Here is a 72,089-nt window from a genome sequence, read left to right as displayed (position 1 = left end):
GAGTCATCCCAGACAGGGAATCAAAAAAAACAAAGCAAGATTATTAAAAAAAAAAAAAGCTCAAAACAGGTTAACACCAATGTTATTATATAAAAGAAGACAACATTACATAAAAAAGAGGGACTAAGGAATGTAATCATACACCTTCCATATAGAGAGAAAGATACGACAATACAAAGAAATAAAAGTTAGTTTTAAATTTAGAAAAATAAGGGTAAATAATGAGGTGACCACAAAAGAGACAAACTATCCTACTCATCAAAATAAAATACAAAGGAAAAATAGAGACTCAGCAGAAACAAAATCAACAACAAATACGACGAAAGGACAATATACAAAGAAAATCTACTCAGCATATAAAAATGAGTGAGAAAAAGAAACTGTCAACAACACACAAAAAAAGACATAAAAATGATAGCACTATTTTTATACCTATCCATAATTACCCTGAATGTAAATGGACTAAATGCACCAAAATAAAGAGAAAGAGAAGGCAGAATCGATTAAAAAACAAGATCTGCCTATATGCTGCCTGCAAGAGACACACCCTACACTTAAAGACTAATAAATTAAAATTCAAAGGATAGAAAAAAATATATTAAGCAAACAACAATCAAAAAAGAGCAGGAGTGGCAATATTAATTTCTGACAAAATAGACTTTAAAGTTAAATCCAACAGAAAGGATAAGGAAGGACACCACATAATGACTAAAGGGACAATACGCCAAGAAGATATAACCATATTAAATATTTGTGCACCCAACGACAGGGCTGTAAGATACATAAAACAAACTCTATCAGCATTGAAAAGTGAGATAGACAGCTCCACAATAATAGCAGGAGACTTCAACACACCACTTTTGGTGAAGGACAGGACATCCAGAAAGAAGCTCAATAAAGACACGGAATATCTAAATGCCACAGTCAACCAACTTGACCTCATAGACATATACAGAACACTCCACCCAACATCAACCAACTATACTTTCTTTTCTAGTGCACATGGAACATTCTCTAGAATAGACCACATATCGGGTCATAAAGCAAGCCTTAGCAGAATCCAAAACATTGAAATATCACAAAGCATCTTCTCTGACCGTAAGGCCAAAAACATGGAAATCAATAACGGGAAAAGAAATCAAACACTTGGAAACTGAACAATACCCTGCTCAAAAAAGACTGGACTATACAAGACATTAAGGAGGGAATAAAGAAATTCATAGAATCCAATGAGAATGAAAACACTTCCTATCAGAACCTTTGGGACAGAGCAAAAGCGCCAATTTATTTCAATAAATGCACACATCCAAAAAGAAGAAAGGGCCAAAATCAAAGAATTGTCCCTACAACTTGAACAAATAGAAAGAGAGGAACAAAAGAAACCCACAGGCACCAGAAGAAAACACATAATGAAAATTAGAGCTGAACTAAATGAAATAGAAAACAGAAAAACAATTGAAAGAATAAGCAAGACCAAAAGCTGGTTTTTTGAAAAAATCAACAAAATTGATAAACCAGTGGCCAAAAAATAGGAGAGGAAGCAAATAACCCAAATAAGAAATGAGATGGTTGATATTACAACAGACCCAAGTGAAATTAAAAGAATCGTATCAGATTACTACGAAAAACTTTACTCAAATTTGAAAACCTAGAAGAAATGGATGAATTCCTAGAAAAACACTACCTACCTAAACTAACACAAACAGGGGTAAAACAACTAAATAGACCCATAACAAAAGAAGAGATCGAAATGGTAATCAAAAAACTCCCAACAAAAAAAACCCTGCCTCAGATGGCTTCACTGCAGAGTTCTACAAAACTTTCAGAGAAGAGTTAACAGCACGACTACTAAAGGTATTTCAGAGCATAGAAAAGGACGGAATACTCCCAAATTCATTTTATGAATCCAGCATGACCCTGATACCAAAACCCGGTAAAAACACCACAAGAAAAGAAAATTATAGACCTATATCCCTCATGAATGTAGATGCAAAAATCCTCAACAAAATTCCAGCCAATAGAATTCAACAGCATATCAAAAAAATAATTCACTATGACCGAGTGGGATTCATACCAGGTATGCAGGGATGGTTCACCATTAGAAAAACAATTCATGTAATCCACCACATAAATAAAACAAAAGACAAAAATCATGATTTTATAAATTGATGCAGAAAAGGCATTTGACAAAGTTCAACACTCATTCATGATAAAAACTCTCAGTAAAATAGGAATAGAAGGAAATTCCTCAACATAATAAAGGGCATTTATATAAAGCCAACAGCCAACATCATCCTAAATGGAGAGAGCCTGAAAGCATTCCCATTGAGATCGGGTACCAGACAAAGGTGCTCTTTATCACCGCTCTTATTCAACATTGTGTTGGAGGTCCTAGCCAGATCAATTAGGCTAGATAAAGAAAGAAAGGGCATCCAGATTGGCATGGAAGAAGTAAAAGTACCTCTATTTGCAGATGATATGATCTTACACACAGAAAACCCGAAGGAATCCTCCAGAAAACTAGTGAAACTAATAGAAGAGTTCATCAGAGTATCGGGATACAAGATAAACATACAAAAATCAGTTGGATTCCTCTACACCAACAAAAAGAACATCGAAGTGGAAATCACCAAATCAATGCATTTACAGTAGCCCCCAAGAAGATAAAATACTTAGGAATAAATCTTACCAGAGATGTAAAAGACTTATACAAAGAAAACTATGGTACACTTGTGCAAGAAACTAAAAGAGACTTACATAAGTGGGAGAACATACCTTGCTCGTGGATAGGAAGACTTAATATTATAAAAATGTCTGTTCTACCAAAAGCGATCTATACGTTTAATGCAATTCCGATCCAAATCCCAATGACATTCATTAATGAGATGGAGAAACAAATCACCCATTTCATATGGAAGGAAAAGTGGCCCCGGATAAATAAGGCATTACTGAAAAAGAAGAACAAAGTGGGAGGCCTCACTTTACCTGATTTTAGAACCTATTATACCTCCACAGTAGTCAAAACAGCCTGGTACTGGTACGACAACAGATACATGGACCAATGGAACAGAATTGAGAACCCAGACATAAGTCCATCCACATATGAGCAATTGATATTTGTCAAAGGCCCCAAAACAGTTAAATGGGGAAAAGACAGTCTTTTGAACAAATGGTGCTGCCATAACTGGATATCCATCGGCAAAAAAATGAAGCAAGACCCATACCTCACTCCACGCACAAAAACTAACTCAAAATGTATGAAAGACCTAAATATAAAATCCAAAACGATCATGGAAGAAAAAATAGGGACAAATTTAGGAGCCCTAATACATAAACAGTGTACTAAACATTATAAAGAACGTAGAAGAAAAACTAGATAACTGGGAGCTCCTAAAAATCAAACACTTATGCCCATCCAAAGACTTCACCAAAAGAGTAAAAAGACTACCTACAAACTGGGAAAAGGTTTTTAGCTATGCCATTTCTGATCAGCGCCTGATCTCTAAAATCTACATGATACTGCAAAAAGACAAATAACCCAATTAAAAAATGGGCAAAAGATATGAATAGACGCTTTGCTAAAGAAGGCATTCAGATAGCTAACAGATACATGAGGAAGTGTTCACGATCATTAGCCACTAGAGAAATGCAGATCAAAACTACAATGAGATTTCATCTCACTCCAACAAGGCTGGCATTAATCCAAAAAACACAAAATAATAAATGTTGGAGAGGCTGTGGAGAGATTGGAACACTTCCACTCTGCTGGTGGGAATGTCAAATGGTACAACCACTTTGGAAATCGATTTGGCTCTTCCTTAAAAAGCTAGAAATAGAACTACCATATGATCCAGCAATCCCACTCCTTGGAATATAACCTAGAGAAATAAGAGCCTTTACAAAAACAGATATATGCACACCCATCTTTATTACAGCACTGTTTACAATAGCAAAGAGATGGAAGCAACCAAGGTGCCCATCAAAGGATGAATGGATACATTATGTTATATTCACAGAATGGAATACTACGCATCAATAAAGAACAGTGAGGAATCTGTGAAACATATCATAACATGGAGAAACCTGGAAGGCATCATGCTGAGTGAAATTAGTCGGTTGCAAAAGGACAAATATTGTATAAGACACTATTATAAGAACTTGAGAAATAGTTTAAACTGAGAAGAAAACATTCTTTTGTGGTTACGAGAGGGGGGAGGGAGAGAGGGTGGGAGGGGGTATTCACTAATTAGATAGTAGATAAGAACTACTTTAGGTGAAGGGAAAGACTGCACACAATACAGGAGATGTCAGCACAACTGGACTAAACCAAAAGCAAAGAAGTTCTCTGAATAAACTGAATGCTTCGAAGGCCAGTGTAGCAGGGGCAGGGGTCTGGGGACCATGGTTTCAGGGGACATTTAAGTCAATTCGCATAATCAAATCTATTAAGAAAACATTCTGCATCCCACTTTGAAGAGTGCCATCTGGGGTCTTAAACGCTAGCAAGCAGCCATCTAAGATGCATCAATTGGTCTCAACCCACCTGGATCAAAGGAGAATGAAGAACTCCAAGGACACAAGGCGAGTACGAGCCCAAGAGACAGAAAGGGCCACAGGAACCAGAGACTACGTCATCCTGAGACCAGAAGAACTGGATGGTGCCCGGCTACAACCGATGACTGCCATGACAGGGAACACAACAGAGAACCCCTGAGGGAGCAGGAGAGCAGTGGGATGCAGACCCCAAATTCTCATAAGACCAGACTTAATGGTCTGACTGAAACTAGAAGGACCGCAGTGGTCATGGCCCCCAGAACTTCTGTTGACCCAGGACAGGAACCATTCCCGAAGCCAACTCTTCTGACATGGATTGGACTGGACAATGGGTTGGATAGGGATGCTGATGAGGCATGAGCTTCTTGGATCAGGTGGACACTTGAGACTAGGTTGGTATCTCCTTCCTGGAGGGGAGATGAGAGGGTGGAGGGGGTTAGAAGCTGGCGAAATGGACACAAAATGAGAGAGTGGAGGGAGAGAGCAGGCTGTCTCATTAGGGGGAGAGTAAATGGGAGTGTGTAGCAAGGTGTATATGGGTTTTTGTATGAGAGACTGACTTGATTTGTAAACTTTCACTTCAAGCACAATTAAAATTATAAATTAAAAAAAAAAAAACTAGTTTGTTGATTTGTAGAGCTGAAAGTGCCTTAGCTCCTTGTTTTGCAAATGAGTAAACAGAAGCAGGAGAAAAGAAGTCCCTTCCAGGATCCAAAGTCAGGCACTTCATAAAGGAGTGAGAAAACTCCAAATCTCATTCTGGAAGAACTCTTAGAGAGGGCAGAGCACGGTGCTCGTTGTGAGGTATGAGCCGGTCTCCAGGCACCTGACCAAGGCTGAGGGTAATCATTCTGACATTTTTGACAGGCTCTCTAGTGTGTCCATGTACTGACAAAGGAGGGGGTCACCCAATCAAGAGACAGGCTCCAGCAAGACTTAAATGTGTAATGCGGGCCAGCAGGCATGGGTGACCTGCTGAGCACATGTCCCTCCCCAGGGGACAGCCACCCCTCAGCCCTGCTGAGGCATCAAAGTGAGAATGGGAACCCAGGTAAGAGCCAGGTCTGATTTCCAAAAAAGCTGGAAATCTGAATTTTTATGTAAGATCCTTTATTCTTAAATGCTGGAAACAGAAGAAAAATCTCAAAAATGGAGCACATTAGCCAGGCAAAACACATCTGTGGGCCAAGTTCCAACACCAGTCACTCTTCTGCAGCACAGACAATAAAGAGCTGGGGCTGGGGCCACTGGGCCAGTTGTTACAACTCCTGAATCCAGGAAAAGAAACCAAGTGACATTCAAAGCTGATCTTCACAATGAGACACTTGAAATTATATGTGCACCGCCTAGATCTATTTTGATGAGAAACAGAAGTTGAAAAACTGTTTAGTTTGTCCCTTTGAAGACTGCAAAGGATAAAACTGGCTGCCTGGCTAATCCAATAGGAATGTTATTGCCAGGGATGGATTGTCAGGACATGTGGTGAGGAGGGCAGGAAAGATGTTGCCACACCTGAGTGCACCCTCCCATGGTACCGCTCCCACCCCATCGCTCCTCCCCCTCCCTTGCCCTCTCTATGACGCTTCTCTTCTCCTCTTCTAGTCACTGAGAAGTGGTTAGAATAGTTAGAATTTAATCCTTACAGCAATCCTAGGAGTGAGGTCCTACAACTATGCCTCCTTCACAGATGGGGCTTAGAGAGGTCAATGGCTTAGCCAAGGCCACAGACAGCACAGCCCGGACTGGAACCTGGATGGTTCCAGCCTATAGCCATGCTCTCAGCCATTGTTCCACCCACCTCTTGCTCACATGCTTTTATCATGTTTTCTTTTTTTCATCTCCCACTACATACAAACAGATTCCCTAGGTGCTATAAAGAGTTAACATCCTCAGCGGCTAGCCAAAAGTTTGGAGGTTCAAGTCCACCCAGAGGCACCTCAGAAGAAGAGTGTGGTAATCTACTTCTGGAAAAATCGGCCATTGGAAACCTTATAGAGCACAGTTCTGCTGACACACATGGGGTAGCCATTAGTTGGTGTCAGTTCCACAAGGACTGGTTTTTACACGAACACATTCTCCCTCTATCCTAGTAATAATTCAGCTTCCTCCACCCCAAACAGAGGACATATGAAATAAGTAAAAGATCTTGCATACATGGAGCATTTTTCTAAGAGGAAACGCTTTGAAGAGATTTAGAATCTGTCTTTTCTATAATTAAATAGAGTCTGTGGTGCATCGAAGAGCAGGTGCTGTGACGGCCAGAGGTAACCTCAATCCTATTATTGCACTTTCTTTTCAAGGACCTCAAGAAGCTGGGGGAAAAACCTATGCTCACTAACATACTGCTGCTTGATAGTGAGCAGGTTTTCTTCCTTGTGCTTTAAATAAAAAAACAAAGTGTGTGTGTGTGTGTGTCCTTTAAGGTGCCACCCAGGACCATTGATGCTCTAAGGTCCAGAAGTTAGACCATCAGCTGGGCCACATCCACTTATGTGTTTTATCCTACAGGCAATATTTCCCTTAGCGTGATCTGAGAGTCCAGCTGTGTGAGACTCCGTTGGGAAACTTGTTAGAATGCACACCTTGGCCCCTCTGCAGATCTTCAGAGTCAGAATATGGGCCCAGGCCCAGAAATCTCCACACCTAGCTTCCAGGCATCCCTGTGATGTGTGAATACTCTCCTGCTCAAGGACCACGACTGCATACTATGGTTATAACGCACATGCCCAGTTCATGTATTACAACCGTATGTATCTAGGATCAAAGAGCAGAAGGAATTTTGGCAGAGCCAGATTTGTTCTACCTTTCCTTGTATTAAGTAAATAAGTGGGGGAGAAGTCTTATCCCCACAACACCCCGCACCCCCCCCCGCCCCCCGCCACACACACACAGGAACAAGTTCCCTCATGTTCTCAGCGTCTGAATTTATTTTGAGTTGGAGGAGCACATAAAGCCATGCCTGGAGGGAAGCCCTCTTTCTTCAGCTGAAGTCTGAGGTCATATAACATTGCTTTAGACATTCCCTTTCTACATAAGCTGCTATGCACTGCTGGTAGTTGAGGCTACTAGCTGTCTCTCTTTTAAATGTCTGAAACTGATCATGTATTTGAGGTGTCTCTGCTTGATTTACAGCCACCTTGGCTCAGAAGTGCTAGAGAAAATCGTCACTGGCATTGCAAATGAAGACTTTCTGAATGGATTGTCAGGACATGTGGTGAGGAGGCACATTTTTAACAGGCAGAACCTCTGGTAACAGGTAGTTAGATGTCTCAGACTGAGCAGCCTGGCCTGCATCTACCTCTTGAATATATTTATTTAAAAGATTTGAAAAGTTATACTACCTACATTGTAAATGTTCCTATGGTAAACAGCTTGCAGACTAACAAGAATAAGCTAGCAAAAGCAAATCAAGGTAGAAACCCAGAAAGAGGATAAAAGCAAAGTACAAGCGCCATTTAGGGTCTTCATTTCCCTCTTCATCAGCAATGATCCACGTTCCAGGCCTACATCCAAACGTCAGGAATGGGAGAATGGTTCTGGGGACATTTGCTCCACCCTGGTATTGCTCTCAGAAATATCGCTCTTGCTTTTGGGAGATAAAGTCTCCTTCCTCCCAACCTCATCTCTCCTCCATTGCTTCTCTCTTCTCTTGAATGTTCCCACACAGGAAACATAGTGAGCTTGTGGCAGGGACCCGCTGAGAAGCAGTGAGGGCCTGGCACAGGCAGTGAGGGTGGATTTGAGGGGAGATGGTAGGTTCAGAAGATTTAGGAGGTAGAATCATAAGGCATGGTGAAGGATGGGAGATAGAGGTTCAGAAAAATGGAGGGGGCACAGAGAACAAACTCATTTCTAATCTGAATTACTGGATATCAGGCCTTGCAAAGGTATATGCTTATAAGGGCCAAGCAGGTAAAATATATCAGTAAATAGGGCCTGGACAAAGACAGAGAGGACTATGGGAAGCTAGGAGGTACACAAAGAGAGCCCCTCCTGTTCCCAAGGTGGTTCCTCTATCCCAGCCAATCACTGCCATTTCAGAACCAAAGCCCCACTTCCATCACTTCATGTTTTCAAGAGAACCCAGAAATCTTGGTTTTCCTACAAAAGCCTGATTTTTAAATGTTATTAAAATTAATTGCAAGATTATTATTATTATTTTATTTACAAGCACTGTATGTACCAAATAAAACATGTCTTTTTTGGGCTGGGTATAGCTTGGAGCCACCAGTTTGGTACTTCAAGATTAGATGGCAGTGCTTACTCACCAAGATGAAAAATTCCTTCCCTCTCTGGAGGATGCTTCTTATTTTTTTAATTAAAAAAAATCTATAATCCCATCCAACTACCATGAAAACTCAATTGGAAAGGTACCTACTTTCACCTGATCCATATAGTCCTCTAATTCTTGAATCTTTTCTGCCTAAAAGATTGCTTGCAACCTTGAGATTCTATTACTCTGCAGTGACTACAACGGACCCTGCTGTCTCAGCTCCCTACACCCTGTGTCTGCATGCAACACTGTGGCTTTATTCTTTATTCTCTTTTCTAGGCTTCTCTTCTGAGATAACACAAGTGAGGATGTGATTTGACACTTACCTTGTTAAAAGGAACAATGGATAATTGGGATGCCAATCAAGTGTAGAAAAATGTTCACATTTTTCAAATCAGTCAAATAACTGTCAAATCACTTCATTCTGTGCTTTTGAGATATAGCTCAAGCTACGAGAATCCCCAGAGTTTTAAATTCTGTGTACTTTTTAATGGCTTTTAAAATCTAAACCCAAATTAACTTGATGTTGAAAGTAATTTCCGGGAGCCAAGATGGCGGACTAGGCAGACGTTACCTCGGATCCCTCTTACAACAAAGACACGGAAAAACAAGTGAATCGATCACATACATAACAATCTACGAACCCTGAACAACAAACACAGATTTAGAGACGGAGAACGAACTAATACGGGGAAGCAGCGATAGTTTCCAGAGCCTGGAGCCAGAGTACCAGTCAGGTACGGCACAAGCACAGAGACCTGCTCCACCCCCCTGAACTAACCCCGGGAGGGGGACCAGCCGGTTCCACGGGCGGTGTGGGACGCAGCCGGTAGGAGAAGTCCCCGGGAGGCAGTGACTGATCTTGGAGCAGAAAGAGCAGCATCCGAGCCGGAGAACCGTCCCGCAGGGATTTGGACTGCACGCAGGTACGCCATAAACACGGAGAGTTGCTCCACCCCCTGAACTAACCCCGGGAAGGGGACCAGCCGGGTCGCGCGGGTGGCGTGGGACGCAGCCGGTAGGAGAAGTCCCCGGGAGGCAGCGACTGGTATTGGAGTGGGGAGAACAGCGTTCCAGCCGGGACACTCGGTCGCGGCACAAGCACGGGGAGCTACTCCACCCATCTGAACTAACCCCGGGAGGGGGCCCACCTGGTTCACGGGGGCGGCACGGCCACACGGCTGGAGAGACGAGAAGTCCCCGGGAGGCAGCGACTGATTTTGGAGTTGAGAGTGCACCGTCCCAGTAGGGGAGCCTTGACGCTGGGCGTGGGGCTGGAAGCGGAGGATCTGACCGTGACTCCAGCGGGCCAGACCCCCTGGGGGCAATCTCCACACAGCCAGCACACTTAGGCAACGCGCCCGAGGGAATCTCAGATATAACAGTCATTCCAAGCAAGACAAGCAACTCTGGCTATATTCTGAGGTGCTACTCTCCTATCTCTCTGTTCCCTCCCCCACCCTCCCCAGGCGGCTTCATTAACATCTGAATAGCCTGAGCCAGAGGGAGAACTCTGATAGGGATCTGACTGCAGTTTTTTTTTAGCGGATTTTCTGGAAAAACTAGTTTCCCAGTGATGGCTCGGAGACAACAATCCATATCAAACCACTTAAAGAAGCAGACCATGACAGCTTCTCCAACCCCCCAAACAAAAGAATCAAAATCTTTCCCAAATGAAGATACAATTTTGGAATTATCAGATACAGAATATAAAAAACTAATTTACAGAATGCTTAATGATATCACAAATGAAATTAGGATATCTGCAGAAAAAGCCAAGGAACACACTGATAAAACTGTTGAAGAACTCAAAAAGATTATTCAAGAACATACTGGAAAAATTAATAAGTTGCAAGAATCCATAGAGAGACAACATGTAGAAATCCAAAAGATTAACAATAAAATAACAGAATTAGACAACACACTAGGAAGTCAGAGGAGCAGACTCGAGCAATTAGAATGCAGACTGGGACATCTGGAGGACCAGGGAATCAACACCAACATAGCTGAAAAAAAATCAGATAAAAGAATTAAAAAAAATGAAGAAACCCTAAGAATCATGTGGGACTCTATCAAGAAGGATAACCTGCGGGTGATTGGAGTCCCAGAACAGGGAGGGGGGAAAGAAAACACAGAGAAAATAGTTGAAGAACTTCTGACAGAAAACTTCCCTGACATCGTGAAAGACGAAAGGATATCTATCCAAGATGCTCATCGAACCCCATTTAAGATTGATCCAAAAAGAAAAACACCAAGACATATTATCATCAAACTCACCAAAACCAAAGATAAACAGAAAATTTTAAAAGCAGCCAGGGAGAAAAGAAAGGTTTCCTTCAAGGGAGAATCAATAAGAATATGTTCTGACTACTCAGCAGAAACCATGCAGGCAAGAAGGGAATGGGACGACATATACAGAACACTGAAGGAGAAAAACTGCCAACCAAGGATCATATATCCAGCAAAACTCTCTCTGAAATATGAAGGCGAAATTAAGATATTTACAGACAAACACAAGTTTAGAGAATTTGCAAAAACCAAACCAAAGCTACAAGAAATAATAAAGGATATTGTTTGGTCACAGAACCAATAATATCAGATATCAGCACAACACAAGGTCACAAAACAGAACGTCCTGATATCAACTCAAATAGGGAAATCACAAAAACAAACAAATTAAGATTAATTAAAAAAAAAATACACATAACAGGGAATCATGGAAGTCAATAGGTAAAAGATCACAATAATCAAAAAGAGGGACTAAATACAGGAGGCATTGAACTGCCATATGGAGAGTGATACAAGGCGATATAGGACAATACAAGTTAGGTTTTTACTTAGTAAAATAGGGGTATATAATGAGGTAACCACAAAAAGGTATAACAACTCTATAACTCAAGATAAAAGCCAAGAAAAACGTAACGACTCAACTAACATAAAGTCAAACACTATGAAAATGAGGATCTCACAATTTACTAAGAAAAACGCCTCAGCACAAAAAAGTATGTGGAAAAATGAAATTGTCAACAACACACATAAAAAGGCATCAAAATGACAGCACTAAAAACTTATTTATCTATAATTACGCTGAATGTAAATGGACTAAATGCACCAATAAAGAGACAGAGAGTCACAGACTGGATAAAGAAACACGATCCATCTATATGCTGCCTACAAGAGACACACCTTAGACTTAGAGACACAAACAAACTAAAACTCAAAGGATGGAGAAAAGTATATCAAGCAAACAATAAGCAAAAAAGAAGAGGAGTAGCAATATTAATTTCTGACAAAATAGACTTTAGACTTAAATCCACCACAAAGGATAAAGAAGGACACTATATAATGATAAAAGGGACAATTGATCAGGAAGACATAACCATATTAAATATTTACGCACCCAATGACAGGGCTGCAAGATACATAAATCAAATTTTAACAGAACTGAAAAGCGAGATAGATACCTCCACAATTATAGTAGGAGACTTCAACACACCACTTTCAGAGAAGGACAGGACATCCAGTAAGAAGCTCAACAGAGACACGGAAGATCTAATTACAACAATCAACCAACTTGACCTCATTGACTTATACAGAACTCTCCACCCAACTGCTGCAAAATATACTTTTTTTTCCAGCGCACATGGAACATTCTCTAGAATAGACCACATATTAGGTCATAAAACAAACCTTTGCAGAGTCCAAAACATCGAAATATTACAAAGCATCTTCTCAGACCACAAGGCAATAAAACTAGAGATCAATAACAGAAAAACGAGGGAAAAGAAATCAAATACTTGGAAAATGAACAATACCCTCCTGAAAAAAGACTGGGTTATAGAAGACATCAAGGAGGGAATAAGGAAATTCATAGAAAGCAACGAGAATGAAAATACTTCCTATCAAAACCTCTGGGACACAGCAAAAGCAGTGCTCAGAGGCCAATTTATATCAATAAATGCACACATACAAAAAGAAGAAAGAGCCAAAATCAGAGAACTGTCCCTACAACTTGAACAAATAGAAAGTGAGCAACAAAAGAATCCATCAGGCACCAGAAGAAAACAAATAATAAAAATTAGAGCTGAACTAAATGAATTAGAGAACAGAAAAACAATCGAAAGAATTAACAAAGCCAAAAGCTGGTTCTTTGAAAAAATTAACAAAATTGATAAACCATTGGCTAGACTGACTAAAGAAATACAGGAAAGGAAACAAATAACCCGAATAAGAAATGAGAAGGACCACATCACAACAGAACCAAATGAAATTAAAAGAATCATTTCAGATTATTATGAAAAATTGTACTCTAACAAATTTGAAAACCTAGAAGAAATGGATGAATTCCTGGAAAAACACTACCTACCTAAACTAACACATTCAGAAGTAGAACAACTAAATAGACCCATAACAAAAAAAGAGATTGAAACGGTAATCAAAAAACTCCCAACAAAAAAAAGTCCTGGCCCGGACGGCTTCACTGCAGAGTTCTACCAAATTTTCAGAGAAGAGTTAACACCACTACTACTAAAGGTATTCCAAAGCATAGAAAATGACGGAATACTACCCAACTCATTCTATGAAGCCACCATCTCCCTGATACCAAAACCAGGTAAAGACATTACAAAAAAAGAAAATTATAGACCTATATCCCTCATGAACATAGATGCAAAAATCCTCAACAAAATTCTAGCCAATAGAATCCAACGACACATCAAAAAAATAATTCACCCTGATCAAGTGGGATTTATACCAGGTATGCAAGGCTGGTTTAATATCAGAAAAACCATTAATGTAATCCATCACATAAATAAATCAAAAGACAAAAACCACATGATCTTATCAATTGATGCAGAAAAGGCATTTGACAAAGTCCAACACCCATTCATGATAAAAACTCTCACCAAAATAGGAATTGAAGGAAAATTCCTCAACATAATAAAGGGCATCTATGCAAAGCCAACAGCCAATATCACTCTAAATGGAGAGAACCTGAAAGCATTTCCCTTGAGAACGGGAACCAGACAAGGATGCCCTTTATCACCGCTCTTATTCAACATCGTGTTGGAAGTCTTAGCCAGGGCAATCAGGCTAGACAAAGAAATAAAAGGTATCCGGATTGGCAAGGAAGAAGTAAAGTTATCACTATTTGCAGATGACATGATTATATACACAGAAAACCCTAAGGAATCCTCCAGAAAACTACTGAAACTAATAGAAGAGTTTGGCAGAGTCTCAGGTTATAAAATAAACATACAAAAATCACTTGGATTCCTCTACATCAACAAAAAGAACACCGAAGAGGAAATTACCAAATCAATACCATTCACAATAGCCCCCAAGAAGATAAGATACTTAGGAATAAATCTTACCAAGGATGTAAAAGACCTATACAAAGAAAACTACAAAGCTCTACTACAAGAAATTCAAAAGGACATACTTAAGTGGAAAAACATACCTTGCTCATGGATAGGAAGACTTAACATAGTAAAAATGTCTATTCTACCAAAAGCCATCTATACATTTAACGCACTTCCGATCCAAATTCCAATGTCATATTTTAAGGGGATAGAGAAACAAATCACCAATTTCATATGGAACGGAAAGAAGCCCCGGATAAGCAAAGCACTACTGAAAAAGAAGAAGAAAGTGGGAGGCCTCACCTTACCTGACTTCAGAACCTATTATACAGCCACAGTAGTCAAAACAGCCTGGTATTGGTACAACAACAGACACATAGACCAATGGAACAGAATTGAGAACCCAGACATAGATCCATCCACGTATGAGCAGCTGATATTTGACAAAGGACCAGTGTCAATTAACTGGGGAAAAGATAGCCTTTTTAACAAATGGTGCTGGCATACCTGGATATCCATTTGCAAAAAAATGAAACAGGACCCATACCTCACACCATGCACAAAAACTAACTCCAAGTGGATCAAAGACCTAAACATAAAGACTAAAACGATAAAGATCATGGAAGAAAAAATTGGGACAACCCTAGGAGCCCTAATACAAGGTATAAACAGAATACAAAACATTACCAAAAATGATGAAGAGAAACCAGTAACTGGGAGCTCCTAAAAATCAAACACCTATGCTCATCTAAAGACTTCACCAAAAGAGTAAAAAGACCACCTACAGATTGGGAAAGAATTTTCAGCTATGACATCTCCGACCAGCGCCTGATCTCTAAAATCTACATGATTCTGGCAAAACTCAACCACAAAAAGACAAACAACCCAATCAAGAAGTGGGCAAAGGATATGAACACACATTTCTCTAAAGAAGATATTCAGGCAGCCAACAGATACATGAGAAAATGCTCTCGATCATTAGCCATTAGAGAAATGCAAATTAAAACTACCATGAGATTCCATCTCACACCAGCAAGGCTGGCATTAATCCAAAAAACACAAAATAATAAATGTTGGAGAGGCTGCGGAGAGATTGGAACTCTCATACACTGCTGGTGGGAATGTAAAATGGTACAACCACTTTGGAAATCTATCTGGCGTTATCTTAAACAGTTAGAAATAGAACTACCATACAACCCAGAAATCCCACTCCTAGGAATATACCCTAGAGATACAAGAGCCTTCACACAAACAGATATATGCACACCCATGTTTATTGCAGCTCTGTTTACAATAGCAAAAAGTTGGAAGCAACCAAGGTGTCCATCAACGGATGAATGGGTAAATAAATTGTGGTATATTCACACAATGGAATACTACGCATCGATAAAGAACAGTGACGAATCTCTGAAACATTTCATAACATGGAGGAACCTGGAAGGCATTATGCTGAGCGAAATGAGTCAGAGGCAAAAGGACAAATATTGTATAAGACCACTATTATAAGATCTTGAGAAATAGTAAACCTGAGAAGAACACATACTTTTGCGGTTACGAGGGGGGGAGGGAGGGAGGGTGGGAGAGGGTTTTTTATTGATTAATCAGTAGATAAGAACTGCTTTAGGTGAAGGGAAAGACAACACTCAATACATGGAAGGTCAGCTCAATTGGACTGGACCAAAAGCAAAGAAGTTTCCGGGATAAAATGAATGCTTCAAAGGTCAGCGGAGCAAGCGCGGGGGTCTGGGGAACATGGTTTGCGGGGACTTCTAAGTCAATTGGCAAAATAATTCTATTATGAAATCATTCTGCATCCCACTTTGAAATGTGGCGTCTGGGGTCTTAAATGCTAACAAGCAGCCATCTAAGATGCAGCAATTGGTCTCAACCCACCTGGAGCAAAGGAAAATGAAGAACACCAAGCCCACATGACAACTAAGAGCCCAAGAGACAGAAAGGGCCACATGAACCAGAGACCTACATCATCCTGAGACCAGAAGAACTAGTTGGTGCCCGGCCACAATCGATGACTGCCCTGACAGGGAGCACAGCAGAGGACCCCTGAGGGAGCAGGAGATCAGTGGGATGCAGACCCCAAATTCTCATAAGAAGACCAAACTTAATGGTCTGACTGAGACTGGAGGAATCCCGGCGGCCATGCTCCCCAGACCTTCTGTTGACACAGGACAGGAACCATCCCCGAAGACAACTCATCAGACATGAAAGGGACTGGTCAGCGGGTGGGAGAGAGATGCTGATGAAGAGTGAGCTAATTATATCAGGTGGACACTTGAGATTGTGTTGGCAACTCTTGCCTGGAGGGGGGATGGGAGGATAGAGAGAGAGGGAAGCCGGCAAAATTGTCAAGAAAGGAGAGACTGAAAGGGCTGACTCAAGACGGGGAGAGTAAGTGGGAGTAGGGAGTGAGATGTATGTAAACTTATATGTGACAGACTGATTGGATTTGTAAACGTTCACTTGAAGCTTAATAAAAGTTATTATAAAAAAAAAAAAAGAAAGTAATTTCCTCATTCAAAAAACCTTTTATTGAGCAGTTACTGTATGCAAGTTCCTGTACGTACACATGAGGAAATGGAAAAAGAAACTAAGAAAAGTCATTTACAGGCTAGGAGAAGGGAAATTAAATTAAAGAAAGATTAATTATAATCTAAGGTAAACAGCATTCATACTGATAAGAGTTTGTCTTTATTAATAACAAAAAACTAGTAACAGTTTGAAAATAAACTTAAACATTATATGCAATAGATCAAACAGTATCAAATAATTAGATAAATTTTACAAAATATGTTCAACATCTATACAGTCAAAACTACAAAAGAGGGCGGGGCCAAGATGGCGGACTAGGTGGACGCTACCACGGGTCCCTCTTGCAACAAAGACTCGGAAAAACAAGTGAATCGATCACATACATAACAATCTACGAACTCTGAACAACAAACACAGATTTAGAGACGGAGAACGAACAAATACGGGGAGGCAGCGATTGTTTTCAGAGCCTGGATCCAGCATACCAGTCAGCGGATTTTCTGGAAAAACTAGTTTCCCAGTGATGGCTCGGAGACAGCAGTCCATATCAAACCACATAAAGAAACAGACCATGACAGCTTCTACAACCCCCCAAACAAAAGAATCAAAATCTTTCCCAAACGAAGATACAATCCTAGAATTATCAAATACAGAATATAAAAAACTAATTTACAGAATGCTTAAAGACATCACAAATGAAATGAAGCTAACTGCAGAAAAAGCCAAGGAACACACTGATAAAACTGTTGAAGAACTCAAAAAGATTATTCAAGAACATAGTGGAAAAATTAACAAGTTGCAAGAATCCATAGAGAGACAGCATGTAGAAATCCAAAAGATTAACAATAAAATTACAGAACTAGACAACGCAATAGGAAGTCAGAGGAGCAGACTCGAGCAATTAGAATGCAGACTGGGACACCTGGAGGACCAGGGAATCAACACCAACATAGCTGAAAAAAAATCAGATAAAAGAATTAAAAAAAATGAAGAAACCCTAAGAATCATGTGGGACTCTATCAAGAAGGATAACTTGCGAGTGATTGGAGTCCCAGAACAGGGAGGGGGGACAGAAAACACAGAGAAAATAGTTGAAGAACTCCTGACACAAAACTTCCCTGACATCATGAAAGACAAAAGGATATCTATCCAAGATGCTCATCGAACCCCATTTAACATTGATCCAAAAAGAAAAATACCATGACATATTATCATCAAATTTGCCAAAAACAAAGATAAACAGAAAATTTTCAAAGCAGCCAGGGAGAAAAGAAAGGTTTCCTTCAAGGGAGAATCAATAAGAATATGTTCTGACTACTCAGCAGAAACCATGCAGGCAAGAAGGGAATGGGACGACATATACAGAGCACTGAAGGAGAACAACTGCCAGCCAAGGGTCATATATCCAGCAAAACTCTCTCTGAAATATGAAGGAGAAATTAAGATATTTACAGATAAACACAAGTTTAGGGAATTTGCAAAAACCAAACCAAAGCTACAAGAAATGCTAAAGGAGATTGGTCAGAAAACCAATAATATCAGGTACCAGCACAAGACAAGGTCACAAAACAGAACGTCCTGATATCAACTCAAATAGGGAAATCACAAAAACAAACAAATTAAGATTAATTTTAAAAAATAAATAAATAAAAAAATAAAATAATACACATAACAGGGAATCATGGAAGTCAATAGGTAAAAGATCACAATAATCAAAAAGAGGGACTAAATACAGGAGGCATTGAACTGCCAGATGGAGAGTGATACAAGGCGATATAGAATGATACAAGTTAGGTATTTACTTAGAAAAATGGGGGTAAATAATAAGGTAACCACAAAAAGGAATATCAACTCCATAACTCAGGATAAAAGCCAAGAAAAACGTAAAGACCCAACTAACATAAAGTCAAACACTATGAAAATGAGGATATCACAATTTAATAAGAAAAACGTCTCAGCACAAAAAAGCATGTGGAAAAATGAAATGGCCAACAACACACATGAAAAGGCATCAAAATGACAGCACTAAAAACTTACTTATCTATAATTACCCTGAATGTACATGGACTAAATGCACTAATAAAGAGACAGAGAGTCACAGACTGGATAAAGAAACACGATCCATCTATATGCTGCCTACAAGAGACACACCTTAGACTTAGAGACACAAACTAAAACTCAAAGGATGGAAAAAAATATATCAAGCAAACAATAAGCAAAAAAGAAGAGGAGTAGCAATATTAATTTCTGACAAAATAGACTTTAGACTTAAATCCACCACAAAGGATAAAGAAGGACACTATATAATGATAAAAGGGACAATTGATCAGGAAGACATAACCATATTAAATATTTATGCACCCAATGACAGGGCTGAAAGATACATAAATCAAATTTTAACAGAATTGAAAAGTGAGATAGATACCTCCACAATCATAGTAGGAGACTTCAAAACACCACTTGCAGAGAAGGACAGGACATCCAGTAAGAAGCTCAACAGAGACACCAAAGACCTACTTACAACAATCAACCAACTTGACCTCATTGACTTATACAGAACTCTCCACCCAACTGCTGCAAAATATACTTTATTTTCTAGTGCACATGGAACATTCTCTAGAATAGACCACATATTAGGTCATAAAACAAACCTTTGCAGAGTCCAAAACATCGAAATATTACAAAGCATCTTCTCAGACCACAAGGCAATGAAGCTAGAAATCAATAACAGAAGAACTAGGGAAAAGAAATCAAATACTTGGAAAATGAACAATACCCTCCTGAAAAAAGACTGGGTTATAGAAGACATCAAGGAGGGAATAAGGAAATTCATAGAATGCAACGAGAATGAAAATATTTCCTATCAAAACCTCTGGGACACAGCAAAAGCAGTGCTCAGAGGCCAATTTATATCGATAAATGCACACATACAAAAAGAAGAAAGAGACAAAATCAGAGAACTGTCCCGACAACTTGAACAAATAGAAAGTGAGCAACAAAAGAACCCATCAGGCACCAGAAGAAAACAAATAATAAAAATTAGAGCTGAACTAAATGAATTAGAGAACAGAAAAACAATTGAAAGAATTAACAAAGCCAAAAGCTGGTTCTTTGAAAAAATTAACAAAATTGATAAACCATTGGCCAGACTGACTAAAGAAATACAGGAAAGGAAACAAATAACCCGAATAAGAAACGAGAAGGACCACATCACAACAGAACCAAATGAAATTAAAAGAATCATTTCAGATTACTACGAAAAATTGTACTCTAACAAATTTGCAAACCTAGAAGAAATGGATGAATTCTTGGAAAAACACTACCTACCTAAACTAACACATTCAGAAGTAGAACAACTAAATAGACCCATAACAAAAAAAAGAGATTGAAACGGTAATCAAAAAACTCCCAACAAAAAAAAGCCCTGGCCCGGACGGCTTCACTGCAGAGTTCTACCAAACTTTCAGAGAAGACTTAACCCCACTACTACTGAAGGTATATCAAAGCATAGAAAATGACGGAATACTACCCAACTCGTTCTATGAAGCTACCATCTCCCTGATACCAAAACCAGGTAAAGACATTACAAAAAAAGAAAATTATAGACCTATATCCCTCATGAACATAGATGCAAAAATCCTCAACAAAATTCTAGCCAATAGAATCCAACAACACATCAAAAAAAATAATTCAACCTGATCAAGTGGGATTTATACCAGGTATGCAAGGCTGGTTTAATATCAGAAAAACCATTAATGTAATCCATCACATAAATAAAACAAAACTGGTTTAATATCAGAAAAACCATTAATGTAATCCATCACATAAATAAAACAAAAGATAAAAACCACATGATCTTATCAATAGATGCAGAAAAGGCATTTGACAAACTTCAACACCCATTTATGATAAAAACTCTTACCAAAATAGGAATTGAAGGAAAATTCCTCAACATAATAAAGGGCATCTATGCAAAGCCAACAGCCAATATCACTCTAAATGGAGAGAACCTGAAAGCATTTCCCTTGAGAACGGGTACCAGACAAGGATGCCCTTTATCACCGCTCTTATTCAACATCGTACTTGAAGTCCTAGCCAGGGCAATTAGGCTAGACAAAGAAATAAAGGGTATCCAGATTGGCAAGGAGGAAGTAAAGTTATCACTATTTGCAGATGACATGATCTTATACACAGAAAACCCTAAGGAATCCTCCAGAAAACTACTGAAACTAATAGAAGAGTTTGGCAGAGTCTCAGGTTATAAAATAAACATACAAAAATCACTTGGATTCCTCTACATCAACAAAAAGAACACCGAAGAGGAAATAACCAAATCAATACCATTCACAGTAGCCCCCAAGAAGATAAAATACTTAGGAATAAATCTTACCAAGGATGTAAAAGACCTATACAAAGAAAACTACAAAGCTCTACTACAAGAAATTCAAAAGGACATACTTAAGTGGAAAAACATACCTTGCTCATGGATAGGAAGACTTAACATAGTAAAAATGTCTATTCTACCAAAAGCCATCTATACACATAGCAGACTTCCGATCCAAATTCCAATGTCATATTTTAAGGGGATAGAGAAACAAATCACCAACTTCATATGGAAGGGAAAGAAGCCCCGGATAAGCAAAGCATTACTGAAAAAGAAGAAGAAAGTGGGAGGCCTCACTCTACCTGATTTCAGAACCTATTATACAGCCACAGTAGTCAAAACAGCCTGGTACTGGTACAATAACAGGCACATAGACCAATGGAACAGAATTGAGAACCCAGATATAAATCCATCCATGTATGAGCAGCTGATATTTGACAAAGGACCAGTGTCAGTTAATTGGGGAGAAGATAGTCTTTTTAACAAATGGTGCTGGCATAACTGGATATCCATTTGCAAAAAAATGAAACAGGACCCATACCTCACACCATGCACAAAAACTAACTCCAAGTGGATCAAAGACCTAAACATAAAGACTAAAATGATAAAAATCATGGAGGAAAAAATAGGATCAACCCTAGGAGCCCTAATACAAGGCATAAACAGAATACAAAACATTACCAAAAATGATGAAGAGAAACCAGTAACTGGGAGCTCCTAAAAATCAAACACCTATGCTCATCTAAAGACTTCACCAAAAGAGTAAAAAGACCACCTACAGACTGGGAAAGAATTTTCAGCTATGACATCTCAGACCAGCGCCTGATCTCTAAAATCTACATGATTCTGTCAAAACTCAACCACAAAAAGACAAACAACCCAATCAAGAAGTGGGCAAAGGATATGAACACACATTTCACTAAAGAAGATATTCAGGCAGCTAACAGATACATGAGAAAATGCTCCCGATCATTAGCCATTAGAGAAATGCAAATTAAAACTACGATGAGATTCCATCTCACACCAACTAGACTGGCATTAATCCAAAAAACACAAAATAATAAATGTTGGAGAAGCTGCGGAGAGATTGGAACTCTTATACACTGCTGGTGGGAATGTCAAATGGTACAACCACTTTGGAAATCTATCTGGCGTTATCTTAAACAGTTAGAAATAGAACTACCATACAACCCAGAAATCCCACTCCTCGGAATATACCCTAGAGATACAAGAGCCTTCACACAAACAGATATATGCACACCCATGTTTATTGCAGCTCTGTTTACAATAGCAAAACGCTGGAAGCAACCAAGGTGTCCGTCAACGGATGAATGGGTAAATAAATTGTGGTATATTCACACAATGGAATACTACGCATCGATAAAGAACAGTGACGAATCTGTGAAACATTTTATAACATGGAGGAATCTGGAAGGCATTATGCTGAGCGAAATTAGTCAGAGGCAAAAGGACAAATATTGTATAAGACCACTACTATAAGATCTTGAGAAATAGTAAAAACTGAGAAGAACACATACTTTTGTGGTTACGAGGGGGGGAGGGAGGGAGGGAGAGGGTTTTTTATTGATTAATCAGTAGATAAGAACTGCTTTGGGTGAAGGGAAAGACAACACTCAATACATGGAAGGTCAGCTCAATTGAACTGGACCAAAAGCAAAGAAATTTCCAGATAAAATAAATACTTCAAAGGTCAGCGGAGCAGGGGCGGGGGTCTGGGGAACATGGTTTGCGGGGACTTCTAAGTCAATTGGCAAAATAATTCTATTATGAAAACATTCGGCATCCCGCTTTGAAATGTGGCGTCTGGGGTCTTAAATGCTAACAAGCGGCCATCTAAGATGCATCAATTGGTCTCAACCCACCTGGAGCAAAGGAAAATGAAGAACACCAAGGTCACACGACAACTAAGAGCCCAAGAGACAGAAAGGGCCACATGAACCAGAGACCTACATCATCCTGAGACCAGAAGAACTAGTTGGTGCCCAGCCACAATCGATGACTGCCCTGACAGGGAGCACAACAGACAACTCCTGAGGGAGCAGGAGATCAGTGGGATGCAGACCCCAAATTCTCATAAAAAGACCATACTTAAGGGTCTGACTGCGACTGGAGGAATCCCGGCGGCAATGCTCTCCAGACCTTCTGTTGGCACAGGACAGGAACCATTCCCGAGGACAACTCATCAGACATGAAAGGGACTGGTCAGCGTGGGGGAGAGAGATGCTGATGAAGAGTGAGCTAATTAAATCAGGTGGACACTTGAGAGTGTGTTGGCAACTCTTGTCTGGGGGGGATGGGAAGATAGAGAGAGAGGGAAGCTGGCAAAATTGTCACAAAACGAGAGACTGAAAGGGCTGACTCAATAGGGGGAGAGCAAGTGGGAGAAGGGAGTAAGATGTATGTAAACTTACGTGTGACAGACCGATTGGATTTGTAAATGTTCACTTGAAGCTTAATAAAAATTAATTAAAAAAAAAAAACTACAAAACACTAAGAGAAACTACCAGTAACAGTATAAGTTGCTGTCAAGTCAGTTCCAACTCAGAGTAGCCCCATGTGTGTCAGAATAGAACCCTAAGGTTATTAGTAGCTAACTTTTCAGAAGTAGATTGTCACAGTTTTCTTCTGAGGTGCCTCTGGGTGAACTTGAACCTCCAACCTTCTGGATAGCAATTAAGCACATTAACCATTTGCACCACCCAGGAACTCCAAAAGAAGTTAAAGAAGATTTAAATAAATGAAGAGATGCACCATGTTCATGGATTATCAGAGACACAATTTTTAAGATGTCAGTTCTCTCAAAACTGATCTAGAGATTTCATGCAATCCAATCGGGATCTCAGCAGTCTTTTTTGAAGAAATTGACAAACTGATCCTAAAATTTATGTGGAAATATAAAGAACCTAGAATGTTGTTGTTGTTGGATGCCATCGAGTTGGTTCCAACTCATAGAGACCCTATGCACAATAGAACGAAACACTGCCCAGTCCCATACCATGCTTACAGTCATTGTTATGCTTGAGCTCATTGTTGCAGCCACTGTGTCAATCCACCTTGTTAAGGGTTTTCCTCTTTTCCGCTGAACCTGTACTCTGCCAAGCATGATGTCCTTCTCCAGGGACTGATCCCTCCTGACAACATGTCCAAAGTATGCAAGGCGCAGTCTCGCCATCCTTGCCTCTAAGGAGCATTCTGGCTGTACTTCTTCCAAGACAGATTTGTTTGTTCTTTTGGCAGTCCGTGGTATATTCACTATCCTTCGCCAAAACCACAATTCAAAGACATCAACTCTTCTTCGGTCTTCCTTATTCATTGTCCAGCTTTCACATGCATATGATGTGATTGAAAATACCATGGCTTGGGTGAGGCACACCTTAGTCTTCAGGGTGACGTTCTTGCTCTCCAACACTTCGAAGAGGTCCTTTGCAACCGATTTGCCCAATGCAATGCGTCTTTTGATTTCTTGACTGCTGCTTCCATGGCTGTTGATTGTGGATCCAAGTAAAATGAAATCCTTGACAACTGCAATCTTTTCTCCATTTATCATGATGTTGCTCATTGTTCCAGTTGTGAGGATTTTTGTTTTCTTTATGTTGAGGTGTAATCCATACTGAAGGCTGTGGTCTTTGATCTTCGTTAGTAAGTGCTTCAAGTCCTCTTAACTTTCAGCAAGCAAGGTTGTGTCATCTGTATAACGAAGGTTCTTAATGAGTCTTCCTCCAATCCTGATGCCCCGTTCTTCTTCATATAGTCTAGCTTCTCGGATTATTTGTTCAGCATACAGATTGAATAGGTATGGTGAAAGAATACAACCCTGGCGCACACCTTTCCTGACTTTAAACCAATCAGTATCCCCTTGTTCTGTCCAAACAACTGCGTCTTGATCTATGTAAAGGTTCCTCATGAGCACAATTAAGTATTCTGCTATCCCCATTCTTTGCAGTGTTATCCATAGTTTGTTATGACCCACACAGTCGAATGCCTTTGCATAGTCAATAAAACACAGGTTAACATCCTTCTGATATTCTCTGCTTTCAGCCAGGGTCCATCTGACATCAGCAGTGATATCCCTGGTTCCACATCCTCTTCTGAAACCAGCCTGAATTTCTGGCAGTTCCCTGTCGATATACTGCTGCAGCTGTTTTTGAATGATCTTCAGCAAAATTTTGCTTGTGTGTGATATTAATGATATTGTTCTATAATTTCCACATTAGGTTGGATCACCTTTCTTGGGAATAGGCATAAATATGGATCTCTTCCAGTCAGTTGGCCAGGAAGCTGTCTTCCATATTTCTTGGCATAGTGAGCACCTCCAGCGCTGTATCTGTTTGTTGAAACATCTCAATTGATATTTCACCAATTCCTGGAGCCTTGTTTTTTGCCAATTCCTTCAGAGCATCTTGGACTTCTTCCTTCAGTACTATCTGTTTCTGATCATATGTTACCTGTTGAAATGGTTGAATATCAACTAATTCTTTTTGGTATAAATTGACAAACTGATCCTAAAATTTATGTGGAAATACAAAGAACCTAGAATAGCCTAAATAATTTCCAAAAAGAATAAAACTGGACTTACACTACTTGATTTCAAGACTTACTATAAAGTTTATAGTAAGCAAGTCAGTGTGGAATATTGCCATAAAGATAGACATATTGATCAATGAAATGAAGAATCAAACAAAAAACTCAGAATAGATTCACACATATATGGTCAATTGATTTTCAAAAAAAAGTCACCAGTATAATTCAGTGGGAAAAGAAAAGTATTTTCAATAGTGCTAGAACAACTTAATATCTATTTGGGGAACGGGGAATAAACTTTGACCCTTCTCTCACTCCACACACAAATGTTAACTCAATATTTATCAAAGATTTGTCATTAACATAACAACTGTCTTAGCTTCTTAGTGCTGCTGTAACAGAAATACCACAAGTGGATGATTTTAACAAACAGAAATTAATTTTCTCACAGTTGAGGAGGCTAGAGGTCTGACTGAATTCAAGGCACTGGCTCTAGTGGAAAACTCTGTCTGCTCTAGTGGGGAATCCTTGTTCAGTTTCTCTGACATGACCATTTAAGGGATAGATGAAGGAAGAAACACTCAGAAAGGAGAATAAGAAGGAACAAGAAAAAGGTGAGAAAGAAAAAGGTGCAAAAAGCAGGGGAGATATAACAAGGAATTCATGGACTGACAAGGATGTGTAGGATTTTTATCTCAAAGTTACTGGTGACATAAAGAAGACTCATTTCACTGGAGGGGTAAGAGCAAAGACAAAACTGTGGAGGCAGGGCCAAGATGGCGGAGTAGTCAGACACTTCCAGTGATCCCTCTGACAACAAAGACCTGAACAAACAAGTGAAATGATTATATATATGACAAGCTAGGAGCTCTGAACATCAAAGACAAAGTTAGAAGATGGACTGAGTGGCAGGGGGAGGTAGAGATGGTTCAGAAGTGGTGAGGAGTTGCCAGACCTGAATTGCCAGGAACCCTCAGGCACCAATCCCTGGAGCGACCATGGCGAGGCTGGTGGTAGCATTCCTGACACAGTTCCCTCAGTGAGAGACAGCAAGCTACACACCTTACTCACATCTCTGGAACCAGAGAAGAATGGCTCTCTCAGCAAAAGCTAAGTACTTGTGTTTATTTTACTGTGCCCCCAGCCCCCAAGCTGGCTTCAGTGGCCGTCAATTTCCCTGGGCCTGAGATGCCTCCTGCTGTGCAGCCTGAGCCCTTCTCCCAGCCTGGGAGAAGAAATAAATTCACAATTAGGGGAAAAGATAATCTGCCAGCTCCACTAAGCTGCACAGCTCAGGAGAGAAGCGGCTTCTGTCCAAGCACAAACAGTCCATGGACTTTGAATATTTTCAACCCTACATGGACCTGTGTTGGCCCCTTTCAGGAGAATAGGCCATTGTCGGCAGACTGTAACTGTTTCAGCTGTGTGGTGGAGAGGTAGGTATTTGATGTTTGACACTACTTTGCCTGTTAAGCACGTTCCTCACCGACCCACATCAGGGGCCTACGGACTGGTGGCTCCACCCACATCACCTAGCCACCGCAAAAGGGGTCCAAGCATAAGTGGTACCTCCCCATCCTTACAACCAAAAGCATTGCGTGCCCATGGTCTAGCTGCAGAAACCACCACCTGTGCGCTCTAGGGAACAGGCATGTGCTTTCCTCACAGACAGTTGGGGGACAGTTGTCAGCCCTCTACCTTGTTCACAGTGTGACCCCCTTCTGGAACCAGATACCTGTCCTACACTGTCACCCCCGACCCTCTAAGACTGTAGGACAAAGTCTGTACCACACACTTGATGACCAACTACCTGGACACATGAGGTGAGTCCATACAAGAAAAGCGAATGAACTCCTAGGCTCATACACATGGTAAGAGCTCTAGCCATCTGGTGACAGGACGTTAGAGCTTCAAAGGTGAAAATAATCAAGCTAGCACACTCAAGCAGCCTATATGGGCATATAAAAGCAAAATAAAGCAAGAAGCTAGGATCCAGTAAGAGAATATAATATAAGCTAATACAATAACTTACAGGTGGCTCAGAGAGAAGTCAATATCAAATCCATAAAGAAGCAGACCATGATCACATCAACAGGCTCTCAAAACAAAGAATCAAGGAATCTTCCTGATGAAGGTGTTTTTCTGGAATTACCAGATGCAGAATACAAAACATTAATACACAGAACTCTTTAAGATATCAGGAACACGATCAGGCAAAACACAGAAAAAGCCAAGGAAAACACAGATAAAGCAACTGAAGAAATTAAAAAGGTTATTCAAGAACATAATGAGAAATGTAATAAGCTGCAAGAATCAGTAAGAGACAGCAATCAGAAATTCAGAGATTAACAATAAAATTACAGAATTAGACAACAGAAAGTCAGAGGAGCAGAAAGAAGTGGAAGGCAGAATTTCTGAACTTGAAGATAAAACACTTAGCACCAATATATTCGAAGAAAAATCAATAAAAGAATTTGAAAAAATGAAGAAACCTTAAGAATCATATGGGACTCTATAAAGAGAAATAACTTATGAGTGCTTGGAGTACCAGAACAGGGACAGATAACAGAAAATACAGAGAGAATTGTAGAAAATTTGTTGGCAGAAAACTTCCCTGGTATCATAAAAGATAAGATATCTATACAAGATGCTCATCAAACTATAAAGAGAGAATTTTAAGAGTGGCTAGGGATAAACGAAAAGTCACCTACAAATGAGAGTCAATAAGAATAAGCTCAGACTACTCAACAGAACCCATGCATGCAAGAAGGCAATGGGATGACTTATATAAAAAATTGAAGGAAAAAAAATGCCAGCCAAGAATCATATATCAAGCAAAACTATCTCTCAAATATGAAGGTGAAATTAGGACATTTCCAGATAAGCAGAAGTTTAGGGAATTCATAAAAACCAAATCAAAACTACAAGAATAATAAAGGGAGTTCTCTGGTTAAAAAATCAATAATATCAGATATCAACACAGGACAGAGCAACCAGATGTCAACACACCTAGGGAAATCACAAAAATAAATCAAGGTAAAAAAACCCCTCAAAACAGGGAAACAGTGACGTCATTACGTAAAAGAACACATTAAAACAATAAAGAGGGATTAAGAAATGTAGTCATAGATCTTTCATATGCAGAGGAAGTCAACGCAATATGAAGAAATAAAAGTTAGGCTTAAACTGAGAAAAATATGGGTAAATATTAAGGTAACCACAAAGGAGACTAACAATCTTACTCGTCAAAACAAAACACAAGAAAAAAATACTCAGCAAGAACAAAATCAGCAACAACAAATAAGAGGAAAAGACAAATGTAAACTACTCAGCACAAAAAATTAAGTAGGAAAAAGAAACTGTCAACAACACACACAAAAAAAAACATCAAACTGACAGCACTAAACTCATACCCAAAAAAACAAAAAACCCATCCATAATTATGCTGAATGTAAATGGACTTAATGCACCAATAAAGAGACAGAGAGTGGCAGAATGGATGAAAAAACATGATCCGTCTATATGCTGCTTAAAAGAGACAAACTTTAGACTTACAGACACAAACAAACTAAAACGCAAAGGATGGAAAAAATATATATCAAGAAAACAACAACCACAAAAGAGTGGGAGTGGCAATATTAATTTCTGACAAAATAGATTTTAAAGTTAAATCCATCATAAAGGGTAAGGAAGGACACTATATGATGATTAAAGGGGCAATATACCAAAAAGATATAAAAGATATAACCATATTAAATATTTATGCACCCAGGGCTGCAAGATACATAAAACAAACTCTATCAGCATTGAAAAGTGAGATAGACAGCTCCACAATAATAGTAGGAGGCTTCAACACACAACTTTCAGTGAAAGACAGGACATCTAGAAAGAAGCTCAATAAAGACACAGAAGATCTAAATGCCACAATCAACCAACTTGACCTCATAGACATATACAGAACACTCCACCCAAGTGCAGGTAAGTATACTTTCTTTTCTGGTGCACATGGAACATTCTCTAGAATAGACCACATAAAGCAGCCTTAGCAGAATCAAAAAAAATTGAAATATTACAAAGCATCTTCTCTGACCAAAAGGCCATAAAAGTGGAAATCAATAACAGAAAAAGCAGGGAAAAGAAATCAAACACTTGGAAACTGAACAATGCCCTGCTCAAAAAAGACTGGGTTATAGAATAAGGATGGAATAAAAAAATTCATAGAATGCAATGAGAATGAAAGCACTTCCTATCAGAACCTTTGGAACACAGAGAAAGCAGTGCTCAGAGATCCATATATATCAATAAATACACACATACAAAAAGAAGAAAGAGTCAAAATCAAAGAATTATCCCTACAACTTGAACAAATAGAAAGAGAGCAACAAAAGAAACCCTCAGGCACCAGAAGAAAACAAATAATAAAACTTAGAGCAGAACTAAATGAAACAGAAAACAGAAAAACAATTGAAAGCATCAACAAGACCAAAAGCTGGTTCTTTGAAAACATCAACAAAATTGGTAAACCATTGGCCAAACTGACAAAAGAAAAACAGGAGAAGCAACCTGAATAAGAAATGAGATGGGTGATATTACGATAGACCCAACTGAAATTAAAAGAATCATATCAGATTACTATGAAAAATTCTACTCTAACAAATTTGAAAATCTAGAAGAAATGGATGAATCCCTAGAAACACACTATCTACCTAAACTAACACAAAAAAAGGTAGAACAACTAAATAGACCCATAACAAAAGAAGAGAGTAAAAAGGTAATCAAAGAACTCCCAACAAAAAAAAAGCCCTGCCCCAGATGGCTTCACTACAGCATTCTACCAAATTTTCACAGAAGAGTTAAGACCACTACTATTAAAGCTATTTCAGAGCAGAAAAAGGGTGGAACATTCCCAAACTCATTCTATAAAGCCAGCATATCCCTGATACCAAAACCAGGTAAACACACCACAAAAAAAGGAAATTACAGACCTTTATCCCTCATGAACTTAGATGCAAAAATCCTCAACAAAATTCTAGCCAATAGAATGCAACAACATATCAAAAAAATAATTCACCACGACCAAGTGGGATTCATACCAGGTATGCAGGGATGGTTCAACATTAGAAAAACTATTAATGTAACCCATCATATAAAGAAAACAAATGACAAGAATCCATGATTTTATCAATGGGTGCAGAAAAGGCATTTGACAAAGCTCAACACCCATTCATGATGAAAACTCTCAGCAAAATACGAACAGAAGGAAAATTCCTCAACATAAGAAAGGGCATTTATACAAAGCCAATAGCCACCATTATCCTAAAAGGAGAAAGCCTGAAAGCATTCCCCTTGAGATTGGGAACCAGATAAGGACGCCTTTTATCACCACTCTTACTCAATGTTGTGCTGGACGTCCTAGCCAGAGCAATTAGGCTAGATAAAGAAAGAAAGGGCATCCAGATTGGTAAGGGAAAAGTAAAAGTACCTCTATTTGAAGATGACATGATCTTATGCTCAGAATACCCTAAGGAATCCTCAAGAAAACTAATGAAACTAATAGAAGAGTTCAGAGTATTGGAATACAAGATAAACATACAAAAATCGGTTGGATTCCTCTACACCAACAAAAAGAACATCGAAGATGAAACCACCAAATCAATACCATTTACAGTAGCCCCCAAGAAGAAAAAATACTTAGGAATAAATCTTATCAGAGATGTAAAAGACTTATACAAAGAAAACTACAAAACACTTCTGCAAGAAACCAAAAGAGACCTACATAAGCGGAAAAACATACCTTGCTCATGGATGGGAAGACTTAACATTGTAAAAATGTCTATTCTACCAAAAGCAATCTGTAGATTTAATCCAATTCTGATCCAAATTCCAAAGACATTCTTTAATGAGATGGAGAAACAAATCATCAACTTCATATGGAAGGGAAAGAGGCTCCGTATAAGTAAAGTATTAGTGAAAAAGAAGAACAAAGTGGGAGGCCTCACTCTACCTGATTTTAGAATCTATTATACTGCCACAGTAGTCAAAACAGCCTGGTACTGGTACAACAGAAGACACATGGACCAATGTAACGGAATTGAGAATCCAGACACAAATCCATCCACATATGAGCAGTTGATATTTGACAAAGGCCCCAAAACAGTTAAATAGGGAAAAGGTAGTCATTTTAACAAATGGTGCTGGCATAACTGGATATCCACCAACAAAAAAAGAAACAAGACCCACACTTCACACCATGCAAAAAAAACAAGTACAAAATGGATCAAAACCTAAATACAAAATCTAAAAGGATAAAGATCATTGAAGAAAAAATAAGGACAACATTAGGAGCCCTAATACATGGCGTAAAGAGTATACAAAACTTTACTAACAATGCAGAAGAAAAACTAGATAACTGGGAGCTCCTAAAGATCAAACACCTATGCTCATCCAAAGACTTCACCAAAAGAGTAAAAAGATTACCTACAGACTGGGAAAAAGTTTTTAGCTATGGCATTTCCAGTCAGTGACTGATCTCTAAAATCTACATGCTACTGCAAAAACTCAACTACAAAAAGACAAAAAACTCAATTAAAAATGGGCAAAGAGATGAACAGGCACTTCACCAAAGAAGACATTCAGGCAGCTAACGGATACATGAAGAAATGCTCACAATCATTAGCCACTAGAGAAATGCAAATCAAAACTCCAATGAGATTCCATCTCACTCCAACAAGGCTGGCATTAATCTAAAAAACACAAAATAAAAGATGTTGGAGAGGTTGTGGAGAGACTGGAACACTTAATGCACTGCTAGCAGGAATATAAGATGGTACAGCCACTTTGGAAATCAATTTGGCTCTTCCTTAAAAAGCTAGAAGTAGAGCTACCATACAATTCAGCAATCCCACTCCTTGGAATACATCCTAGAGAAATAAGATCCTTTATACTAACAGATACATGCACACCTATGTTCATTGCAGCACTGTTTACAATAGCAAAAAGATGGAAGTAACCAAGGTGCCCATCAATGGATGAATGGATAAATAAATTATGGTACGTTCATGCAATGGAATACTATTCATTGATAAAGAACAATGATGAATCCGTGAAACATCTCATAACGTGGAGGAATCTGGAAGACATTATGCTGAGTGAAATTAGTCAGTTGCAAAAGGACAAATATTGTATGAGACCACTATTATAAGAACTCAAGAAATAGTTTAAACAGAGAAGAAAATATTCTTTGATTGTTATAAGAGGGGGTAGGGAGGGAGGCAGAGGGGTATTCACTAATTAGATAGTAGACAAGACCTATCTTAGGTGAAGGGAAAGACAACATGCAATACAGGAGAGGTCAGCACAACTGGACTAAACCAAAAGCAAAGAAGTTTCCTGAATAAACTGAACACTTTGAAGGCCAGCATAGCAGGGGCGAGGGTTTGGGACCGTGGTTTCAGGAGACATCTAAGTCAACTGGCATAATAAAATCTATTAAGTAAACATTCTGCATCCCACTTTGGAGAGTTATGTGTGGAGCCTTAAATGCTAGCAAGTGGCCATGTAAGATCCATCAAATGATCTCAAACCACCTGGATCAAAGGAGAATGAAGAACAGCAAAGACACCAAAGACACAAGGTAATTATGAGCCCAAGAGACAGAAAGAGCCACATAAATCAGAGACTACATCATCCTGAGACCAGAAGAACTAGATGGTGCCCGGCTACAACTGATGACTGCCCTGACAGGGAACACAACAGAGAGCCCTGAGGGAGCAGGAGAGCAGAGGGATGCAGACCTCAAATTCTCTTAAAAAGACCAGACTTAATGGTCTGACTGAGACTAGAAGTACCCCAGAGGTCATGGTCTCCAAACCTTCTGTTAGCCCAAGACAGGAAACATTCCCAAAGCCAACTCTTCAGACAGGGATTGGATTAAACTATAGGATGGAATATGATACTGGTGAGGAGTGAGCTTCTTGGATCAAGTAGACACATGGGACTATGTGGGCAGCTCCTGTCTGGAGGGGAGATGAGAAGGCAGAGGGGGACAGAAGCTGGCTGAAGGGACATGGAAATACAGGTTGGAAAGAAGAAGCAAGCTGTCTCATTAGGGGGAGAGCAACCAGGAGTATATAGCAAGGTGTATATAAATTTTGTATGAGAAACTGACTTGATTTGCATACTTTCACTTAAAGCACAATAAAAAAATATTTTAAAAATCAAAACTTCAAGGACAAAAGGACTTTGTAGGCAATGAGTAAGGACCAACAAGGAAGGAAGACTATCCTTCTAGAATCTCAAATATTAGCAAAGAGTTAGCATAGAAGTTGAGCAGGAAGGTGAAATGGTATAGATAAAGTGCTCTTTTATTTAAAAAGGGTCTGGATTTGGAGGCTAGAATGAATATCAAATGCCTCAGCTTTTGAAATAACCATGAAAAAAATATGATTTGGATGTTAGTTTCAAGGAAAATGCTATTGTTTCCAGATTGGGCAAATTGTTGTTGTTAGATGCCTTTGAGTCAGTTCCATCTCATAGCAACTATCTTTGTTGTCTAGTGCTTCTATGACAGAAATACCACAAGTGGATGGCTTTAACAAAGAGAAATGTATTTTCTCACAGTCTAAGAAGCTGGAAGTCCTTCAATACCATCAGTTCTTGACGTATGCTACCTCCGAAAAGGTTGAATGTCCACCAGTTATTTTTGATACAGTGACTGTTCCACCTTCCATCTTCTTTTGATGTTTCCTGTGTCATTCAATATTTGCACATAGAATTCTTTAATATTGCAACTTGAGGCTTGAATTTTTTTTTCAGTTCTTTCAGCTTGTGAAATGCCAAGGGTGATTCAGTTTTCTAACTCTAGGTCTTTGCACATTTCATTATAATATTTTACTTTGTCTTTTCAAGCCACCCTTTGAAATCCTCTGTTCAGCTCTTTTACTTCATCATTTCTTCCATTTACTTTAGCTGCTGCAGTTTCAAGATGAAGTTTTAGAGTCTCTTCTGACATCAGCTTTGGTTTTGTCTTTCTTTCCTGTCTTTTTAATGACCTTTTTCTTTTTTCTTGTATGATGTCTTTGATGTCATCCCACAACTCATCTGCTTTTTGGTCATTAGTGTTCAATAAGTCAAAGCTATTCTTGAAATGACCTCTCAATTCATATGCAGTATACTCAGGGTTGTAATTTGCTCCTTGTGGACTTGTTCTAATTTTCCTCACCTTTTTTTTTCAGCTTGAACTTGCATAGGAGCAATTGATGGTCTGTTCCGCAGTCAGCCCCTGGCCTTGTTCTGACTGATAATATTGAGCTTCTCCATCATCTCTTTCCACAGATGGTTTTGATTTGAGAGGTCCCCGTGTATAGTTGCCATTTATATTTATATTGTTGAAAAAGGTATTTACAATGAAGTCATTGGTCTTGCAAAATTCTATCATGCAATCTCCTGCATCATTTCTATCACCAAGGCCGTATTTTCCAACTATGGATTCTTCTTCGTTTCCAACTTTTGCGTTTCAATCACCAGTAATTATTACATGTTTGATCAATTTATTACATGTCTGATGAATTTCAGATTGCAGAAGTTGGTAAGAATCTTGAATTTCTTCATTTTTGGCCTTAGCATTTGGTGCATAAATTTGAATAACAGTCATATTAAATAGTCTTCCTTGTAGGCATATGGATATTATCATATCACTGACACCATTGTACTTCAGGATAGATCTTGAAATGTTCTTTTTGATGATGAATGCAACACCATTCCTCTTCAATTTTTCATTCCTGTCATAATATGCCATATGATTGTCCCATTCAAAATGGCCAATACCAGTCCATTACAGCACACTAATGCCTAGTATATCAATCTTTCTGTGTTCCATTTCACTTTTGGTGACTTCCAATTTTCCTAGATTCATACTTCCTACATTCCATGTCCCAATTATTAATGGGTGTTTGCAGCTGTTTCTTGTCATTTTGAGTCATGCCACATTAGCAAATGAAGATTTACTCCATCCATGTCATTAAGACTGACTCTAATTTGAAGAGGCAGCTCTTCCTCACTTGTATTTTGAGTGCCTTCCAATCTGAGGGGCTCATCTTCCAGCACTGTATCAGACAATGTTCCACTGCTATTCATAAGGTTTTCCCTGGTCAATTTTTTCAGAAGTAGGCTGCCAGATCCTTTTTCTTAGTCCGGAAGCACTGCTGAAGCCTGTTCACCATGGGTGATCCTGCTGGTATTTAAAATACTGGTGACATAGCTTCCAGCATCACAGAAACATGCAAACTGCCACAGAACAATAAAATGACAGATGAGCAGTAAGTCAGTCTAGTTAAATAAATCACTTAGTGTCTTCTTGAGCTATAATTCTGCATTTTTGGTAGTGGTGGTTTGAAGGAAATCAGTTCTAAAAGCAAACCTTGATTTAAGAAAACAAATGCTAGATTCTTCACAAAAAAAGGAGTGTGGTAAATAAGCAAGTTTATATGCTGAGGACTAAGACACAATGAACTAGTTACCATCGAGTACATTCCAACTCCTGGCAACCCCATGTGTGTCAGAGTAGAACTGGGCTCCATAGGGTTTTCGATGGCTGATTTTTGAGAAATAGATCATTGGGTCTTACTTCTAAAACATAGTACCTCTGAGTGGACTTGAACTTCCAACTTTTCAGTTAGCAGCCAATCACATTAACCCTTTGCACCACCCAGGGACTCCTAGAGGCAAAAATTGGCAATGCAGGAGAGAAAAGATTTTCAACAAAGAAAATTAATACAGGAATCTTCCTAAGGATGTGAGAGGATGTCAAATACAAAAACCGAGAGACAATGAAATTTTAAGATTGGATTGGAAGCAAAGACGTTTGAGGGTCCTGTGGCAAGAAACTGGTACTAACGTTGGAGGTTAACATAATGCATCCCAAATAAAATAACGAGTAATAAGATTGTGTGTGCTATCAAGAAGTCCTATTTTCTAGGACTATCTTAGAACAATTTTTATGAAGCAGCTTCCTACCTGCAGTTATTATAAGTTGCTGTTTCATTGAATTTTTTTATTCAGCACACTGAATCCACATAGATAAATAGCCTATTTCCTTCAACCATTATCAAAACACTCTACAGAATTCATTATCAATACTCTACTCACTTTCTTCCATTATTTGAATGTTCAAATAAACTATAGCTTCTGAGAATAAGAGGCTAAGAACAAGGCAACCCAAGAACTGAGAAAAAACATTTTGCCTCAGAAATTCAAGCTTAATATGTACAATAAAAAAGATCATTAATATAAATTGACTACCTACAGTGCATATATTAGTTTTTTATTTAATCCATGCAACAAACCAGTGTGGTCAGTTTTATTCTCCACATTGTACAAATGAAAAAAATGCAAGTTCAGAGATTAACAACTTTCCCAAGATCCTACACTCAATTGCTAGTGGAACAAAAGGAATCAAAATTAGTATTTTCCAAATATAACTCTTAATAGCAAAATAATTGTTTTCCTCAACAACATTTTGCACTTTGTTAATTTCTATCAGATCTGCTCTGACACTTCCCTGGGTTTCCTGTTCCACTAAATTTATGATCAGATAAGAGCTTTGCAGTAGAAAAGAGGTGCCTATTTCAACCCCGCTGTTCCCTTACTTCATTCTGTACTGCACCTTCTCTAGGCGGATTTTCACAAGATTCATGAACATAAAAAATATTTTGGTCTAAGTTCTAATACCTATATGCAACAAAGTGGATATGGACAGAGTAATGAAAGAAGTGAATATCTGCAAAGTTTTGAGCTCTTTCCCTGTATAATTTTATGAAAACATTTTGACCACATGAATGTAACCCATGAGCATGGGTGCTATGGGAGGTGTAACTACAAGGAGGAACATTGCCAACTTTGCTAAGGACCTACTTTGTGCAAAGCTCTGTGGGTCGTACACAAAGAAATTCCCTGAGGAAGCTAGCAGCCTCATTTGGGTTTCTTCCAGTTATCTATTATTGCTCAAAGCCTATTTCGAACTTCTAGCATTGCCTTGATTTTGGACATTTGTTTCCTTTGTAGTTGATTTCATTCATTCATATAATAAATATTTTAAATGCCTTCTATGTAGATCCTGTACTTGGGATCTGGAATTTGACTTCAGAAACAACCAAATACAAGTCAAATTCAAAGTGTCAAATGAGGTTTGTGACCCACTAGGCAATACAATTTTTTAACTTGACTGGTTCTCTGGTGTGACTATTACATGGCTTCAGGGCAATTCTAGAAGTCAGTTTTTTCTTCTTTTTTCTTTTTTTTAAGTCAAACTGCTTGAAAATTCCTACATTAGTTACATTCACAGCTACAACTTATTTTATTCCAATGAATCATAATGTAACTTGTTTTATTCATGGCCTAATTAAACCAAACCCATTGTCATCGAGTCCATTAGGACTCATAGTGACCCTATAGGACAAAGTAAAACTGCCCCATGGGGTTTCCAAGGAGCTGCTGCCGGATTCAAACTGCCAACAAGCTCTTAACCACTATGCCACCAGGGCTCCATGTGGCCTAATTACCTATGCTTAATACTAAAATTCATCTTTTCCCTATCTATGAGCTTTAGGTCAATTTCAGGAAATGTCTTTCAATTGTTTCTATACTTAACAATATATCAACAGTATGTCTTATATGCCTAGTTTAGTTTTCCTTCCTGGCTGTTTCTCTCTCAATCTCTCTCTCTCTTTCTCTCTATCTATCTATCATCTCTCAACACATTGACACATTTTCTATTATTTAAACTCTTTTCAGAATACTATACGAGGTCACTTTTCCTGGATTTTTTGACAGTGAGAATGTACAAGCACTTGCTTTCCTCAGAGGGGGATTTATCATGCCATAAGAACATCTCAGTCAAGCCAACAGCACTGGAGCTTCTCTGTTGTAGGGTTCTGAGTCAGGCTGAAAAAGAGTCCCTCCACAGTGACCCTCCACGGTAAGGTGCCCAGGTCACAGAATTCCATTTTCCAAAGCCCGTGCTTCTGATAGTAACTGAAAACAGGCAAGTTTTCCCTGCTGCTGGCTCGACTCCAAACACCTGAATGTTAGAACATGGTGCTTTTATGTAGAAACATTAAACAATCACCCGAGTGCAGAACTGCTTTGTTTCCACTGCTGTTATTATGCAGAGGGGGCAAAGAAAGCTCTGCAATAAAGCATGTGTATTTGGATAGCTGGAGGGGCGGGGAGAAGAGAGTCAGAACCTGAACACGTGGTTCAGTTTAGCCTCCTCCATCCTGGAAACGATGGAAGAGGACAAGAGCAGGACCTTCTTAAACTCCTCGTGATTCAACACCTGGAATACCTGAGTAAAATACCACTCATCATCAGGGCTCCCAAAGTCACATTCCTTGGTCTCTGGAAAGGCCCCTTTTGTCTAAGGCTTGGGACCCTAGGGTCAGAAGAAGGTGAGATCCTGGCCTGAGGATCAGAATTCTCTGGATTAAATACTTGAAGACAAGTTCCCCTTCCCTTTTTTTTGCTTAGATTTCTGAAACTAGCTTTTTCCCTGAATGTAACTAAAAATCTGTTTATTCTTCATAAGTAGTTAAAGGCTCGACAAAAGGCTTGCTCACAACTCCATGCCACCGTTCAAATATAAAGAAACAAGTATGGAATTCTGTCAGTTTTAGCATCCAGGGGGAAGGTAATGGGAAGAAATGTCAATGAGTGGGGTACATCAGACAAGGTCCACCTCTCACCATTTCATTCATTCATTCAACACACATCGATTAAGCACCTACTACGTTCCAAGCAGGTCCCTGGGTGGCGCAGATGGTTTCCTCTCAGCGATTAACCGAAAGGTTGATAGTTCAAACTCACTCAGCAGAACCATGGAAGAACGACCTGGCAATCTGCTTCCATAAAAAGTACAGCCAAGAAAACCCTATGGAGCAATTCTATTCTGTAACCCATGGGGTTGTGCTCTGAGTTGGACTTGGCAAAGGGGGTGAAAGCAGTGCATAGGGCAGTCGGGAGGACTAAGTACCCTTGCACTACTCCTAGGGGACGCCCTCTCTTCCCATCTCTTCCTTTCTCCCCTGACCTTTAAAGTGTGGGGGAGAACCATACGATACAGACCCACCAAGCGAAACTAACTCAGAATAGACATTAATTGTTCCGACAGAAAAAAAAAGCTGGTCTCCCTGGAGAAGCGTCGGTAAACCTGGTTTGACGACTGACTGGGCGGGTCATTTGGGCATTCCGAGATTCAGTTTCTCCACCTATAAAATGAGGGGCTGAAATAAATTATCCCTGAAGTCCTTCCGGACGTAAGCTGCTGCTTTTCTAAGATCCTAAAGAGTCTTCTGTGTACTGGCACCCTGTGCCCCAGGAAGCACGTGTGCCCGTGTTGTTCTCTGCACACGCCCAGCTGACCTGATGACGTGGAGGCAGATCCCGGGTGAATCCAGACGTCCTTGCTACCACAAGTTTTTGTCAGGCAGGAGTTTTGCACAGAGTACTGCAGGTGTAGTCAGCTTCCTTTACAAACCAAGGCAACAGGGGGAGACCTATTTAAGTGAAGACAGATGACATGTGGGAGCTGTCGTTTCTGTCTACCGCGAAACTGTAAGGATACAGGCAACACCCTTAAGTAAAAACCAAACCAAACCAAACCGTTGCCACGCAGTCATAGCCACCCTACAGAACAGAGTGGAACTTCCTCATAGAGTTCGAGGATTCGAACTGCTGACCTTTTGGCTAGCAGCCTGAGCCTTCAACCACTGCGCCACAGGGCCCCTTAGGCAGAGTCTAAAAAGTCGAGGGAAACGTGTGCCTTTCCTGTAAGAGATTAATGCTGGCTCTTTAGAGCTACGGGGAACGTCACCCCTCCGCATCGCCAGCATCGCCTCTCCCGCCGTGCTGCAGAGCTGCCCAGCCGAGGGGGCAGCTCCGCGGCAGCTCCAGGTCGGCTGTCCCGAGCCAGGGAGGTGAGACGTGCCCAGACGCCAGGAGACCCGATCCCCGCGCGCCAAACCTAGGCAGGAGAGCGCTGCCCTCTAGCGACCAAAATGGGCGATGCAGCGTGACTCTCGCTTTAGAAGCGCCCGGCGGCTCCACCCGACCCCACCAAGGACCAAAAGCGGAGCTGTCCTTTGCTTTAACGCCCTGGGACTCTTTCTGTGTGGTGGGCTCCCGGACTGTTTGTCGTTTCTCTCTAGGGTCAGGAGAGAGCTAGATACATAGGTGGATGGATAATAGATAAAGGATAGGCAATGACAGATAGAAAGACGAATGGATAACAGATGGTTACAAACACTTTCGGAGGGCTTGCTATGGCGACAGGCACAAGTCTATTTTTTTCAGTTTATTCTCTCCAGAACCCTGTGAATCCCATACTACTTCTGTCCTTGTTTTCAAATAGGGAAACGGAGGCATTAGAGAAGGTGAGCAACTTGTCAAGAGCCAGGAAGAGGCTGAATTGGTTTCCAACGACAGCCTTGGTGGTCTGCTCTCTGCCCCCTCTCTGAAGAGCGGTGCGAAGAAGGCATCGCGTTTCTGGTCATCCCTCGCCTCCACCCTCCTGGCGCGCTGACGTCTCCCTGCCCCGGCACCCCTTCACTCGTCAAACACCCCTGGACGCCTCTCCACCTCGCTCGGCGCGGCAGCCTGTGAGCTCTGCCTGAGGATGTGGATAAGCGGGTCTCCTCCGGCGCTGAAAGGGCGCCCGGGGCTGTGACGCGTGCCCTTCCCCGAGGAACGAACGCTGTTCCAGAACATTAGCTTTACCTGCTGCCACACTCGGCCAGGGATTTCACTAAAGAGAAAAGGGAAAGCTCTGTCGTGAGATTCTAGGATTCCGGGAAAGTTCCAAGCATTCGCTCCTTTAACCATTTATTGAGCTCCTACTACGGATTTAGACGCCTCAGCGGCAACCCGAGTCAAGGGCGGGAGACAGACAGTGGGTACATGATGACATTTTGGAAGTCTGTACTTGGTCCCAACAGGGACCAGAGAGAGAGCCCCGAGAGCAGGTGGGGACAGGTCGATTCACCTGCGCTGAGGGTCTCCGTCACATTCCAGAAATCTAAGCCCGTCTTCCTGCCCCTCCTAACGCCACCTGGGGTCCTCTCCCTGAAGCCTCTACCCCCACAACGCCTTCAGGGATTTTACACCACAGATCTGGATCTTGCCCCCATCTCCCCCAGATCTAAGGACTCTAGGCTCCCAGTAGGAAAGCCCTGTCGCGAGATGAGTCCCAGGGCGTCGCCCCCACCTGACCCAGGCCTGGGGACAGCTCGGCCAGCGGGCCCCCTCCGGGAGGGCGTCAGCGCAGGCTGGCGTAGGGCGTGCGTCACCGCAGCCAGCCTGCGATTGGGGCGCGCCGCCTCCTTCGGTTTGCGGCTAATTATAAAGTGGCCCAACCGCCGCCAGCCCGCGACGGCGAGGCAAGCGACCCAGGCAGCGCCCGGAACCCGGCCCCAGCGCGCCCCGCGGCCAGGTGAGGCCCGCGTTCGCCGCCCGACCCTCTGCCCAGCTCGCCTGCCTCACCAGTGCGCTCTTCTCTCTCCTCCAGAGTCGTTCCCGGAACCAGGTGTCGCCGACCAGCCCTGCTGCATCCGAAGAGCATCAGCGTGAGTGAACTTGCCCAAAGCTGTCATGTTTGGGGACGTCTCTCCTGCTCGATTTTACTCTGCATGCCATTGCATGGGGTCCCCGACTTTCTCCGGTCCCTGTTTGTGGCCTTGGTCAATGCCGCGCCTCCTGGGCACTGGCGCTAACCCCAGGCGCCCGCTGTCGCACTTGGCCTCTGGCGTTGCCTCCAGAATCCTGCCCTGGACAGCTGACTCCCGAAAAGTGCAGGGTGTCCGAGAACCCCGGCAGCCCAGGGCAGGAGGTGACCGCGCCAACCTGGAGCCGCCAGGAGAGCTGAGTCGCGGGCTCTCCGTCCAGGAACCCTCCGGAATTGCCGTCGGCTGGGTGGGCTGGGGCCCGGGAAAGAGAGTCCCTGCGGACTCTGCTCATCGAACTGGGGCTTCCGCGCCGCGGACGCCTTCCGAGGAACCCACTCTACCGGAGGGCAGCCTTGGAAAGCGCGCCCCTCTCTCCTTTAGCTCATGGCGTGGCTCCTGAGACTCTGCACTTGGCTGCTGGCGCTCAGCCCCGGGCTCCTGGCGACCGTGCAGGCGGAATGCAGCCAGGACTGCGCGTTGTGCAGCTACCGCCTGGCGCGTCCGGCGGACATCAACCCGCTGGTGAGTGTTCAGCGCCTTGGTCCAATGAGTCGCGTCCAACCCGCTGACACCCAGACCCGCTGCGCCGCGCGTCTAGAGGTCATACCCGGTCCAGGCCGCGGTAGTGCGAATCCTTGGTGACCCAGGTGTCCTGGCTGTTCTTGGAACGCTCTAGCTCTTAGCTTCCGCCTCTTAGTCTGTCTAGGAAAGGATAGGGCAACTGTGTCTCGAGGCCAACCATATTTGTTTTAACCCCGGGGGTGCAGGCTTCCCGGGATGTGCTCTCTTCAGCACCTCGGAGAGCACTTGGTGGGCGCCTCCAAAGACGCGCGGTCACAACCAGCTCCCAGCACACCCCTGCTAAGGGCCCCATTTCCACACCACTAACCTCCTTGCCTTCCTGCACTCACCCGCGAGAAACCTGGCAATAACAATGTTGCCATGTTTTATTTCGTCGTCTTTCTTCGAATTTCCCGTCTCTAGCTCTTTAATCCCAGGTCCCTCAAGGTCTTAGCCATACCCGTGGATAGAGGAAGGCCAAGGGATGGGGAAGGGACAAAGGGAGAGGGAGGGGGAGTGCAGGAGACGGGAGAGAAAGAGGTCAGCAGTTGTCTTAAGGCAAGTGACGCTGGAATTTAACTTCTGTCTTGTTTTGACTGTACTTTTGTAATACTTGGAAACCCTGGTGGCGTAGTGGTTAAGTGCTACGGCTGCTAATCAAAGGGTCGGCAGTTCGAATCCGCCAGGCGCTCCTCGGAAACTCTATGGGGCAGTTCTACTCTGTCCTATAGGGTCGCTATGAGTCCGAATCGACTCGACGGCACTGGGTTGGGTTGGGTTTGGTTTGGTCTTGTAATACCTACTAAGACAATTGTTTTAATTCTGCTATTGAAAAAAAAAAAACAGGAGGAGTGGTGGCCAGTTGAAGAGGTGTCAACCTTCTGAAGGGTTGGGGGTAAAAAGCTGATGAAAGAGAACTCTCATTCTAACCAGAGGACATTTGCTCTTCAATCAGCTCCTCAGGCCCTCTGCTAAGCCAGAATCTCCAGATTCAGGGCCCAGGAATCTTCATTTTAACTAACTCCCCAAATGATTCCTTTGCACTGACTTCACAGTTTGATGAAATTCTGCCATGACTTAAAAGCTCAATACAGAAAAATGTATTAATCCAAGCATTTAGGCTCACTTGAGCCTTTGATCAAAGGGTATGTAAGTGGATCCATTAAGTGCAGAAGAAAATTAAGGAATGGATTCCAAAAAAATTCAAGGTATATATTTCAGATTGAATGTTTGTTTCATTTTAATGACCTGGATCCATTTCATTTCAGGTTTGCTAACCTGGTTTTAGAGAGAAGATACATAGTACAGCTTCATATTTAAGCTCTGAGAAACATGTCCCCCTTAGATACAGGAGGCAGTCCACTTCCGCCACCTCTCTTCTCTCTGCTGTAGACTAGAGCCTTTAAGCCTTGCATAAAAATTGACTAGTGGCTACAAACATAAGGACAGATCTTGTAGGTAAAGAATAGTGTACACAGAAGAGAGAGAAACCCGGGACATACCACAGAGGAGACCCCACTTTCTGAACTCTAAATCCCGCAGCCTAGTCGCACCCACTTGGAGCTTTGCCTGGACTGCACAGGGAGCAGCCCTATTAGTTAGGTCCTAGTATAATTTTTCAAATCACACTGTCTGACCTTAAAGTAATATGAGATTTACTTAAATTATGTGATTCAGTGTATTAATATGACTGACATTTAACGATGCTTGTTCATTTTTTTTTCATATTTAATCTACTCTCTTTTTTTCTTTTTCTTCACCAAGTTCCCAAAATGCTACTAATCTTATTCTCCCATGGTAGAGAATTTGAGCAAAACTCCTTTTGTGGCAGATAGTCCTTCCCTGGATATTGCCCAAAACTGTGTTTTCTCTCCTTTCTCTCTTCCCTGTTCTCATTATTTAACAGGATTTGGGGGGAAGGGACGGAGGGGATAGAGGGATTAGCTGCTCTTTCCGAAATTCTCCCCACTGCTTCTTATGTTGTTAGTGTTGTAGCTTTTTATTGTTGTTGCCGTGTAGCACCAGTCATATAAGCAATTTGAAGAAAAATAAAAAAGAGGTAATAAGGAATCATCAGGAAAAAATAGCAGTCTCTTAAGAAGGCATTTTGAATTTAACTAACTGATTTTTTTGTCTGTTGGAGTTGACCTTTAAGGTTGTTGTTTTCTCAGTGACAAAAGCCTTTGTTAATGGCTACATTACTAGAAGTACAGCAGTGTGGGAATTTTAGCTAGGAAGCAAAAGACATATGGGAGACGAGGTTGCCAAGCCAAAAAATATGCAATGAAAGCAATGTAATAAATATTTGCTGAGTTTCAACCTTGTAAGAGACACTTGTGCTTAGTTCTGCAAAGGATGCAAAGATGAGCTATGGGCCTGTCAAATTCAATTTACTGTCTAATAAGGGAAATTTACTACCTAAAGTGATCTTGACCATAGAACACAGGGTGATAAGTACTGTAATAGCGGCGTACATGGCTCTTAAACCATTGCCATCATAGAAACCTTTAAATTAACTTCACTTCTTTAATATGAGTGTGTTGCTGTGATTATTTGTCACTATTTGTTTTTGAAAGAATCCCAAATCACCTACATTGAAAAGTGTTTTGATAAAAGTATATAAAATATTCAACATTGATTTTTAGCAAAGAGATCATTTAAATTTCATTTTAGAATGGAAATGCCACTTGAACATCTTAAGTATATTAATGATGTTTTCACTTCCTGACCAGCTATCAAAAATAAAATAGGGCCATTTTAATTTAGATCATATTTAGATTTTTTATGTACTCATGTGTTTAATTTTCTTAGACATAAAGGTTAAATAATCATTAAGAGCTGGTTAAATGTGTACCCTAAAGAATTTTGTTGCAAGAATGAAATGTTTTCTTTTATCTTGAAAATATGGTGTGTATTTCATATCAATTAATATACCCATATGCTTTAAAATATCAAGAAAGGCTTGATTTTTCCATCTAAAACAAGGATTCTCAACCTGGGTTCTATAAATAGCTTCAGAGACCTATGAAAATATCATAAAGATTTTGTAAATGTTAGTGCAATGTTAGTACTATTTTTATCATACCCAAGTGACAAAAAAAAAAATTTTTTTTTAAGTGACCTACAAACTAGAAGGGAATCATAATAAGATCATTACAGTTTATAGCCTATTCCTTATAATAATTATAATTTAAATATTGTATAATAAACAGGAAAGAATTGCATGCTGATCATTCCTGTTTTACCAAATAACATGATTTTCATTTGAAAAGTCTTTCTCTGCACACGAGTGGCTAAATATTAAGAAATGTGAATAATTTGAATATTTGCATATCTATAACCTCATATCACACCTCATTACTATAATCATGTGGTTCAGGATGGTAAAATCAGCTGTTTTAATCAATCAAGGAAAAAAGAAAAGCAAAACATCTCTGCTTTCAGCAAATCAATATAAAAAACCCAGCAAATCAATATAAAAACCAAATAATTCGTAGGATTTAAATTGAATTTTTAGGCTGCCTTTCCATACTCATTTTGAAAATGTTGTTTTCTTTAAAGATTAAAAGAATTAGCAGGAATATTGTACCCTGTTCCAGGTAAAACATTCATAATAGTAAGCAAATAAACCGTATGCTATTAATATTGATTTGATCTGTAAGCTAAGAAGATAAAAGGAGTTTTAGAGGAAATGATCCTAATTAGGTAAATAGAAATTTCTCCTTTTTGGTTATAAAAATCCTAGGCAAAATGAAATAAGCAGTGAAAATTTTTGCAGTAAAATTAGATTGTGAAGGCAGTCAGTCTCAATTAAAGTTGGTTGGAAAAAAACCTTTCGAAGTATTGAATCTGTTAAAATCCAGAGAGAAATTTCAAATTTGATCCAATTAGTCCTCCTCTTTCCCCCCTTCAGTTTTTATTTGTTTCATTTGCCTGTCCAGTGGGATGAGAAAGTGCGATGGAATACGGGGATGACCTCATTATGTGCAACAGTCCCTATTAACTTGAGCGTAATGAAGTTCACAAAAACAGTGTTCACTTAATGAAATCAGAGGAACCACTTTTTATCATTGAATTCTTTTTCCAGGCTTGCACACTGGAATGTGAAGGAAAACTGCCTTCTCTGAGAACCTGGGAAGCCTGCAAGGCGCTGCTGCAGCTGTCCAATCTGGAGCTTTCTCAAGATGGCGCCAACACCCTCCAAGAGAGCGGCAAACAGGAGGCGAGCCATTTGCTAGCCAAGAAGTATGGGGGCTTCATGAAGAGGTATGGAGGCTTCATGAAGAAAATGGACGAGCTTTATCCCTTGGAGCCCGAGGAAGAAGCAAATCAAGGGGAAACCCTTGCCAAGAGGTACGGGGGCTTCATGAAGAAGGATGCTGAGGAGGACACCCTGGCCAACTCCTCGGATCTGCTGAGAGAGCTGCTGGGCACCGGGGAGAGAGGAGAAGGTGGCCCCCACCACGAGGGCAGTGACAACGACGAAGGAGTGAGCAAGAGATACGGAGGCTTCATGAGAGGTCTAAAAAGAAGCCCGCAGCTGGAAGACGAAGCTAAAGAGCTGCAGAAGCGATATGGCGGCTTCATGAGAAGGGTGGGCCGCCCTGAGTGGTGGATGGACTACCAGAAAAGGTACGGGGGCTTCCTGAAGCGCTTTGCAGATTCTCTGCCCTCTGACGAAGAAAGCGAGAGTTACTCAAAGGAAGTTCCCGAAATGGAAAAAAGATATGGAGGGTTTATGAGATTTTAGTATTCTTTCTCCTCAGAGACCCCAGGCCCCAGCAAGCCTTCCTCTGTCCCCTATGAGAGACTGCCTCATTGACTGTGTTTGGCTGTCTTGTGTTGCTTGCAGTGTATTTTGCCCTCGATAGTCTGCCTAACTAGAGGACCTGAAAGATGCCACTTCAGGTTCTGTGCTCTTTTTAGTCTCTAAGCGCAGTATTGGTCTATTGCAGCTATTTGGTTTTCATGCTAAAATGAATTTTGTTACCTTGTCCTTTATTTTTGACGAACATCAATAAATGCTTACTTGTATATAGATACAATAAACCCACAACCCTAACTGCATAATGTTCTTATGAGTCTTTTCTTTTCCACGGCCCTCAATTGCCTTTGGATTTCCATAGTAAATCCTAGACTCAGAGACAGTAAAACCATCTGTTAACAGGAAACTACTGGCCTCCTTTTCCTCCCACAGCTGAGGCTGCAAACACATTTTTTTAATGCCATTTCTTATATACCAAATTTCAGGTTTGTAAACTCATTGGAGCACAATAGAATATATTTGCACTCTCATTTCTGGAAATCGGATACATGAAGAGAAAGCAAAGTCCAATAAAGGAACTAGCTGTGTCTTCCTGAGTAAGAAACCCTGTCCATACAATTTTGTACGTCTCTTTTCTTTAGCAAAGTACTTTAGGAAATTGAAGATAATTTAGCCCCATTTTACAAATGAAGAAACTGGAGCTCAGAAAGGTTATGTGCTTGGCATAAAGTTGCCCATCAATTGAAGAATATAAATGGGATTAAAACTCCAAACTTCCTGTTCCCAGTCAATGTCCTTTGCACTATACTTCCCTATCTCCCCCCAAGTCACTACTAAGAACTGGAAGAACTTGGATTATATCTTGTTCATCAGGTGCAACCCTGCACTAGGGATATAATGAGTCCTCCAGTATTTGATGAATGGCTAGATGAGTGAATTGATGAAACATTGTAGCTAGAGAATAAGGAAACCTATTGTGAGAGGTTTTTATAGTTAATACTAGATTTAGAAGGCAAATTCCCATCACACAAGGAAGTTGTGACTACATCATATTAATTAAACTATTTGGGATAACATTCAGGTACCAGAAACATAACGTTTGTTTTTCTAATTGAAACAACCTGCAGGTCAATCCCCACCAACTACCTCATTCTTCCAGAAAGAACCCCCACCAACCTTCTCCATTCTGTTCTCCAAAATAAAAATCAGAGCTTAACAATTAAGGAATATTAAGGGTCTCCGCTCTTCAGGTGCTCACAGTCCAACCCCCTGTATTTGAATCTGATAAGAGAGCTCCCCTGCCTTCAGCCATCCTCTCTTTCTCCATCCCTGGCCATCTGATCTGTGCAAGGCCACTCACAGGACTGCACCACCATCTACCTGCCTAACCCTTGCTAAACCAGTTTTCCTTCCAGATGGAGCCTGGGAGCCCGCCTCCTTTTGAACTAGAGACTCAAGTAATGTGTTTGAAGCAGATCAAGAAGGTGATAGACGGCAACTGTGCTTGGAATCGGTATCAGCAAACAGTAAAGAGTGATGGGGACTGTGGTCAAGTGGAGATAGTTGGTCTCTATTCAGCTTTAGCCAGTGGCTGCCCTTGGAGACAACTGCCCAGCTTTGCCAAACTTTCCCCAAAAAAGCCTGAAGCCCTTAATTTTATGATCATATTCAATGTTTTTAATTTTGTGATTGCTTCCATTTAAAACAGAGTATGGGCCAAATACAAACACATCTCCAGGTTAGCTTTGGGGCTAGTCTTTGGGGTGAGAGGAAGTCACCTAATTCTCTCTCCTGGAGCAAAGGAATCCCACATCTTGGAAACATGAATCCACCCTTGAGAGGGTAAAGGGGAAATGCACTTGTTCCTTCCTGATAAGGGTACACCCGAAAAAAAATACAATTTTGTAATCAGATGAATCCATTGCTTTTCAAATCAAGCGGAGTTCTCTACCAAGGAGCAATTCTTTTCTATTTCATGGTAGCTGGTAGCCGGGGCTAAGGTCCTAGTTGTGGTTAACAAACAGTTGTCTTTTCTGAATTCCTCATGTGATCCAGGCTCAGGCTTAGTGCAGAGCTTTCCCAGGCTTCTGAGTCTTCTGAACCTCTATTTCACAACCCATAGCCTACACTGAGAGACCAGCAAAGTCTGGTTCATGTGTGTGTCCTCATCTTCCCCAAGCCAGGTGCCTTCTGGAAGCTAGAAGATGCTCCATCAATATTTAGGGAGGGAGGAAAAAAGGAGAGGGACAGGGAAAACCAGGAAAGGAGTGGAGAAGGGAAAAGAACGTCAGAAGTGATGGCTCCTCCCTTCTGGGCCCAGGGGATTGCGATGCTGCCTACATATGCACAGAACCGAGCTCAGCAGTAGGTGCAGGCAGTCGTCCACAGACCTGGCCTGAGGGCTGTCTAGGTTCCCTTTTTCCCTACATGGTTCCCGCCCTGTCAGCCTCGAATCTGAAATTCAACCCTTGAATTTCACTCCCTTAACTATTAAAGGCTTTGATGTTTTCAGAAATGTCTTATGAGTTCTGAGCACCACTTGCTTAGAGTCATCTGGGATGCTACTGTATATGCAGATGCCCTCACTCACTCTGCACAAATGCCCCGGGTTTCTTCTACACAGAGAGGACCAGGTGCACTGAATGCCGCTGTCGGCTTAAGAGGCTCTCCAAGAAAAAGTATGTGCTAAGTATACTCCATATTAACTACAGGGGGCACTGCAGCTCCACCTGTGCCTTTTCCCAGTAATTGGGCTCCTTCAGCCCCTCATTTCCACTAAGGTGGGCCCTCCCAATTCCATCTCTAAATCTGCATCCTCCTCTTGGTTCCTTCTGAGAATTAACACGTGTCAACTCTGGGGCCAGGCTGATTGACATTCCAGCTCTACTGTTTACTAGCTGTGTGAACTTAGGCTTTCTCAGCCTCAGTTTTCTTATCTGTACCTCATTGTTGTTGTTGTGTGCCATCAAGTTGATTTCAACTCATATGGACCTCAGATGAGAGAGGAGAACTGCCCCCATAGGGTTTCCGAGGCTGTAACCTTTACAGAAGCAGGTCACCAAACCTTTTATCCAGCAAAGCAAATGGTGGATTCCAGCCACAGACCTTTCAGTTACCAGCCAAGTGCTTAACCATTGTGCCACCAGGGCTCCTTCCATACCTCATTAAACCCATTGTCATTGAGTGAATTCCGACTCATAGTGACCCAATAGGCAGTACAACTGCCACGTAGTTTCCAAGGAGCACCTGTTGGATTTGAACTGCCAACCTTTTGGTTAGCAGCTATAGCACTTAACTACTATGCCACCAGGGCTTCCTCCATACCTCATTAAAGGAGGTTGTAATAAGTAAATATGTTAACTTGTGTAAACTGCTTAAACCAGGCCAGCAATCAGCCCTTTGCAAGGCTTAGCTGCTGCTGCTTAGTGGCCAGCTCCTCTGACGGGATTTTTTCTGGTGGGTTCTCCTGCTCCCACCCCACCTCGCCCTGGTTCTTTCAAGGATGAGCTCCTATGTGCGAACCTCAGTCCTGGTCTGAGCCTGATAAGGCCCAGACCAGAGGGTTTTTCTCCTAAGGATTATATCCCAGCAGACAGAAACTACTTGCAGAGCCACTAATACTCATCTTCACTTTCTCAATTTTCTAGAAAAATATGTAAAACCTGTGTGATCAAAATGTTATCAAAAACATTGAGCTACAAAGATTTCTTCTCATAGGAAGATATGGATAAGGAGTAAAAATTTGAATGCAAGTGTATGAAGTTTTTTTTTTTTTTTTTTTTTGGCTTGAAATGTACACAAACGCAAGTGAAGCAATTCATTCAACAAATGAAAGAAGCCAGGTATGCGACTATCTAGTGGAAGAGTGTTCCAGAATTAAGGAAGAGCAAGTTTTCGAAGATCCAAAATGTGGAGGCCATGGAAAGAGCTTTGAGTTTTATTCTAAAAAGGTGATAGAAAATGATTTGAAATTAAGTAGAAACATACATTATGTTTTTGCATCTAGCTGTTTGGCTCAAAATTATGTTTCCAAGATTCATCCATGTCGTTGCATTTTGTTGTTGTTAGTTGCTGTGTTGTCAGCTCAGACTCTTGGCAATCTCGCGTGTAACAGAAGGAAACATTGCCCAGTCTTGCACCATCCTCATGATTGTTGGTATGTTTGAGTCCATTGTTGCAGATATTGTGTTAACCCATCTCTCAAGGGTTTCGCTTGTTTTCACTGACTCTACCAAACATGGGTGCAAAATATTTATGCACCACCAAGAACGGCAGACAGGGAGTATGAGAAGGCAACTTAACAAAGCTCCCAAAGGGAGACAGAGCACCCAGTAACCAGGGATACATGCTTTTCTACCCCCATCCTTCTTCCTTCTACACAGCCTCTGCCACTTTCCAATGGGCCATGGTGACTCACTGGGAGAGTCAACAGCTCACTGCTGCCTGCATCAGCCCTTCTTCCACCACTAGGATCGTTCAGAGCCATTTTTTTTCTTTTGTTATTTTATTTTATTTTATTGCTTTTTTGTTTGTTTCTTCTCTCTCTCCCTTCCTTCCTTTCCTTTCTTCCACCCAGGTAGTCCCGTGTAAAGTCCCTGCCCCTTCTTGATGGGCCGTGCCACACCGCTTGACTAGAGAGCCACCTACACACCGCTTGACTAGAGAGCCACCTCCCCAGATCCATGCCATCCCCACTGGCCAGCTCCCTCAGCACCATATTTTGTTTGTTTTGGTTTTTCGTTGTTGTTTCTTCTCTCTCGTGCCCTTCCTTCCTTTTCTGTTTCCCATTCACCTAGGCCTGTGCACTGCCCCCACTCCTTGTCAAAAGGCCTTACTCTACTGTTCATCTAGAAAGGCTCCAGCACACGGCCTCCCCAGGCCTGTGCTTCCCCCACCAACCAGATCCCTCAGGGCCATACTTGTTTAATTTGTTTGCTTTTTTTCTGTTCCTTCTCTCTCTCTCTCCCTTCCTATCCTTTCTCCCACCACCTAGCCCTATAAGCCACTCCTGCCCCTTCTTGAAGGGCCATGTTGCACCTCTTGCCAGGGAGTCACTGACACAGGGCCACCCTGGGTTTGCACCACTGTCACGGACCAGCTCCCTCAAGGCCATTTTGTTGTTGTTGTTGGCTTGTTTGCTTTTGCTTTTTTTCTTCTCTCTCTCTCCCTTCCTTTCCTTTCTCCTACCCACCTACCCTGTGAGCCTCCATCCCCTTCTCAACAGGCTGTGTTATACTTCTCAGCCAGAGAGCCTCTGGCACGCAACCTCCCTGAGTCTATGCCACCCCCACAGGCCAGCTCCCTCAGCACTATATTTTTTACTTTTCTTTCCCTTTCCCCTTCTCCTTTTTCCTTCTCTCTCCAATCTAGGGCCTCTGCTGCTTCCGTTCCTTCCTGACTGACCTTGCTGCACCGCCCAGTGAGAGAGATATCAGCTTGCCACACCCCTATTCCACCCTGCCCCCAATGGCTGGCTCCCTCAGTACCACATTTATTTTGTTGTTGTTGTTGTTTTAAAGTCTATTTTATCTGAGATTAGTATTAGTATTTATTTTTTATTGTTGTTTGTTTCCTCTCTCTCTTTCCCTCCTTTACTTTTCTTTCTCCTACCCACCTAGCTCCATGCACTGCCCACACCCCTTCTCAACAGGCTGAGCCACACTGCTTGGCTAGAGAGCCACTGGAACTCTGGCACACTTGCCAGGTCTTCTACTCCCCACCTAGCAAATCCTACTGTACAGCCATTTTATTTACCTTTTTATTTTACTTCTTGCCTTTTATTTAATTCTATTTCTCTTCTTTCTCTCACCCATTTAGCCTGCCTATCTGCACTGTGTGCTGAGCACCACGCCCATGAGAAGCACCAGCATGGACCATTGAACCCTGCCCTGCACTGTGCCCCAGCCCCACCCCAACAGCCCCAGTACATGCCACAAATGATCCATCCCTGCCCCTTCTGGACCTACCTTGCTGTACCATAGCTGAGCAACCACCCTGCCCACATGGACAATGTGGTGAGAAGTATCATGTCCACAGATGAGCAAGCAACAAAGCACGCCAAGCCCACCTGTCCAGAAGTAATCAAATAAAACAAAAAGCAGGAAAAACACAGATAAAACAATGGAAGAACTCAAGAAAATAAGACAGGAACAAAATGTCAAAATAAACAAACAACTAAAAATCATATAAAAACAGCAATTAGAAATCCAAAAGATAAATAACAAGATCTCAGAAATGGACAGCGCACTAGAAAGATGTAGGAGCAAATTTGAAACAATGGAAGATAGGATCAGCAAAACTGGATAAAATTTTGGATAAAACTTTGATGAAAAATTGAAGAAAAGGATGAAGAAAAATGAGGAAACTCTGAGAATAATGTGGGATATAATCAAAAGCAAAAGTTTGCATATGATTGGGAAGCAAAAAGTAACATCCAAAGGGGAAACAATAAAATGAAGCTCTGATTATTCAGTAGAAACCATACAGGTAAAAAGGCAATGGGATGACATATATAAAACCTTAAAAGAAAAAAAAAAATTGCCAACCAAGAATAACACATTCTGCAAAACTCTCACTCAAATATGATGGCAAAATTAGGACATATCCAGATACACAGAAATTAAGGGAATATGCAAAAACCAAACCAAATTTACAGGAACTATTAAACGGAGTTCTTCGGTTAGAGAACCAATAACATCAGAGAACAACCTGCATCTAGGACACAGGACAGCATCAGCCAAGTATCAAACTAGGTAATGAAATCACAAGGACAAGACAAAACTAAAACATTTGCAACAGGGAACTAGAGAGGTCAATCTGTAATTGACAACAACATCAGAACAATAAGAGGGAATAAACGGTGTAGGTATAGAACTTCAAATGGAGAGGAAATCAAATAATAAAAGACTGGTTTTAACTTAGGAAGGTAGGGGTAAATTTCCAGGTAACCACCAAGAGGTTTAACAAACCTATTCATCAAAACAAAGAAGAAAAACAGCAACAAAAAAGAACAGGAGTGGCAATACTAATCTCAGATAAAATAGACTTTAAAACAAAATCCACCATGAAAGACAAGGAAGGACATTATATGATGATTAAAGGCACATTCCACCATGAGGACATAACTATAATAAATATCTACACATCCAACGATAGGCTCCAAATACATAAAACAAACTCTAGCAGCACCGAAAAGAAAAATTGTCAGTTCCACAATAATAGTAGGAGACTTCAACACATCACTTTTAGTAAAGGACAGAACATCTAGAAAGAAACTCAACAAAGATACATAAGATGTAAATGCCACAATCAATCAACTTGACTTCATAGACATATATAGAACACTCCACCCAGCAGCTGCAAAGTTTCTATTCTTTTCCAATGCACATGAAACTTTCTCCAGAATAGACCACATCTTATGCCACAAAGCAAATCTCAACAAAATCCAAAACACTGAGATAATACAAAGCATCTTATCTGTTTACAACACCATAAAACTAGACATTAATAACAGGAAGAGCAAGGAAAAAAAATCAAATACATGGAAACTGCATAATACCTTGCTTAAAAAACACTGGGTAATAGAAGAAATCAAAGATGGAATTAAAAAATTCCTATAATCAAACAAAAATGAAAACACATCATACCAAAACCTATGGGACATAGCAAAAAAAGTGCTCAGAGGTCAATTTATAGCAATAGATACACACATCAAAAAAGATGAAAGGGACTAAACCAAAACATGACCTATACAACTCAAACAAATAGAAAAAGAACAGCAAAGAAGCCCACAGCCATCAGAAAAAAGGAAATAATAAAGATCAGAGCAGAAATAAATGAAATAGAGAATAGAAAAACAATAGAAAGAATCAACAAAATCAAAAGTTGCTTATTTGAAAGTCTCAACAAAATAAACAAACTACTTTCCAAATCGACAAAAGAAAAACAGAAAAGGACACAAATAACCCAAATAAGAAATGAAATGGGGGACATTACAACAGACCTAACTGAAATAAAAAGGATCATAACAGACTACTATGAAAAACTATACTCCAACAAATTTGAAAACCTAGAGGAAATGGACACATTTCTAGAAACACACTACCTACCCAAACTAACAGAAACCAAGGTCAAAAATTTGAATAGACCTATAACAAGAGAAAAGATTGAAAAGGTAAAAAAAAAAAACAGTAAAAAACTCCAAACAACAACAAAAAAGCCCTGGCCCAGATCTCTTCACTGGGGAATTCTACCAAACATTCAGAGAACAGCTTACACTAGCACTACTCAAACTATCTCAGAACATAGAAAAGAAAGTAAGAAAGTGATACTTATGAATTCATTCTATGACAACAGGGTAACCCAGATTTCAAAACTAGGTAAAGACATAACAAAAAAAGAAAATTAGAGACCAATTTTTCTCATGAATATAGATGCAAAAATTCTCAACATTAACTGTAGCCAATAGAATTCAGCATCATATAAAAAATAACAATAACAATGCACTCTGGCCAAGTGGGATTCATACCAGGTATACAAAGATGATTCAACATTAGAAAATCAATCAGCATAATCCACCACATAATTAAAACAAAAGAAAAAAAAATCAGATGACATTTTCAATTTACGCAGAAAAGACATTTGATAAAGTCCAATACCCATTCCTGATAAAAACTCTCAATAAAATATAGAAGGGAAATATAAAGTATAGAAGGGAAATTCCTCAATATAATAAAGGGCATCTATACAAAACCAATAAACCACTAAAAACCCACTGCCGTCGAGTCGATTTCAACTCATAGCGACCCTATAGGACAGAGTAGAACTGCCCCATAGAGTTTCCAAGGAGCATCTGGCGGATTTTCCAAGGAGCGTCTGGCGGATTTGAACTGCTGACCTCTTGATTAGCAGCTGTAGCACTTCACCACTACACCACCAGGGTTTCCAATACAAAACCAATAGCCAACATCATTCTCAATGGAAAGAGACTTAAAACATTCCTCCTAGCTAGAGCAATAAGGCAAGAAAAATAAATAAAGGGCAAAGTGGCAAGGAAGAAGTAAAACTGTCCCTATTTGCAGAAGACACTGTACATAGAGAACTCAAAAGACTCCACAAGAAAATTTCTGGAACAAATAGAAAGACTCAACATGGTAGCAGGATGTAAGATAAACATACAAAAACCAGTCGGATTTCTATACACCAATAAGGAGAGTTAAGAAAAGGAAATCATGTAAGCAATACCACTTATAGTAGCCTCTAAAAAAATAAAAATACTTAGAAATAAATCTAACCAGGAATGAAAAAGATCTATACAAAGAAAACTACAAAACACTTCTGCAAGAAACCAAGAGACCAATACAAATGGAAAAACAAACCGTGCTCATGGATAGGTAGAGTCAAAAAAAAAAAAAAAAAAAAATTTTTTTTTTTTGGGCTCAACGTTGTAAAAATATCATTTCTACCCAAAGCAATCTACAAATACCATACAATCCAGATCCAATTACCAATAGCACTCTTTACTGAGATGGAAAAATTAATCATTAAATTTATATAGAAAGGAAAGAGGCCCTGAATAAGTAAAGCACTACCGAAGAAGAAGAATAAAGTAGAAGGACTCAGACTACCTGACCTCAGAACCTACTATACAGCTCCAGTAGTCAAAACGGCCTGGTACTAGCACAACGAGACATACACTGACCAATAGGACAGAATTGAGAACCCAAATGTAAATCCATCCACCTAGGACAAAGGTCCACAGTCCATTGAATGAGGAAAAGACAGTCTTTTTAACAAATGGTGCTAACAAAACTGAGCATCCATCTGTAAAAAAATGAAAGAGAACTCATACCTCACACCGTACACGAAAACTAATTCAAAGTGGACCAAACACCTAAATATAAAACCAAAAGCTATAACGATCATAGAAGAAAATATAGGGTCAGTGCTAGAGGCCCTAATACACAGCATAAATAGGATACAAACCATAACTAACAATACACAAACACCAAAATATAAGCTACATAACTAGGGTTTTCTAAAAATTAAACACGCTCATGAAAAGACTTCAACAAAAGAGTAAAAAGAGAACCAACAGACTGGGGAAAAAATGGCTATAACAAATCTGACAAAGTGCTATTCTGTAAAATCCATAGGAAAATCCAACACTTCTACAACAAAAATACAAATAATCCAATTTAAAAAAGAGCAAAGAATATGAACAGACACTTCATCAAAGACAACATTGAGGCGGCTAACAGACACATGACAAAAAGCTCACATTAACTAGTCATTAGAGAAATGCAAATCAAAACTACAATGAGATACCATCTCACTCCAACCTTACTGGCATGAATCAAGAAAACAGAAAATAACAAATGTTGGAGAGGCCGTGGGGAGATTGGAACTCTTATGCACTGCTGGTGGGAATGCAAAATGGTACAACCATTTTGGAAAATGATATGGCAATTCCTTAAAAAGCTAGAAATACTATACAATCCAGCTACCCCACTCCTAGAAATATATCCTACAGAAATAAGAGCCTTCACACAAATTGACGTATGCAAATCCATGTTCATTGCAGCATTATTAACAATGACAAAAATATGAAAACAATCTAAGTCCCCGTCAACAGATGAATGGATAAACAAACTATGATACATACACACAATAGAATACTAAAAAAAAAAAAGTTTTTTTTTTTTTTTTAACCAGGTAACAATAAAGAACAATGATGACTGTGAAATACCTCACAACATGGAAGTATCTGGAGAGCATTATGCTGAGTGAAATGAATCAATCACAAAAGGACAAATACTGTACGAGACCACTATTTTAAAAACTCATAAAAAGGTTTACACACAGGAAGAAACAATCTTTGATGTTTACAAGGAAAGGGAGAAGAGGGGAGGGAAAAACACTAACTAGACAATAGATAAGTGGTAACTTTGGTGAAGGGTAAGACAGTACACAATACTGGAGAAGTCAGCACAACTTGACCAAGACAAGGTCATGGAAGCTTTATAGACACATCCAAACTCCTTGAAGCACCCAATTACTGGGCTGAGGGCTGAGGACCATGGTCTCAGGGGACATCTAGCTCAATTGGCATAACATACTTCATAAAGAAGATGTTCTACATCCTACTTTGGTGAGAAGCATCTAGGGTCTTAAAAGCTTGTGAGTAGCCCTCTAAGATACTCCACTGGTCCTGCCCTGTCTGGAGCAAGAGAGAATGAAGAAAACTAAAGACACAAGGGAAAGATTAGTCCAAAGAATTAAGAAACCATAACTACCACAGCCTCCACCAGACTGAGTCCAACACAACGAGATGATTCCCTGCTACCACCACCAACAGCTCTGAGGGTCCCAGACAGAGCTGGAGAAAAATGCAAAACAAAATTCTATCTCACAAAAAAGGCCAGACTTACCGGTCTGAAAAAGACTGCAGAAACCTCAAAAGTATGGCTCCCAGACACCCTTTTAACTCAGTACTGAAGTTACTCCTGTGGTTCGCTCTTCAGCCATAGACAGGACCCTAAAACAAAATGAGACTAAATGGGCACACCAGCCCAGGGGCCAGGACTAGAAGGCAGGAGGGGACAGGAACATTGGTAATGGGGAACCCGAGGTCAAGAAGAGGAGAGTGTTGACATGTCACGGGGTTGGCGGCCAATGTCACAAAACAATATGTGTATTAATTGTTTAATGAGAAACTAATTTTCTCTGTAAACCCTCATCTAACACAATAAAAAAATAAATAAAATGACGCATTGCATTGAGCAAATCTGCTTCAAAAGATATCTTAAAAAAAAAAAAGATCCCAAACCAATAACTTAACCTGACAACTTGAACAAATACAAAAGTAGTAGCAAAAGAAGTCCACCATCACCAGAAGAAAGGAAACAATAAAAATTAGAACAGAAATAAATGAAATAGAAAAAAAATCAGCAAAACTAGAAGTTGATTTTTTGAGATCAATAAAAGTGACAAACCACTGGCCAAACTGACAAAGAAAAAAAAATGAGAAGATGCAAATAACCAATATAAGAAATGTAATGGGCAGCATTACAACAGAAGCAACCAAGATAAAGATGATTATTACAGAATATTATGAAAAATTGTAGTCTAAAAATTTGAAAACCTAGAAGAAATGGACAAATTTCTAGAAACATACTATCTACCTAAACTAACAGAAACAGAAGTAGAAAACCTAAATAGACTCGTAACAAAAGAAGAAATTGAAGATGTCATAAAAAAAATTTTTTTAAACTCCCAACAACAACTAAAAGCCCCTGATGGCTTTGCTGAAGAGTTCTACCAAACATTCAGAGAAGAGTTGATGCCAATTCTACTGAAACTATTCCAGAATGTAGAAAAGAAAGGAATACTCTCTAATTCATTTTATGATACCAAAGCCAGGCAAAAAAGATACTACAAAAAAGAAGAAAAAGAAAATTACGGACCGATGTCCTTCATGAATATACACGTGAAAATTAACAAAATCCTAGCCAACAGAATACAACAACATATCAAAAAAATAACACACCACAATCAGGTGGGATTCATACCAGGGATGCAAGTGTGGTCCAACACTGGAAAATCAGTAACGTAATTCACCACATAAAAAAACAAAGGAAAAGAATGACCCAATCATCTCAATTGATGCAGAAAAGGCATTTGATAAAATCCAGCCCCTTTCCTGATAAAAACTCTTAGCAAAATAAGAATAGAAGGGAACTCCCTCAATATAATTAAGGGCATATACATAAAACCAACAGCCAACATTTTTCTCAATGGAGACAAACTGAAAGCATTCCCCCAGAGAATGGAAATGAGACAAGAGTCCCCATAACTACCACTCTTACTGAAAATTGTACTGGCAGTGCTAGCCAGAGCAAATGGACAAGACAAGGAAATCAAGGGGCCTGGTGATGCAGTGGTTAAGAGCTCAGGCTGGTAATCAAAAGGTCAGCAGTTCAAATCCACCAGCCATTCCTTGGAAATCCTATGGGGGAGCTCTTCTACATCCTATAGGGTCACCGTGAGTCAGAATCAATTTGACAGCAATAGGTTTGGTTTTTTTTTGGTTTAAATTGGTAAAGAAGAAGTAAAACCACTCCTATGTGCAGGTGACATGATCCTATACATAGAAAATCCCAGAGATTTCACAAGGAAGTTACTGGAATGAATAGAGTATTCACCAAAGTGACAGGGTACAAGGTCAACATTCAAAAATCAGTTGGATTCCTCTACACTAACAAGGAGAACTCCAAAAAGGAAATCAAGAAAATAATACCGTTTTCAATAGCCCCCAAAAGGATAAAATACCTAAGAGTAAATCTAACTAGGGTTGTAAAAGACTTAAACAAGGAAAACTACAAAACACTACTGCAAAAAACCAACAAATACATACATAAAGAGAAAAAAAATATCATGCTCATGGATTGGAAGACCTAACATTTTGAAAATGTCAACACTACCCAAAGGTAAAAGCCCTCAAATAGATAAAGCATTACTGAAGAACAAAGTAGGAAAGTGTTCAGATCTCAGAACTTACTCTACAGCCACAGTAGTCAAAACAGCCTGGTATTGGTACAATGACAGACACGTAGACCAATGGAACAGAATTGAGAACCCAGAAGTAAATCCTTCCAGCTATGGACAACTGATCTTGGACAAAGGGTCTAAGTCCATTCAGTAGGGAAGAGATAGTCTCTTTAACAAATGGTGCTAGCAAAGCTGTATATGCACTTGCAGAAAAATGAAACAAGATCCATACCTTATACCATATGTAAAAGCTAACTGAAAATGGATCAAAAACCTAAAACTATAAAGTTCATGGAAGATAACATAGTGACAAAGCTAGACGCCCTAATTTATGTCATAAATAGACTACCAAACATAACTAAGAATGCAAAAACAGCAGAAGACTAACTAGATAACTGCTGTTGTTGTTGTGGTCAGGTGCTGTCAAGTCGCTTCCGACTAATAGCCACCCTATGTACCACAGAATGAAACACTGCCCAGTCCTGTGCTATGCTCACAATCATTGTCATGCTTGAGCCCATTGCTGCAGCCACTGTGTCAATCCATCTCGTTGAGGGTCGTCCTCTTTTCCTCTGACCCTGTTCTTTAACAAGCATGATATCCTCCAGGGACTAATCCCTCCTAACGTGTCCAAAGTATGTAAGATGCAGCCTCGCCATCCTTGCTTCTGAGGAGCATTCTGGTTGTACTTCTTCCAAGACAGATATATTCATCCTTTTGATAGTCCATGGTATATTCAATGCTCTTTGCCAACACCACGATTCAAAGACATCAACTCTTCTGTCTTCCTTATTCATTGCCCAGCTCTCACATGCATATGATGTGATTGAAAATATCATGACTTGCGTCAGGTGTACCTTAGTCTTCAAGGTGACATCTTTGCTTTTCAACACTTTAAAGAGGTCCTTTGCAGCAGATTTGCCCAATGTAATGTGTCTTTTGATTTCTTGACTGCTTCTTTCATGGGTGTTGATTGTGGATCCAAGTAAGATGAAATCCTTGACAATTTCAATCTTTTCTCCACTTATCATTATGTTGCCTACTGGTCCCTTTGTGAAGATTTTTGTTTTCTTTATGTTGAAGTGCAATCTATACTGAAGGCTGTGATCTTTGTTCTTCATCAATAAGTGCTTCAAGTCCTCTTCACTTTCAGCAAGCAAGGTGATGTTATCTGCATAACACAGGTTGTTAATGAGTCTTCCTCCAATCCTGATGCCCCTTTCTTCTTCATGTAGTCCAGCTTCTCAGATTATTTGCTCAGCATACAGATTGAATAGGTATGGTGAAGAGATACAACCCTGATGCACACCTTTCCTGACTTTAAACCATGCAATATCCCCTTGTTATGCTTGAACAACTGCCTCTTGATCTCTGTACAAGTTCCTCAAGAGCAAAATTGAGTGTTTTGGAATTCCCATTTTTTGCAAAGTCTAGATAACTGGGACTTCCTAAAAATTAAATACGTTCATCAAAAAACTTTACCAAAAGAGTAAAAAGTGAAACTGCAGATGGGAAAATTTATGGGCAATGACGTATCTGACAAGGGTTTAATCTCTAAAATACATAGAAAACTTCAACACCTCAACAACAAAAAGTCAAACAATTCAATCAAAAAATGTCAAAGAACATGAACACACAGTTCACCAAAGAAGACATTCAGGCAGCTAACAAACACATGAAGAGATGCTTGCAATCATTAGCCACTAGAGAGATGCAAATGAAAACTACAATAAGATACCATCTCACCCCTGCAAGAATAACACTGATCAAAAAAACAGAAAACAACAAATGTGGGTGAGGTTGTGGGGAGACTGGAACTCTCATACACTGCTGGTGGGATTGTAAAATGGTACAACCTCTATGGAAAATGAATGGCACTTCCTAAAAAAGCTAGAAATAGAAATACCATATGATCCAGCAATTCCACTCCTAGGTATATATTCTAGAGAAATAAGAGCCATCACACGAATAGACATTTGCACACCCACATTCATTGCAGCATTTTTCACAATAGCAAAAAGATGGAAACAACCTATGGATGAATAGATTAAAAAAAAATATGGTGCATACATACAATGGAATACCACTCACCGATAAAGAATAATGACGAATCCACAAAACATCTTATAACATGGATGAATCTGGAGGACATTATGCTCAGAAAAAGACAAATGTTGTATGATACCATTTTTATAAAAAGCCAAGAATAGTTTTACACACAGAAAGCAATATTCTTTGATGGTTACCAGGGATGGGAGGGGGAAGGAGGGAGACTCACTTACTCGATAGTAACACGTGTTAATTCTGGTCAAGGGAAAGGCAAAACACTATATGGGGGAAGTCAGCACAACGTGACCAAGGTAAATGAAAACACTCTGAGGTACACAAGAATAAAGGACAACTACTGTAAGTGCTATAATACATACAACTCTGCAACAACAGCAATAACTATCAAAAATTTGTGAGTGCTTTCATAGATAGGTATGTATGGTGTATAGGTGTGGAAGGGCATAATGGAGTATGTGCGTGGGCATATACACGTATAGTTGTGGGCATCTGTATGTACATATTTTATGTGCTGCATATAATAAAGCACATAGGGGGTTGTCTTAGTTATCTGGTATTCCTATAACAGAAATACTGCAAACAGATGGCTTTAATAAAGAAAATTTTATTTTCTCACGCTCTAGGAGTCTAGAAGTCCAAATTCAGGGCGCCAGCTCCAGGGAAAACCTCTCTCTATCTGTCAGCTCTAGGGGGAAGGTCCTTATTATCAACTTCCCTTGGCCTTGGAGCTTCTCCACACAGGAACCCCAGGTTTAAAGGATGCACTGTACTCCCAAAGCTGCTTTCTTGGTCATGTGAAGTTCCCCTCTCTCTCTGCTGGCTTCTGTCTTTTATATCTCAAAAGAGATTGACTTAAGACACAATCTAATCTTGTAGATTGAGTCCTGCCTCATTAACATTAACTGCCACTAATCCCACTTCATTAACATCAGAGAGGTAGGATTTACAACACATAGGAAAATCACATTAGATAACAAATGGTGGACAATCACACAAGACTGGGAATCATGGACTATCCAAGTCGACACACATTTTTGGGAGACACAATTCAATCAGGGGCACATTATGTTAACTTCTTAGATATATCCAAACACCTCTTGGGACTGTTACTGGGCTTGAAGGCTAGGGACCATAGTCTCAGGGGACATCTAGGTCAATAGGCATAACATAGTTCATAAAGATAATGTTCTACATCCTAGTTTGGTTAGTAGAGTCTGGGATCTTAAAAGATTGATAGCGGCCATCTAAGATACCACTATTGGCCTCTTCGTATATGGAGTAAAGGAGAGTGAAGGAAACAAAAGACTCAAGGAAGCAATTAGTTCACAGGACCATCAGCCTACATGAACCATAACCTCCTCGGGCCAAAGACCAGAAGAACTAGATGGTGCCCAGCTACCACTACTCACTGCTCTGACAAGGGGTACAATAGAAGGTCCTGGTTAGAATGGAAGAAAAATGTAGAACAAAAGTCAAATTAAAAAAAGAAAAGACCACACTTTAACTGGACTGGTAGAGACCAGGAACCCCCAAGACTATCTCCCTAAGACACACTTTTAACCTGGAACCGAAGTCATTTCCTGGAGTCATCTTTCAGTCAAATAATAGATTGGCCTATAAAATAAAAAATAACACCCATGAGGAATGTGCTGCTTAGAATAATCAACTATAGAAGACTAAATGGGCAACATTTGCCCAAAGCAAAGATGAGAAGGCAAGAAGGGGCAGGGAAACTGGGGGGATAGAACCAGGGTAAACCAAAAACCCGGTACTGTCGAGTCGATTCCGACTCATAGCAACTCTAAATGGGGAAGGCAGGGTGGAAAAGAATAAAGTGCATTTGTGACTGGGATAGCAACCAAAGTCATGGAATAATTTGTGTATGAATTGTTGAATGGGAAACTAATTTGCTGTGTAAACTTTCACCTAAAATACATAAAATGTTCAAAAAATGAAGATAGAGAACCCCAGAGCTCTGTGGAGAATTTGAGCTAATAGTTAACCACTTCTCCCATTTCCAAAAGACCACTCTATCATATTACAAACGTCTTCCCTTTAGCTTTTACTTTTTGTGTTTGAAACCATTCTTCTGCAATTCTTTTTCTATAAACCATACTCTTTACAGAAGATCCCTTCTTTGACATCCTCCTGACTCACAGCAGAGAGACATCCTCCTTGTTCTCATGGTTTCTTCTTCCTCTGCCACAACATTCTCTTTTATTAAATCCCCATTATCTCTTTATGTGACCTTTTGTCTTGTTTTTAAGTCTTGTTCCTCAGAACTTCTTCTGTATATTCTTTAATAAGAAAAACAAACAAACAAACCTGTTGCCAAGAGGATTCTGATTCATAGCAACCCCATTTGTTACACAGTAGAACTGAGTGCCACAGGATTTTCTTGGCTGTAATCTTTATGGAAGCAGGCCCCAGGCCTTTCTTTTGTGGTACCACTGTGTGAGTTTGAACTGCCAACCTATAGGTTAGCTGTTGTTGTTGTTCGTTGCTGTCAAGTTTATTCTGACTCATAGCAGCCCCATTTGTTACAGAGTAGAACTGCTTTATAGGGTTTTCAAGGCTGTAACCTTTCAGAAACAGATTAACAAGCCTGTCTTCCGAGGCACCTTTAGGTGGAATTTAACTGCCAACTTTTCAGCTAGTAGTTGAGTGTAAACCATTTGTGCCACTCAGGGCACAATATGAGTTAATACGATGCGTTAACAATGAGTTAATGACAAACTAGTAATATTTTCATTCATCTGGTATCTTTCCCTGTAATTTCAATGGCCATATGACTGTTTCTTATATATCTGTCTTACAATTTGCCAACTTTTAGCGACCTTGCTAAACCTCAGAAAAGAAGGTTGTAGAACACATAGAAGCAGAGTGAGGCTAGCTGTTCTCCAAATCTCATTTTCTCTTTTTCCTGGACTACAGCTATACTACATTTCCCAGCCTCCCTTGAAGCTAGTTGTGGCCATGTGACTGAGCCCTAACCATAAGGATATGAGCATAAGTGATTGTCTTAGTCATCTAGTGCTGCTTTAACAGAAATACCACAAGTGGATGGCTTTACCAAAGAGAAATTTATTCTTTCACAGTCGAGTAGGCTACGAGTCCAAATTCAGGGTGTCAGCTCCAGCAGAAGGCTTTCTGTCTCTGTCAGCTCTGGAGGAAGGTCCTTGTCATCAAGGAAGGTCCTTGTCATCAGTCTTCCCTTGGTCTGGGAGCATCACAGCACAGAAACCTCAGGTACAAAGGATGTGTTCTGCTTCTGGCACTGATTTCTTGATGGTTTGAGGTCCCCATATCTTTCTGCTCACTTCTGTCTTTTATATCTCAAAAAGAGATTGGCTTAAGACATTATCTAATCTTGTAGACCTCATCAATATAACTGCTGCTAATCCATCTTATTACATCGTAGTGATAGGATTTACAACATATAGGGAAGTCACATAAAATGATGGACAACCACACAATACTGGGACTCATGGCCCAGCTAAGTTGACAGATATTTTTGGAGGACACAATTCAATCCATGACAGTGATGTATACCACTTCTGGGCAAAGCTCATAAATACCTCCCAAGCATAATTCATCATGTTTTTCTCCTTTCTGACTTAATTCAGATAAGTACAGCAACTTTGGGAGTCTCATGTCAAAGACCGTGGACTACAAGATAGAAAGGGACCAAAAAAAAAGTGAGCAACCAATGTCACAATACAATATGTGTATAAATTTTTGAATGAGATTAATCTGAGCTGTAAACTTTCACCTAAAGCACAATTTTTTTAAAAAGTGAAATTCCTCTTCCACCTCCCTGCCTTCCACAGCTGTTGTTAACAGTTTGTTTACCCTAAATATATTTTTTATTAATGAATACACACACATTTATGCATGTACACATACATGGAGTTTATTTTTGCTGTTAATACAAATGAGGTAATTCTATATATACTATTCTGCCACTTTTTTTTTTTAAACTTATATCTAGGAAATCTTTCTACATCAACATGCAGGCCTACCTGATACTCTCAAAGGACTGCCTAGTATTCTGCACCATGGATTTTCTGCAGTTTTTAATAATTCCTCTAGCAATTTGTTCACAACTACAAGCAATGCTACAGTATACATCCTTATAAGTATATAAAGTATATATGCAGTATATATCCTACACTATAGAAAAGGCACAAACCATGTTTGTGTGGATGTGTGTGTGGGGGGGGTGTGGAGTAATAGTAGTAGTTGTCGTTATTGTTAGGTGCTTTGGAGTCGGTTCCAACTCATAGTAACCCTATGTACAATGGAAGGAAACACTGCCTAGTCCAGTGATAGTAGTAGTGTATGTTGCAAGTATTCCAGAGGATTAAATCCTAACAGTAGAACATCTGGATCAAAAGATATGCATATATTAAATTTTATTCTTATTGTCATGTAGCTTCCAAAAATACTATACCAATTTTTATCCCCACTGTCTTAGTTATCTAGTGCTCCTACAACAGAAATACCACAAGTGGACAGCTTTAACAAAGTGAAATTTATTCTCTGGCAGTCTAGGAGGCTAGAAGTTCAAATTCAGGATGCCAGCTCCAGGGGAAGGCTTTCTCTCTCTGTTGGCTCTGGAGGAAGGTCCTTGTTATCAATCTTCTCCCGGTCTGGGAGTGTTTCAACACAGGAACCCGGAGTCCAAAGGACAAGCTCTGCTCCTGGCACTACTCTCTTGATGGTATGAAGTTCCCCCTTTGGTGAGCATTCACATGGGACACAAGTATCTTCACTTCTTTGGCCCATTTGGAGAGGTCTATCCACATTACCTCTTCCCCATACCCTGTTGTCTCCAATTTTCCAATCATGTTCCTTCCAAGTCCCTGACCATCCAGACAAACTATGGGCCACACAGCCCATGAATCTCTATACATCACACATCTGACCATTTCTGCTTCCTAGCAAAGTGCACCAGGTGCACCATTCAAAGTTCTGCCCACTGGTAGGATTTCTCTTCACCACTGTCCTTCAGAGAGGCCCCAGAAAGGGGCTGTAGTGCTGTCACTGTCCACTTTTGAGTGGTGCCTACATATCATGCAGAACCATCTGTAAACCAGCCATGAGTTTTCTCTTTCTCAGTCAGCAGATCATGAAGAACTCCCCATGAGGCCATAGGTGCAGACTGGGAGATGGAAAGTAATGTTACAGGAGTGGAGACCATGAACATTTGGGCCATTTCCTCATGCAACTTACTTGTGCTTCAGGTCCTGCTCAGGCCCAATCACGTATATACCACTTCCATTCAACGATGGAGTGTTGCTGTCTACATCCAACTTTGTGACTCTGTGGGTCAGACAACACCCAGTTCACGATGGGCAGTTCAGGCCACATGGTGACTTGGTGATCCATGGTTAAGTGTTCAGTCTCTGCTAAGGCCCAGTAACAAGCCAAAAGCTGTTTCTCAAAAGGAGAGTAATTATCTGCAGGGGATGGCAGGACTTTACTCCAAAATCCTAAGAGTCTGCTCTGTGATTCATGAATAAGGTCCTGCCAAAGACTTCAAACAACATCTCTATCTGCCACTGACACTTCAAGCACCATTGAATCAGCTGAATCATATGGCCCAAGTGACAGAGCACCTTGCGCGGCAGCCTGAACCTGTGCAAGAGACTTCCCTTGATCTGGGCCCCACTCAAAACTAGTGGCTTTTTGAGTCACTTAGGCCAGATGAATGGGCCAGAGTAGCACACCCAAATGATGAATATGCTGTCTCCAAATTCCAAAGACACCCACTAGGTGTTGTGCCTCCTTTTTAGTTGTTGGGAGGGACAGATGCAATACTTTTTCCTTCACTTTAGAAGGAATATCTTGACATACCCCACTCCTGATACCAAATGTCTTAGGCTAAGTTCTCTAGAGAAGCAAAACCAGTAAAGCAGATAAATATACATAGAGAGAGGGATTCATATTAAGGAAATGGCTCGGGTGATTGTAGAGGCTGGAACATCTCAAGTCTGAGGGTCAGGATAGAGGCTTCTCCTGATTAACGTAGCCATTGGGTCTGGCAAACCCAAGATCGGCAGGCCAGGCAGCAGGGCTCTTGCTCTCAGGCTGAGAAGATGGGCAAATCCCAAGATTGGTAGGCAAGATGGCAGGTAAGCTGCTAGCTCAAGTCCCAAGAACTGGAGGTCAGACGAACAGGAGCCAGCTGTAGGATACGGAATGAGCCAAAGCTCACAAGCCTTGCCAGAGAGTCTACTTATATTCAATGCAGGCCAAACCCCCAAGAAAACTCCCTTTCAACTGACTGTATAGTCACACCAGATTACATCGTGGAGGTGATCATATTATATCAAATCTCATTATGGAAGTGATCACATCATCATATAACTGCCAAACTATGTCATAACTGCCAAACCACTGAGAAGCATGGTCCAGCCAAGGTGACATACAACCTTAATGATCACACCCATATACAATATATCTGTCCATTCTCCACACTCTCTCCTGTGGTAAATAATTTTAGTCTCTTAATTTCACCACGATGATAGATAAAATAGCATCTTGTGTTAAGTCTCTGTTTACTAGTGAGGCTGGGCTTCATTTTATGTTTACTGAATATTCTTCTATGAGTTTCCTAGTTATTTGCCCATTATCTCTTTGGTTAGTTTTTTTTTTTTCTTATTGATTTATGTCATAGTTATTAGCTGCTGTCAAGTCAGCTCTGACTCATGGCAACCTAATATATAACAGAACAAAATATTGCCCAGTTCTGTGCCATCTTCATGACTGATTGCTGCAATGTTTCAGTCCTTTGCTGTGGCTATTGTGTCAATCCGTCTCATTGAGGGTTTCTCTCATTTTTGCTGACCCTTTCGTTTCTCTTATATAACCACCTAAGAGAAAAATGGCTGGGTGGTATGAGAGATATGTGTTTAATTTTTTAAGAAACTCTTAAAGCTGTTTTAAAAACTCTTTTCCAAAGTGGTTGCACCATTTTACATTCCCATCAGCATTTTTTAGTTCTGGTAGCTTTTTCGTAGGCTTCCTTAGATTTTCTGCATGGTCAATGATGTCATCTGTGAATAAAGAGAGTTTAGGTTCTTTCTTTCAAATCTATATGTGTGTCATTTCCTCTAACTTTCTTATTGCACTGGCCAGAACCTCCAAGAATGAATAATATTAAACATCCTTACTTGTTGCACATCTTAGGGAGAAAATATTTCACCTTCCAGCATTAAGTATAATGCTAGCTATAGATTTTTCATAGTTCATAGTTTTTCAGGTTGAGAAAATCTCCTCCTATTCCTAATTTGCTGAAAGTTTTTAACAGAAATGATGTTTTATTTTGTCAAAATGTTTGTGTCTACTGAGATGTCACTATAGTTTTTCTTTTTTTTGGTCCGTTAATGTGGTGAATTACATTGATTGATTTTCTAATGTTAAACTATCTTTGCATTCCTGAGGAAAATTCCATTTTGTCATGATGTATTATACTTTTTATATATTGATGGAGTCAGTTTGCTAAAATATTAGGAATTTTTACTTCAGAGGTGGGGTCTAGATGGTGGAATAGTCAGAAGCTTCCTGTCATGCTTATTACAACAAAGACCACCCAAAAATAAATTGAGTCTATGTGACAATCTAGGAACCCTAATCATCAAAGATGAAGCTGAAGAATCATACTGAGAGGCAGGTGGAAGGAGTTCAAAAACAGTGGAAACAAGGAACTACAGACACGGAATTGCCCTCACCCTGCTAGCTGAGTCTACACAGTGCACACAGGCTGAGGCAAGCAGAACATTCCAAGTCGAAGTCCACCACATCTGGTGCAGGCAAGCGGCACCAAAACTGTGTGTGCCTCCAGAACGAAACAGGAGCAACACCAGATCTGTGAAAGTTAAGTACAACCTCCCAATCTACCACATGCACTAGTAAAATAACCTCTTCCCCCTCCAGATCTTTACAGTGGTGCAGCACTCCCTTCCCCTCATTCATCCTCTGCCTCGCTCCGACATTGGTCCCACGACATTCAACAACACCACACCCCCTAAGCCAGGAACTCAGGGCAGGTCAGGAGGCTCTGCCGCTTTGCTCAGCCACTGGAATATGGGGTTCATGGATTTGCAGTGCTCTTCACTCCCACCTAGCTCCTTGTGGGCTGATTTAGCACTGCATGCCCTCATTAGCATAAAACAACAGAGTATAAACCTAAGGCCCATTTTCACCTGCAGTGCCCATGGGGTAGCTGTAGATTTGTGACATTTGACATGACTCTGCCCCCTGAGAAGGGACCTCACCCACCCACATCAGGGGTCTGAAGGCTGGTGGTATTACTTATTCCATCTAACCACCCTAGACAGTGGTCTTAGAATTACTGGTGCCTCCCAATCCCTCCAGCCAATGACACCTGGCACCCAAGGACCAGCTGCATTAACCACCCCCCCACTACTGTAGTGGACAGGGACACACCCCCCATCCAGGCACCTGGGGGCAGCCGACAGCCCCTGCGCTGACCTACACAACACCCCCCACTGCAACCAGAGAACTGCGCCTGCTCTGAACACCCCTACACAGCCTTGCCCGCCTAGGACTGTAGGTAAGAGTACACACCACACACTCAGTGATTGATGACCTGAACACCTATGCCCTGAATAACCACACCCCAATAAGAACAATGAACAGACTCCCAGGTTCACACACATATTAGCTGCTCTGACCACCTGGAGACAGGAAGTGTGAGTTTCAATGACACTAACAACCAAAGTAGCTCACATGCCCAGCCCACTTGTGC

The 72,089-nt window shown here is 40.5% G+C and overlaps 1 protein-coding gene across 1 annotated transcript; it reads left to right on the top strand.

The window, feature by feature from the left end:
- The first annotated feature begins 42,756 nt into the window (after positions 1 to 42,756).
- PENK (proenkephalin) lies at positions 42,757 to 48,102 on the top strand. Its single transcript, XM_003419998.3, has 2 exons — positions 42,757 to 42,894; positions 47,021 to 48,102. Exons 1-2 carry the CDS (start codon positions 42,757 to 42,759, stop codon positions 47,681 to 47,683), a joined length of 801 nt encoding a protein of 266 aa, XP_003420046.1. The 3' UTR covers positions 47,684 to 48,102.
- Positions 48,103 to 72,089: the final 23,987 nt, after the last annotated feature.

Source organism: Loxodonta africana, chromosome 18 (genome assembly GCF_030014295.1).
Source record: "Loxodonta africana isolate mLoxAfr1 chromosome 18, mLoxAfr1.hap2, whole genome shotgun sequence".
NCBI lineage: Eukaryota > Metazoa > Chordata > Mammalia > Proboscidea > Elephantidae > Loxodonta > Loxodonta africana.
This window is presented reverse-complemented; position numbering and strand designations above follow the sequence as displayed.

Coding starts and splice junctions, on each gene's coding strand:
- PENK (XM_003419998.3), top strand. CDS start 42,757: ATGGCGTGGCTCCTGAGACTCTGCACTTGGCTGCTGGCGCTCAGCCCC. Junction 42,895..47,020: donor CGGCGGACATCAACCCGCTG/GTGAGTGTTCAG, acceptor TTCTTTTTCCAG/GCTTGCACACTGGAATGTGA.